This window comes from Mauremys reevesii, linkage group 13 (genome assembly GCF_016161935.1).
Source record: "Mauremys reevesii isolate NIE-2019 linkage group 13, ASM1616193v1, whole genome shotgun sequence".
NCBI lineage: Eukaryota > Metazoa > Chordata > Testudines > Geoemydidae > Mauremys > Mauremys reevesii.
This window is the reverse complement of record NC_052635.1, coordinates 19629191-19701279: the sequence shown is the minus strand read 5'-3', so window position 1 is coordinate 19701279 and position 72089 is coordinate 19629191. Positions and strand designations below refer to the sequence as shown.

Sequence of the window (72089 nt, the reverse complement as noted above, 5' to 3'; positions counted from 1 at the left end):
CCCAGAAGCGGTGTTCCACGGCATGAACCTGCCACATTAACACCATGATGTCCACATTGCTGGGGCCCATACTTTGAGAGAAGTCTGTGTCTATGTCCTCATCACTCTCATCACTGCACTGCCATCGCCTCCTCGCCTGGTTTTGCTTTTGCAGGTTCTGGTTCTGCATATACCGCAGGATAATGCGTGTGGTGTTTACAGTGCTCATAATTGCAGTTGTTATCTGAGCAGGTTCCATGCTTGCCATGCTATGGCGTCTGTGCTGAAAAAAGGCACAAAATGATTATCTGCTGTTGCTCTGACAGAGAGAAGGATGATGGATGACATGGTTGGCTTATAGGGTTGTCACACAGAATGGCCCCCTTGGGGATTGAGCTCACAACCCTGGGTTTAGCAGGCCAATGCTCAAACCACTGAGCTATCCCTCCCCCCCACTATTCATGGAGGGAGGGAGGGAGGGAAGGGGGAGCAAATGAATACAAAACAAATCTGGTCTCTTTATTGTTTTGATCCACTCCATCTCTCTTATACATCTTAGGCTGGCAGCAGACGGTGCAGTACGACTGCTAGCCATCATCATTTCCCATTTATGTCCAGGTGCCCCTGGCTGGCCTCGGAGAACACATATCTGCCCAGGCGCCCCTGACCGATCTCACCGAGGTTGGCTAAAAGAGCACCCAGGAGACGATGATGACAGCTACCAATCGTAATGCACTGCTGCCAAAAGGCAATGAGCTGCTGCTGTGTAGCAATGCAGTACCACATCTAGCAGCACCCAGGAGACATACGGTGACGGTGAGCTGAGCGGGCTCCATGCTTGCTGTGGTATGTCATCTGCACAGGTAACCCAGGAAAAAGGGTGAGAAATGATTTATTGCTGTTGCTTTCATGGAGGGAGGAGGAGGAGGCCTGATGACATTTACCCAGAACCACCCGCGACAATGTTTTTGCCCATCAGGCATTGGGAGCTCAACCCAGAATTCCAATTGGCGGCAGAGACTGTGGGAACTGTAGGATAGCTACCCACAGTGCAATGCTCTGGAAGTCGACACTAGCCTCGGTATTGTGGACGCACTCCGCCGAGTTAATGGTCTTAAAAAATCGACTTCTATAAATTCGACCTAATTTCATAGTGTAGTCATACCCTCAGTTTCTCTACCACTTCCTTCAGTATCCAGTAGATGGCGTTTGGTGTAAAACAAATTTCTTCAATCCTTTTCTTGTCGGAGGCTTTTCATGTTTGATTCATTTCAAGGATTATATTTCAATAATAGCCCATATTATTAATTGGAATTCCTCCTTTTAAAGCAATTTCTTTTAATAATCCAAAGCTGTACCCTGGTTTCTCTTTCAACTTTCCTTCTTCCTTGTGCCATACAGTTCCTATTACTTCTAGAGAGCCAGTTATTTACAATGAAAACAAACAAAACTCCTTATAGTCCTCATTTAGCGGACATGCTGCGTACACTCTTCAATTGTTCATGAGCCATTCATGTTATTTAATGTTTTCCACAGAACAAGAGACTAGGGTGACCACTCACACATTGCTGGAATACGGTGTGGGTATGCCTCTGCGGCCGGGCGGGACCCTTCTCCCACTGGTAGGCCCTCAGCCTCGAGGTGATGCATGGGGGGTGGGGAGGCAAGAGGGTCATGTGCCCCACCAGGTTTCTGCCAGTATTTGCTGGCCCTGCTCAGTCTCATGAGGAGAGGCAGGACCAACAGCTTGGAGCTTCAGGGAGGAGCCGCTGCTTTCCAGGAAGGGAGACTGAGGGTAAAGGAGGCCTTGAGCCTACCTGGGAAGGGTGTTCTGGGTGCAGCTGGACCTTTAAATTGTGCTCCTCCCCACTCTCAGCAAGTCATCTCTGCCTCAGACTCACGGTGTGTGCAAGGTCATGCTGCAGAGAGGGTGCCATTTTTAAGAGCCCATCATGACCTTGGATGCATGGTGTGTGCCAGGCGCCACCACCGGGGGTGCCATTTAAAGAACATGCCACTTCGCCCCCCCCAGAGGGGGGGGGCAAGTGGGGCAATTTGCCTCAGGCCTCATGCCCTGCAGGGGTCCCACGAGCCCTGGCCCAGCGGCGGTCTGGGTCTTCGGTGGCATTTCAGCGGCCGGGGGGTCCTTCAATGCTGCTGAAGACGTGGAACGACTGAAGGGCCCCCCACTGCTGAAATGCCACCAAAGACCTGGACTGCTGCCGGGTGAGTACAAGCGCCGCAGCTCCCCCGCTTTGCCCCAGGCCCCCTGAATCCTCTGGGCGGCCCTGCCCCAGTGTGACCTTGTGTACGATATCACACCGGCGAAAGCGCAGCAGCATGCGCTTCAAAATGGAGACTTCTGTCCAATCTCTGACAAACCCATATCCCATTTTGTCTGAGTACTGGATGGGGGACAAACCCTACAAAAGCAGGACAGTCTGGTTTAGTACTGCATGAGTGGCCTGCCGACAAGAGACCTATTCACAGAGAGCGAGATGTAGCAAGCAAATGTGACAAGCAAATGTGCAGCTTCTCATTTGAGGTGCAAGACATTGATGGGGCAAAGCAGGTTATCCATGGTATAATTGATTTACCAAGCAAACGAATATTGAGTTTATAGTTTGGGGTGAAAGTGTGGTTTGGATTTCTTGAGGTAACAGGTAGTTTGCTCAGTTAGTTCTTCAGTCGCATGGCAAATTATTTCTATTTGCAGCTCCATCCATCTCTGGATCCACTCAGTGTGCAATGGCCACTTTGCATAGGTAAGCAGGGAGTTACCCTGGCCTGGTAACTTTTTGGAATTCTTTTTAGCTATGTTGGGTGGGAGAAAGAGGTTTTATCTATCTACAAATTATGAGATATTCTTGCCTAGGTGAGTAACAATTCTCTCCTGTAGCCATTTTAGTTTCCATTCTTGGGGAGGAAACTCACCGCAGACAGCAAGCTTGGAGGAGAGAAACCCTGAGCCCAGAGTTTCCCCTTGGCTTTAATTAAGATTCACTTTACAGCACTTGCCAGTGTTCCCCAAGATCCTGAGGTAGGGTTGCCAACCCTCCAGGATTGGCCTGGAGTCCCGAGGAATTAAAGATTAATCTTTAATTAAAGATTATGTCATGTGATGAAATCTCCAGGAATACATCCAACCAAAATTGGCAACCCTATTGAAGCCCAAGGTTTATAATTGAATTACCCCTCTCCCTTTGGTGGTCTCTGGCTGATGCCGGAATTTCTGACGTTACAAGGTTGGTGGAGACCTTGACTTCTTTTTCTAAAGTCTTTTTGCCTTCTTTTAGTGATGACACAATCAGGGCTGTAGATAGAATGTCTGGCACTTTCAGTCCCCCCCGCACTTGGAGTATAAAAAAAAAGCTACACAAACCAAAGCTGGAACCTTTGGATCTTGGATGGTAGGTCAGCTGTGGGAGACTTTTTCAAAAGCTCCTAAAAATGTAGGAGCTCAAGCTATCTGCCCTACAACATGTCTCAGCTCCTTCCCAAATTCACATCTCACTTTCAGGATGAGACTAGCTTGTCGAAAGCATCTTAGAATGGCATGACGTTGTTCATCATATTCAGTCGTGCCCCCACAATGCCGGCATGGCAAAGGGCTCAAGGTCCTCTGAGAGATTCTCTTTGGGAAATGTCGTGCCCCCACAATGCCGGCATGGCAAAGGGCTCAAGGTCCTCTGAGAGATTCTCTTTGGGAAATGTTCTTGTTCTGAAGACCTGATGACTAGGGGCTCATTAAAACAGCTGCTTTCAAACTGGGCAATTAGAGTTGCTGGTGTAGATTTTTAGCAAGGGAGATTTGCTGGAAGTCTGCGGCAGTGTAGTGATGAGGCTATTTTGGCCTCTGATAATAGTGCTATTATCTGTCAGTGGCAGGAAGCATGTGTCTCTTTTCATGTGTTTTCTTATCTGGGTGAGCGTCACACAAATGTGGATTTTGCCATTGTACTTTCATACTGGAATCATCCTTGCAGGCCAGTCAGGAGGTTCCTCTAGTTTGGAAATAACTCCCATGTCTTCCACGCTCCTTCATCCTTCTTTACCTTTCCTCAGCTAGGGGATTGTGATGTGTCATGGAACTGTGAGAGCTGAAAGAATTGCTGAGGGCACCAGTCGTATTTTGTGCTTCCCTGTGAGCTTTCCTAACCCTTGAAAAACTTTTACCATCAGTGGAAGCAAGCTTCACTGCTACAAGTAGACCTGGGTCTTGTCACTCATTGCATTACATATGGAGAAGTGGAAGGATTAGATTTCTATCAGTAAATATCAATAAATGTTATTTTCACTGTACACATACACACACTAATTAAACCATATCTCTATCTACTGTTTGTAGAATCTTTCACACTCTGCCTCTTTTGCTGGACATTGTTTCCAGCTGTGGCTCAAGGCTAGCTCCACAAAAGGGACTTAGACTCAGCTTTTCCATGGCTAAGGTGCCTGCAGCCTAGTGGAATCCATAGCCCTGAGTTAGGTGCCCAGGTAGAGGCACTGACTTTCCAAAATGCTGGGGGGTGCTCAACCCCCAGCTCTGACTGAGGCCCCGCCCTCACTCCACCCCTGCCCCGCCTCTTCCTGCTTAACTCCAGCCCTGCCTCTTCCTGCCCAGTTCTGCCCTGAGTGTGCTGCGTCCTCACTCGTCCCCTATCCCCCCAGCCTTCTGTGTGCCATGAAACAGCTATTCATGGTGAGCGGGAGCCGCAGAGAGGGACGGGGAGGTGCTGATTTGCAGAGCCTGCCAGTGGCCAGGAGGTGCTGGCGGGGGAGGTGATAGGGGGGCTGCCGGTGGGTGCTCAGCACCTACCATTTTTTTCCTGTGGGTGCTGCAGCCCCGGAGCATCCACGGAGTTGGCCCCTATGTGCCCAGGCTCCCTATCCAATCAGGGCTGGCTCCAGGCACCAGCAGAGGAAGCACGTGCCTGGGGCGGCACATGCTAATGGGCGGGATTCTGTCCATTTTTGGAGAGGCATAGTCTGGGCGGCTTTTTTTTTTTTTACTTTGGCAGTTTGGGCATTTTGTTGTTGGTTTTTTTGCTTGGGGTGGCAAAAATGGTAGAGCCGGCCTTGTATCCAGTGCATGGGGAGAGATAAGTGCCTAAGAATGAGTTTTGCAAAAGCCAGGAAATACCACTAGGAAATGCCAAGGAGAAGGGTGTGACTTAAGCCCCACCTTGTTCTTATTAGTTTTCTCTCTTATCCTCGCTGGGTCAGTGGTCTCTGACGTGCTAGCATAGAAATCCCAGGGCTGCTGCTTTCACTCTGACTTAAGTTATAACTCTTGCTTGTGTGAGACGGAGTCTGACTGAAGTTGCGTTGATGATAATTTGGTGCCTCTTCTGCCTATGACTAAGGTTACGATTGCATCAAGGGTATTTTTAGTAAAAGTCATGGACAGGTCGGGAAAAAAAAATCATGGCCCCGTGACCTGTCCATGTCTTTTTTACTAAAAATACTCAGGCTTGAATTGTGGTTGGGGGGGAGGGGGAACACGCAGCAGGGCGCCCACAGCCACTCCTGCCCCTGCCAGGATGCGGGAGACGCATCATGTGACACTGTACCTGCCCCATGAGGCACTGTAAACCCTTCCCAAAGCACCCTATGGCCAGTTGCATGGTGGGATAGCTACCCACAGTGCACTGCTCTCAATGTCGATGCAAGAGCTGCTAGTGTGGATGCGCTCTGCCGACACCAGGAACATAGTGTGGACATGCAACAGTGGTTTAATTAAAGCGTTTTAATGAAAGTGACATAATTTTTATTGACAAAACTCTGCATTGTAGGCATGGCCTTAGACTGTGATTCCATTTTTATTTCTTAGGTAACCAATTTTGAGCTCCATGCCTGCTACCTTGCTGTAGTTAGTTAATCAATCTGTTTTATATTTTACCCAAAACTGTGTTTTTGGTTAAAGTGCACATCACCCATCCGGAGGCAGCCCAGTTTCTCCCTTGGATTCCCAGGCAGTTGCTGCTTCCCTTTGCCCTGACTTCAGGAAACCTTGCATTAAGGGACAGCAAAACTGTATACAAAACTAGGAAATTGACAAATAAAATTTACATTTAGTGACTGCTAAGAGCACCCACATAGTCGGCACCTGTGAACAAGGGAACAAGCAAATGCCCCTTTTTCAGCAACAGCTGAAATAATGGAACCCATCACTCAAGGGCTAGACCAGGGCTTCTCAACCCGTGGGTTGGGACCCAATGTTGGGTCACCAGAATGTTTCAAAGGGTCACATGGCAGCTCCTGTGGCTCCTGTCCCAAAGGGCAGGCTGGGCTCACCTCCCTGCTCCAGGCACTGCAACCTCTGGGGGCCCAGTGCCATTCACGTTTGACCCAGCTGTCATGATAATGGGAGCCTGGGTAGCCCACATTTATCTGAGAAGCACTGCAACCCCAGAGGTTGCAAAACCTGGTACCGAGAGCTAAGCCCAGCCAGCCCCACAGCACAGGAGCTGCAGGACCCACCACTCTTTGGTGAGTGCTGGGCAGGACCCAACCCTCCTGGGGTCAGGATCCAACTGAAACCATGCTAGGGCCTCCACCCCCAGGCTATTTACTGGGTTGTGACAGGCCATAAACATTTACAGATGGGTCCTGAGCCCAAAAAGGTTGAGAACCACCGGACTAGACCACATGCAAGCTTGGGCAGCGTCTGGGCCATGTGGTCTAAGGCTAATGTGCCCACGTCCTGGCCGCCGGGAGAGCACCTGCTGAAATGCCGCTGAATTTCAGTGGCATTTCGGCGGGGACGCCTCTCGATGACGACGCTTGTCAATATGATGATGACGCTTGGCAAGTGGCGTCATCGAGAGGCATTGCCGCCAAAATGCTACTTTTCAACGGGTGCTCCACTGCTGCAGTGGTCTTTTGGCTGGCGCCCGCCAGCCAAAAAAGTTGGGGACTACTGGTCTAAGGGGTTTCCTGAGACGCTGACAACAAATGCAGTGGGTGAGTCATCTGATTGCAGTTGTGTGTGTGAAAGAAAGAGAGAGCAGCAGCAGACGCATCACAGAAGCACAAAGAGAAGGCAGCAAGGAAATATGACAGAGAGAATCCTTTGTAATGTGACCCTCAGAAAAAGTTGAGAGAGAGCTTTTGGCTAGAGTACTGCCTGACAGAGGCTTGGAACTGTGAGCAAAGAAACTGATTCTTGCTGTTTGATCCCTACTTTATTCAGGAAACAGGCCTTTGTACATTCTTTGTAAATAAACAGGATTGCATCAAACAAGGCTGGCTCCAGGCACCAGCTTATCAAGCAGGTGCTTGAGGAGGCCACTCCGGAGCGGGGTGTCACCTTCAGGTACTCGGCGGAGGGTCCCTCACTCCCGGTCGGAGCGAATGACCTCCCGCTTAATTGCCACAGATCGCGATCGCGGCTTTTTTTTTTTTTTTTTGGCTGCTTGGGGCGGCAAAACCCTTGGAGCCGGCGCTTGAATCAAAGTAATAACTGACTCCATCATCAATTTCCCCTCCTAACAGAAGTAACCTGCAAAACCTGAAAACTTGGCTAACCAGTAAGGACAAAAGGGCTAGCAACATAATTGCTATAAAAGCATATGAAGGTTTTGCATTATAGAGCAAGTTTAGTGAAGGGGTACATACTGCATTTGGGTGAAGGCCTAAGGGAGCACTGGAGTGTTCTATCCACAGTGTTACACGCAACACGGAAATAAATGTGCACTTTCCTCTTGGCTTCTTATTTCCAGGCTTTTAAGGGTTTGGGTGGTTGGAGTGTGTCCTGATGCACCCTTAACTGCCACTAAATGTAGCTGTTGTTTGCTAATATACATACAGTGCCGTGCACACTTGTAGTGATATAGTGACTACCAAAAATAATATCATAATGAATTATTAATGTGGCTTTAAGTAATATGTATAACAAAGCCTCACCCTGCCAAGGCACTACACAAAGATTTCTGCTGTAATAATCAACATTAATCATTAAATTATAGTCAATGCAAAAAACATCAGTGAAATGATGTTCGTCCATCGTTGTCGATGAAGACCTCAACAACTCATTCATTCGATGACCGGACTCTGTGCGTCCGAAGATGACTGATCAGTCCGATTCAGGCATGGAACGTCCTGTCACACGTTGGGCAGACATGTGATGGCACTGTCGATGATGTGCGGGCAGCTCTGGACTTGCGCAGCTCACGCTTTCTTTCAGCCTCAGCAGTACGCCTTGCCTCAGAGGTATTACTGCCTGTGTGAATGAGGCTGCGCCATGCTGGACGGTTCAGTGCAAGGGTGTTAATCTCAAGGGACTTCAGAGAGGTCTTCAGCATGTCCTTGAACCACTTCTTTTGTCCTCCATGGGAGCACTTTCCCTGGGCGAGTTCTCCGTAGAAGAGCTGTTTAGGAATGCACTCGTCTGACATTCTCACGACATGTCTGGCCCATCTGGTCTGGGCTCCCATCAGCAGTGTGTGAACTGACGGCAGACTGGCTCTGATAAGGACTTCAGTATCGGGCACTTTGTCCTGCCATCTGATTTTTAGAAGCTTTCACAGACAGGAAATGTGGAAGTGATTGAGCCTTTGTGCATGACTCCGATAGACAGTCCACGTCTCGCAGGCGTACAGCAGAGTTGGAAGCACCACTGCTCGGTAGACCTTCAGCCTCGTTGGTAGGCTGATCCCTCGACGTTCCCAGACATTGGAGCGCAATCGGCCAAATGCAGAGCTGGCTTTAGCAATTCTGCACTTTACTTCATCATCGATTGACACTGCTCGAGAAAAGGTACTGCCCAGGTACGTGAAGTGGTCCACTGCCTGAAGTCTCTGTCCATTTACAGTGATGGACGGTTCTGAGTACAGTGTGTGGGGAGCTGGCTGGTGCATGACCTCAGTCTTCTTGATGTTAATGGTAAGGCCGAAGTTGTTGCATGCAGATGAAAACTTGTCCATACTGGCTTGCATTTCTGGCTCTGTACTAGCATTCAGAGCACAATCATTGGCAAAGAGAAAGTCTCGAAGTACAGTTTCCTTCACCTTGGTGATGGCACACAGTCGCCTCAGATTGAATAGTTTCCCATCGGTTCTGTACTTCAGGCCTACTCCTTCAGTGCAGTGTTGAAAGGCATCAGTCAGAGTGGCAGAGAATATCATGCTAAACAAAGTGGGTGCTAAAACACACCCTTGCTTGACGCCGTTGGTGACTGGGAAGGCCTCAGATGTTTCACCGTTATCCAGAACACGAGCCATCATACCGTGATGAAATCGACATACCATTCGTATGAATCGGTCTGGACAGCCGAATTTCGACATGATCCTCCACAGGCCCTGGCGACTGACAGAGTCGAACACTTTAGTGAGGTCCACAAAAGTTGTGTAGAGTTCACGGTTCTGCTCTTGACATTTCTCCTGTAGCTGACGCGCAGCGAAGATCATGTCAATAGTCCCACGCCCCTTGCGGAAGCCGCACTGTGATTCTGGCAGTAAGCCCTGCTCCAGGTGAGTGATCAGTCGGTTCAACAAAACCCGTGCAAGAACTTTCCCCGCTGTAGAGAGCAGCGAGATTCCACGGTGATTGTCGCATACCTGGCGATTGCCCTTCCTCTTATAGAGGTGCACGATGGACGCATCTCTAAATTCCTGTGGAATGGATCCCTGCTTCCAGAAGGACTGAAACAGCTCAGTGAGTTTCCGTAGCAGCACAGGTCCACCGACTTTGTACACCTCTGCTGGTATGGCATCTGACCCTGGGGATTTGCCACTTGACAGCTGGTTGATGGCTTTCTTCACTTCGTCCTCTTCTGGTGAAGCATCCATGGAGTCATTGACTGCAACCTGGGGCATCTTGTCAATGGCCTCATCATTGATGACTGAGGGGCAGTTGAGAACTGCTTCAAAATGTTCAGCCTATCTCTGGAGAATCTGCGTCTTTTCTGTAAGGAGCACAGTGCCATCAGAGTTCAGGAGGGGAAAGCTCCCAGAAGACTGTGGACCATAGAGCATGTTGAGGGCTTCATAGAACTGCTTATAGTCATTCCTGTCCGTGTACGCCTGTATTTCATCTGCTTTGGCGCTCAGCCACAAGTCCCGCATTTTGCGCAGTCGGTTCTGTACTGTTCTGCGAGCGTTGATAAAGGTGGTCGTCTTTGCCGCTGAGGATGGATCATTCTGATATGCGCAATGCAGGCGGTGCTTCTCAGCAAGTAAGGCCTGGATTTCTGCATCATTTTCGTCAAACCAGTCTTGCCGCCTGCGTGTGGAGGGCCCCAATACCTTCGATGCAGCTGTATGGACAGTGTTGCGGAATCGTTCCCAGTCTCTCTCAGCGTCATCCTCAATACGAAGATCAGCAAGCTCATTTTCTAGGTCTTCTGCTAGATTTTCAGTGATGCAGCTGTTCTTCAGCTTCGACACTGATCCTTTTGAGAGCCTTACAGCCTTGTGGTCGTCTCTTCAGCATGATACAGAGCTTCATTTTAGATACTATGAGCCTGTGATCCATCCAACAGTCAGCGCCGCACATAGCTTTTGTAACCCTGACATCTTGTCTGTCCCTTCTCCTGATGATGACATAGTCGATCAGATGCCAGTGCTTGGAACGGGGATGCATCCATGAAGTCCTGTTACGGGTAGGGAGGCGGAAGACCGTATTGGTGATCAGAAGGTCATGTGCTGCACAAGTTTTCAGCAGTAACAGACTATTGCTGTTACACTTTCCCACTCCATTTTTCCCGATGACTCCTTCCCAGGCTGCGGCATCGCATCCAACTCTTGCATTAAAATCGCCAAGCAGGATCAGCTTGTCTGTGCGGTGAACTGATGATAGCAGAGCATCTAGTTCTTCATAGAATTTATCCTTCACATCCTCTGGGTTGGTCATTGTGGGAGCGTATGCGCTGATCAAAGTAGCTTGTTTTCCTTTTTGAAGCGGAAGCTGCATTGTCATGAGACAATCATTCACACCCTTGGGGGGACTGGCAAGTTTCCGAACAAGATGATTCTTGATGGCGAAGCCAACTCCAGATTTGCGACACTCATCACTGCTGCGGCCACTCCAGAAGAATGTATAGCCTCCGCCTGACTCCGACAGCTGTCCTTCATTAGCAAAGCAAGTTTCGCTAAGGGCTGCAATGTCAATGTTGTAGCGTGCAAGCTCTCTGGCGACAAGTGCTGTTCTTCTCTCTGGTCTGTTTGCCGTGATGTTGTCCAGTAGCGTGCGCACATTCCATGTGCCAATGGTGATCAGTGTCACTCTAAGTTTTGTTTTTGTTCGACCGCTTTTATGGGATCCCCGCCAGCCGCAGTATGCTGGCCAGGGTAAGGTGAAGCAGGCAATGTTTAGGGCACCTTTTCTAGCCCCCTCCTCGTTCTACGGAGGTGAGCAGTGCAATCCTGAATAGGGCTGCTCAGTCGCTCAAGAAGATGCCGAGCTCCACCGCTGCTTCGGTCAGTGAGGAACGACCATTATACCTGAGCCGCCTGTGTTCAGGTCTGCGGCTACAGCTCCCAGTGTATCCACACCTGCTGCTTCGTCGCTCGCCCATCGCCATGGGACTTGATATGATGTGATATGATATGATGTCGAGACTTGCGTGTGAATTGGATTAAAGTGAGGGAGAGTTGCGCGACGTCAACCTCACTCTCTCTTCCCAGTTCCTATCTATATCCAGTGGCAGGACAAGAGTCAAGACTGCTGGAGATAGGGCAGGGCGCAGTGGATGACCAGGACGCCTATGTGTCTTGTCGTGCTCTTGAGCGTTCCACAATGCTTGCTGTCACCGCCTTCCTGACCATTGAACCAGGTTTCCTCAGTCAGCCGGATCCAGCCTTCGCATGCAATGGGTAGACAGGCCCTAACTTACCGAGAGTCTTAGACTCATCGGCTACCCTCACCTGGTTTAGCCCACCAGTCGAGACGGTTTCCGGGGTGTGGCCGCTGTCGCATGCTGACAGCTACTTGGAGCCACAGGTGAGAGCTGGGTGTCAAGTGGGGACCAAAGTGGATGAGCTACTCCTAAGAGTACGACTGCTCCCCTATCAGAGGTACTACCCCTCCCTGACAACCCCATACACCCCAATCAGTGAAATAAGATGGAGATAGAAGGCGAACTGCTGGTAATCACTCCTGTGCCTCGTGTTTTAATTAGTTCAAATCTCTCATGTTAGGAGAATGTACAGTCCTGTTGCATTTTTCCCATTTGTCAACGCAAGCTTAATTTAGATTAACTGTATTTCATCAATCTGAAAATAAAAATCCTGCAGCCCATAAGCAGTGAGGTCCCCAAGGACTTTTACTGCCATGGGAAGAGGCAAACCTTTGCTATGCTAACAAGTATATTAGCTAATGAAAACAGTACTTAAAATAATCACAATATTTCTTTATTTGCATATAAAGATGACATAATAAAAGATAATTAGCAGCATGTGAAGCAGTTCTACTACTCAATTTTCTCAGTTTAGATAATTAATTATCTTAGTAAAAATGCATCATTATGGCTAATTTTAGAAAATCTAGCAGCTGCAAGGTCATAGTGGGAACCATTTCAATTTGTAATTGGAAGAAACATGAAAGCAAGTCAGATAATCTTTTATTAGATAATAATGAATCACAGTGGCACATATATTAAGCACTTTAAGAGGCAGAAAATGCACTGAATCATTTAATAATGTCATCAAATGAGCTTCAATCATGGGCTGTCAGGGGAGCTCGCTGAGATGGAAGTACTCTCTTCCCTCCCTGTTCCTCTTGCTGGAAAAAGAAGGGAATCTTTTCCTTTTTCTTGCCATTCTCGGTGAGTTTAGTTCTGGCAAAATGTGTAGGGCTCATGATCTGAGCATAGGACTAGAAGCCTGCATTCTAATCTTGTCTCTGGTGCTGACCTCCTCCGTGAGCTTAGCCAAGATTCCCAGTCCACTGCCTCAATGTCCTCATCTGCAAAATGGAGAAAATACCTGCTTATTTCAGAGCTGTTGGTAGGATTGGACAATTAATCTTTGAAAAGCATTACATAAGGTTGAGTAGCTCTGTTTACTTTGGTAATGTAAGTAATTTAATCCAGGCAGCCTAGGTAGCAGTGCCAACAGTTGAGGTTGCCTGATACTTCCTATTATAAAGCCTGGTTTAAATTGCCTATAACTTTGCCAGACCATTCAGGCTGAAATTTACCTTGCTGGGTGTCTGCCTTAGGATGATTTTATTTATTTATTTATTTTATTAATGTTTCAGCTAACTTGGTTGAGCCCTTTCAGAGAATGGAGCTAGGGCGCAATATGCTGTTTTGCCTTGCACCAGCATGCTTTAAAGCAAGGACTTGAAATTTTACAGGGAGATCGTCCTGGTGTCAGGGATGTGCCTTTTGCTGACCCCATGAAAATACATCCAAAATTGGCGAAGTTATAAGCCTCTGAAAAATCTCAGATTGCACAGGCTCAGTAGAGACTTGTTAGAGTTTGGCAGTGAAATTCTCTGAAGATTCTGTCTCCACTGAGCATGTTCCATTGCCTCAGAGTTCCTAAGTGCTGACCAGACTGCACATGTGCCATCCTCACAGAGTAACTGACCATGCTCTATCCTGAGGCTGCAGTGACTGTGCACGACTTTCTCTGCAATTGCTCACGCCACAATCAGAGACCACTAAAAGCTCCACTTACAAAGAGATATCCTGTTGATGTTGTTTAGAGTAAACCAGTAACTAAAATGATTGGCCTTTACCTTTAGATGTTGCCTTTAATGCATCATGGAGTTACCTTACAGCTGAGATACACTACTCTATCCATGGTGTCTCACAGGCCACAGACCAGCTCACAAGAGGTGGGTCTGATTATAGTCCTGGTGGAAGAACTAGAGGGTTTAGTGCTTGATGTCAGAAGTAAAATGGTACCAACAGATGGCGGGTGAGTACAATGGTGCTGTCCCCAGTACTTTTTAGATAAGTGTGAGCTGAGTGGTGAAAAGGAACTTCAGCCCTACATGTCTGAAGCCTGTACACCTTTAGGTGCCCTGACACCTGATGGACTTCACAGCCCTGAGTTAGGCACCCAGGCTCCCTACATGATGCATGGGGAGAGTTAGAAACCTAAGAATGGGATCCTCAGAAGGCAGCACTCTGAGTAGGGAACTGCTTATACACAGAGCATTAGAGGCCTAGCTGCAGGGCTGAGGGAAGTGCCTTTCCCTGTTTGGGATTCACAGGCATGAACCCTCTCCTGGAGCTAAGCACCTAAGCCAGGTCAGACCTTTTGTTGGAGGTTAAATTGGGAAACTGAGTCACGAGTCTGCCCAATTTAGGGTTAATCAATTTTGCCTTTATTATACCATTTCAGATAGAATTATTGTCACTTATCTTGTGTCTGAATGTACATTTATGCTAGACAATAATAACAAAACAGAATTGATATGGGTCCAAGTTAGCACATTCCATGGCACCGAGGAGTCCTTCCATCTGCCATTGCTTCCCCTGATATCCTGCTGTGGTCCTCCAGTTCCAACCTTCAGTTTCTGGTCTGGTGTTGCTCAGACTATGGCCTTGTTCACTTAGGTCTTTTATACATGCTCACACTCCAGATTACTTAACCTTTATCAAATTGGCTTGTAACACAGCAACCTTTATTTTGCATGTAACTCGTTCATTATGTATGCACAAGCTTCAGTTATCCAGCTTCTGCATTTTTCATGCTTATTTTTGCAGTTTCTGGATCAGGTCGTTCTGTGTCACCTTGTTTCTGGGTCTTCCCAGAAAAGGGGGAAGGGTTATATATCATTACATAACTGTGTACTTCTAACTTACATTCCCCAACACAACACAGTACTCAGCTTGCCAGTAATAATATCATGTAAAACAAATTAGCAATTTTATATTAAAGGAGGATTGGCAAAAACACGCCTTCCAGGCAAGGCCTTGGCCTAGTTATTACCTTAGCTGTACTCATTCACAGTCCATAATTATACAACCATTAAAATACAGCTATCAAAGTTTTTACCCTATCCATTTAGCAATACAGTACTTTTTGTATTTCAGTGTTATAATTCCATGTGTGTATCATTCTATTCTGCCCTTTAATCTAGTGTGGGGGGGGGAGGGGAAGTTATGGAAAACATGGTGATTCTTTGTCAACATTTTTCATTTTCTTTAAACATGGGTTTTCAGAACCCTTCATTCAAGGTCCTGTTCTGTTTGTGAATCATTACAAAAAACCATCATTAGACATTTTCCCGTGTTGCATTTTGAGGCGTCTCAATTTTAGGGCCTTGATATGTAGTTGTGTAAATGACACCCCAACATTTCCCTGCAAAAAATGAAGAGTAGGCGGTGCTACTACCGCTCTTATAACCCCTAGTTAGATCACTCCTACAGGATGTGAGAGCTCGGCGTTCAAATTCCCCCTTTGCCTGATTTCCACCTCTGTGTGCATAGAATCAGGAGTGGAAGGGACCTCGAGAGGTCATCTAGGCCAGTCCCTAGTTGAAGTTGTTCCACTTTGTTTAACTAAACTATTAGTAGCCAGAAAGTGAGAATGACTTTTTAGTCTAGTGGTTAGGGCTCTCTGCTGGGAGACCCAGCTGCCAGTCCACACTCCAATGAATCTTTTAAGTGTTATACAAAACTGAACAGCTCCAACAGGCGAGTTTGCGAATGGCCCACCACAGACTACCCTAGATCCCAGGGATTAGGGCACTTTCCTGGGATGTGGGAGTCCCTGCTCTGAACTGGACAAGGTGGGGTTTTAAACCTGCATCTCCAATATCCCAGGTGAGTTAGAGCATTGCACACTTGGGTACAAGGGCAGAGGCAGCAGCACTAAGTTAGGTGTGGGGGTCTGGTCCGGTAGGTGTGCTGTGAGAATGTATTGGATCAGGCCCCGCAGGAGAGACAGAAGGGGGTGGGGGTGGTCTAATTCATTAATCCTGCTGGGGCATAAATGCCAAGCAGCTCAGCACCACCAAGACTTACATGACTTTTCAAATGTCCTCTGGCAGAAATTTAGAGACTATAGGGTTAGGTGGCAGCTGAGCAGAGGTTTGAGGATCTAAATTTTGGACTTAGGTGTCTAAGCAGCAGTTTGATGTTTACATCCCTTCCTGATTCTAGCCCAAAACTGCTAGACCAAGGGAAAACATCTGACTAGCCCCTGGAGACACAACTTCAGTGACAGAGCTTGCAAATGCCGGGGGAGGGGGGGGGGGTTTAATAGTGCACCAAGTTTGGATGATAAATGCATGATATTTTAAATCTGTTTCCAAAATATTCATAGTCACGTGCTTTCATGGCAAACACAATATTTTCCTTAGTGGCAGCATTGCAGATAAATAGCACATAAAGTCTTTACATCTTACAGGGAGGTTTTGATGTCTCAAATGATTATAAATTTAATTGCAAACAAAAAGAAGACCAGATGAACACAATAAACGGTGCTTGTATCTAGCACCACCACATTTTTCCTAGCAACAAGAGTTAATATTTATGGCGCACTGAACATTGTCAATCACGTAGATTTTTCAGGACATGACTTCATTGTTGTCTCCTAGAGCTTGTTTTTTTTATTTTTCCACATCCAGGGTGGAAGTATTGGAAAGATACCCCAGTACTGAGCCAGCCACTTGCACCACATAAAAAGATACAGTAGCAAAGCTTGGAGATTTTAGATGTGACCAGTTAATATGTGTATTCATGCAGAACTAATATGGTCACACTCAAGAATGGTGACAAAGACCAGGAAATCCCCAGTCAGTCACGTAAGATTCACAAGAAATCCACTTTATAACTGATTTGTGTTGTTATATACATCTAGCCTCAATCAAGAAGGAGTCCACTCAACCATTCGCATGTCAGGTGGGATAAATGCCATGAATGTGCTCAAACGTGGTTGGACTTCCATGGTGATAATGATACATTGCTGAATCATTTCAACAACTCCTGTCAAAAGATTTTGATGACTGCCAGTGATACAAGGTTTCACTCCACCTACTATAAGCGTTTTATAGACAAAAAGCACATAGACAGTGCAAGAAAATGCTGTTTCTCAGCAGTCAATATTACAGGGGAAATAGGATGATAGACAGTTTATCTTTCCAGCACGAGTTCTACATCTTTGCCCAGACCCAAGAAGGCACTTCCATCGAGATCCGACCTTCTTGTTCATGCACCTTTACCAGTCCTTCCATGGGCAGCACAAGACCCCCCCCCCCACCCTTTGGAAGGGGGTCATTGGGTTGTGACACTAGTTCCCGGCCCTGCCCCTTTCTGCCCAAGGCCCCACCCATACCTCACCCCTTCTGCTCCCCCTTGCTCACTGGAGCCCCAAGTTCTGCACCATGGCCTATGGAGCCACAGCTGAGCCACCTTGAGCATCGGTCAGCCCACCCCAACCTCCCTGAGTCCTGGGCCGCTGGCTGGCCCAAGCTAGCCTGACCCCTGGGCTGTCAGCCAACCTGCGCACTTGCCTTTCTGTCCCAGACACTCTGAGCTCCAGGCAGCCAGTCAGCCTACCCCGGCCATGCTGGATGGCCCAAGCACCAACTGGCCCACGTCACTTGTCCAGAGTCCTCATCCTCACAGTGTTCCCTCTAATTTTTTCCACCCATGTGCAGAATGCATTTTGTTATGTGCACCAATATAGAGACAATGTTTGACACATCACCTTCATATTGGGTCAGATAACAAAAATCATGTGGTGGGGGTGGGGCCGAGGGGTTCAGACTGTGGGAGGGGGCTCAGGGATGGGGCAGAGAGTTGGGGTGCAGGGGTGTGAGGGTTCTGGCTGGGGGAGTGCAGGGTCTGGGGATGAGGGGTTTGGGATGCAGGAGCATGCCACAGGGCTATGGCAGGGAGAGAAGAAACAACCAGCCAAACCAGAGCAGAGCAGCAGGTCACCTTCAGGCCTCTTAGCAACTAGGGACAGAAAGCCCGGGATGAAGAGTGACTCTGACGGAAAAGTACATTGCTTGCCAGGAGCCATGACCAAGTCAGGACACCAAGGCTGATGAAAGCCAACAGGACACCCTATAGGTACACCTGCTTGTTTCCTGTGGAGGCTTGGAAATCTCTACAGCAGTGCTCCCCAAACTCTTGGGTGCACCCCCTAGGGCTGCATGGAGGAACATTGGGGGGGGGGTGCAGCAGGGCCCATGCCAGCCCTGATGTGGGACAGGGAAGGAGTGCTACCCAGGCCCGCTCGGCCTCCAGCCCAGCTCAGACCCCAGTCCCAGCTCCACTCTGGCCCCAGCCCAGCTTTATAATAATAGGAGATATACCAATCTCCTAGAACTGGAAGGGACCTTGAAAGGTCATCAAGTCCAGCCCCCTGCCTTCACTAGCAGGACCAATTTTTGCCCCAGATCCCTCAGTGGCCCCCTCAAGGATTAAACTCACAACCCTGGGTTTAGCAGGCTAATGCTCAAACCACTGAGCTATCCCTCCCCCCTCTGCCCTCATTCCCTATCTGCCCCAGGCCAGCTCCACCTCTAGCCCCAGCTCCTCTGCCATCCTCAGCTCTGCCTGAAGCCCAAACTCCTCTGCAGAGGAAGCCTTGGCGGTGCAGTAATGGAGGGGCAACATGGACAGGTTCCATTACTGATAAGAGGGGGCACAACAGGAAAAGTTTGGGCACCGCTGCTCTAGAGCTTTCTGGCCTAGAAAAGCAATCCAACCCAGCAGATTTCAGCAATGGCCAAGGGGAAGACCAATGCACTCTCAGGGCTGGGGCCAGTTCTAGCATGAGCCACAAGGGCTAATACCCAAAGGCCAGGGTTTGACCTCCCGTTATGGCCACCAATGAGAACATCTCTTTCCCTCAGATACCTTCCGATTATCACACTGCCACAGGAAGAGTACGAAAGAGGAAACGTCAGCCTCCTTTCCACTTCTGAATGTGAACGAAACAGGCAGGACTGACTGCACAGGGCAAGGGCTTCTGGTTTATGTGTTCTGGGGGACAGAGGAAATGGTGGGATTCTGGAGCAAGAAGGATCCTGGCCACACACCTAAATCCTACTCAGGATGCGGGTGAGACGCTGCTATGTGGATTGGTGCCATGTAGTAGTTATCACGTTGGCCTTCTCAAACGTGCTGCTTTTACCCATTCCTCAGGGTGCATTTTGTTTGGCTCTTCACTTGAACCATGGAGAATGTGGGACCTCCATTCCCATTCTTCCCCTAGCACTGGCTTTCTGGCTGCATTTCTCCCAGGCATCTAACTCAGCAAAGAACACTCAAGCCTTCTCTGAACCTCCTTTCTGTGATAGAGAAAAAAGTCTTTGCAAATTTGATTCTAGATCTGGCAGGAACATGTCCTTTCAGTGCTGCTGTATGCAGACTACATTTTTCTTTCCCTTCCAAGTCACATGAATACAAATGAGGTCATTTTTAGCTGAGTGAAATGGGAGGGGGGCCAGGATTTTGACATCAGTGCATAGAGTCATAGCGTTTAAGGAAGTGGCCCTAAAGAGGAGCCACAGCTCTGGCCCTGGCTCCCAGCTCCTGGCCCTGGCTTCTGACTGTAGCTCCATTCCCAGCCCCGGTTCCAGACCACGGGTCCTGGGGGAGGCATGGACAGGTCCCACTATGGGTAAGGGGGACGCAATGGAAAAAGTTTGGGGATCACTGGTTTAAGGCCAGAAGGGAGCACCAGATCATCTTGTCAGACCGCCTGTATGTCACAGGCCATCACCCCCAACACCTGCACACAGCCCAACATATGAGGAAAGATTAAAGAGGCTAGGACTCTTCAGTTTGGAAAAGAGAAGACTAAGGGGGGACAGAGGTATATAAAATCATGAGTGATGTTGAGAAAGTGGATAAGGAAAAGTTATTTACTTATTCCCATAATACAAGAACTAGGGGTCACCAAATGAAATTAATAGGCAGCAGGTTTAAAACAAATAAAAGGAAGTTCTTCTTCACGCAGCGCACAGTCAACTTGTGGAACTCCTTACCTGAGGAGGTTGTGAAGGCTAGGACTATAACAATGTTTAAAAGGGGACTGGATAAATTCATGGTGGCTAAGGCCATAAATGGCTATTAGCCAGGATGGGTAAGAATGGTGTCCCTAGCCTCTGTTCGTCAGAGGATGGAGATGGATGGCAGGAGAGAGATCACTTGATCATTGCCTGTTAGGTTCACTCCCTCAGGGGCACCTGGCATTGGCCACTGTCGGTAGACAGATACTGGGCTAGATGGACCTTTGGTCTGACCTGGTACGGCCTTTCTTATGTTCTTATGTAACAACCAAAATTAGTCGTGAGCTGGTTTATCAGTTATTTGTCAAGAGGGATCCTAGATATATGGCTCCCGGCTGTTTTTACTGCTGTTAACTCCTTGACAAACCTTACATATATGTAAGTGGGATCTGAATGAGCACTTCTCTGCCATCTAGTGACGAACTGGGTAGAAGATCTCCAGAGCAGACTGAAAGACACCTATTTTCCCTAGGTGATCAGCACCCATACCTGCTTTACCAACGTGATCAGTTTTGGTTTTGGGGGTTAAAATTCACTTTACTAGTGAATGCAGGTTAATGAAATTTCATTATTATTATTGTACAGATAAAGGGCAGAAGAATTGTATTTGGCATGTTTGAGGTGGGTTTGACCCTAAGCACCCCTGCATTCACACCCACACACTTTGTGAGATATCATTTGAAAACCAATAACCAACTGGTCATTAATATTCCTGCATGATGTATGTTTGTGATGTGTACTAGGAGTTTTGGCTGTGTAATAGAATTGGAATAAAGTGTATTTAAACAAAGCATGTCAGGGGGGCTTGATAAACAGACTTGCCCTAGGTAAAGGAATGTGTTTGCGTCACTGACCAGTGGACTGCTCATCACAATGCAGGTCCAGTTATATATCAAGTGAACAAAGCTATCAAGCTAACAACTGGGGGAGACAGCATGGTGTCTACACCCAGCAAGAGAGCAAAGCTTGGTCTGGGTTTTACTTTCAAAGGTTTACTGCTCTATAAGGACAGGGCGCTGAACCTCAAGCAATAAGCAATTGAATCAACTGACTGTATACAACATTACTGTATTATGAAAGGTCTTTTCTGAAAGCTAACAAGACACAAGTGATTAATATTGTGAAGGGTCTGTAGTAACACTATAGGAAAAAACATGGACACTTAATGATATGATTTAAAGTCTGTGGCCAAACAGGGAGAAACAGGTTTCCTCCCAGAGAGGAGAGAAGGCAGCTATCTACCTGTTTCCAATTAGATTAATCAAGGTGTGACCAGAAATGATGGAAGCCCCACTAACATAGAAATCAGCAAGAGGATGGGAAGGCTACAGGAAGGGAAGAACAGCATGAGGTCATCCTGCCTCTTGAAACAAAGTCATTGAACTCTGAAAAGTATAAGCAAAACCAGCAGCCATCTGTGGCTTCCATCACTAGACAGCCACAAAGGAACAGAGCTCTTGCAAGCTGAGGAAGATGGGCCTTTCAACCAAAGTGGGGACGGGAGGATAAAAGTCTCTGGGAACTGAATATAGGTGAGATAAAACGTCTTGAACAAAGCCTATATCTTGCTAAATGAAGTTTTAAATTTTTAGATGTATTTTTTTCACTTTTGTTTCGTTCCATCCTTTTCTAACTTTATTTATTTTACTTGGCATCCCTTAACCTACTGTTCTGTTGTTAATAAGTTTGTTTTATTTTTACTATAAACCAGCTCAGTGCTGTGTTTGCAGGGACAGGTGTCCACTTAACCACTTAACCCCAGTTAAGTGAATAATCTGTAATGTGCTTTTGTGTTTTTAAAAGACCAAACAAACTTTATTATCTCTCTGAACTGTCCGGTAGAGGGCTGGACATTGCAAAGTGCGCAGTTCTGGGAAAATGCAGGACCAGGAGTGTGTTGGCGTCATCTTGCTGGTTGCAACCAAGGCTGGTGGAAGCCAGAGTGGGGCTGTATGTGGGGAGGTCAGAGGTACTGGCCCGGGGCTGTCCAGCACATAGACACTCAGAGTGTGACCTGCAGTGCAAGCTTGTGGGCTGATTGTGAATATTTCACATAGGGAGCTACAACAACACAGCCATGTGAGGCACCCAGGGTTACAGGGCAACTGGCAGAAAACCCCCTCACTGGTCTGGATTGCACTCTGAACTCCATGACAGGGAGTCACCCAAAATTGAGCCTCAATCACGAAGCAGGAGGGAGTGACATCAAAATCCAGGTTTTCCTAGATGGTTGAAGGACATAAATTCACACGTAGAGGTCACATATAAGAGTTTATTACACACAGCGCTAGCTGATTGTCACCTGGCTTATTAGACTCAGAGACACTGTCAATTAATTGATTACAATAGAATATATAGATTTTTCATGGGTGGGGAAAGTGATGGGGTAGGCAGTTCCACACCCCGGGATAGGTTTTGCAACAAGATAAGATAGCACGTTAGCCAATAGTTAAAAGGTTACATAATGTCTCCGCTCATGGTCTCAAGTTAGCAAGTTAACATTTAATTAATAATTTGATAACATGTTATTAGTATAAAATATATATGTTGAATTCTGATTTGGGGGCCATAGGAATGGAGCAACTCCTTTGATTGTCCAACAGGTACATTCCTAGGGGTTAAAGCAAAGAAACAGTGAAAGTATATGGCAATAAAGATTGTCCTCTTTATGTCTTAAGGCCAGCATTCCCTGGGAAGGGAGGTGGAAGGATGCCATATCCTATACAGATATGTGCCAACTTTTCATAAACTCAGGGTTGGATCTGTGAGAAGAACGTTGCCTACAGAAGAGACTGACACAATAGGAACTGGGATCCTTTGTTCAATTTGCAACTCTGAATAAGACACAATTATTTAGTTCTTAGCTCCAACACCTGGCAATTTGCTGACAAGGCCTATTTTAGCAAAAAGAAGATTATCTGTTTACCCCAGCTTTCTCTTAGCTCATTACTATTTGCTAGGCCTCTGGTCTCTTGACCACACGCTGGACTTTGAGTCTGAGAAAGAGCTGGCACAATCCATATACCAGGTTGTTATATAAAATGCACATGGATTTTAACCCTTCAGTGATACTATGGCCCTGTTTAAATGGTCCTACAAGCCATTTGATGCTATATAAGAATGGACATACTGGTTCAGACCAATGATCTGTTCCCTGTTTCTGACACCATTCAGTGCTAGATACTTTAGAGGGAATTAATAGAATAGGGCAGTTATCAAGTGATCCATCCATGTTGTCCAGTCCTAGCTTCTGGCAGTTGGAGGCGTAGGAATGCCCAGAGCATGGGGTTGCATCCCTGACCAGCTTGGCTAATAGCCAAGGATGTGTCCTCCATGAACTTACCTAATTCTTTTTTAACCCAGTTATACTATGGCCTTCACAACATTCCCTGGGCACAAGTTCCAAAGGCTGACTGCGCGTTGTGTGAAGTATTACTTTCTTTTGTTTGTTTTAAACCTGCTGCCTATTAATTCCATTTTGTGATCTCTGGTTCTTGTGTTATGTGAAGGGGTAAATCACACTCACTGTCTCCACACCAATCATGATTTTATAGACCTCTATTCTATCGCCTCTAGTCATCTCTTTTTCAAGCAGAACAGCCCCCGTCATTTTAATTCCTTTTTATTCAGAAGCTTTTCCATACCCTGCATCACTTTTGTTGCCCTTCTCTGTACCTTTTCCAGTTCTGATATATCTTTTTGAGATGGGGTGACTAGAACTGCACACAGTGTACAAAGTGTGGGCGCACCAAGGATTTATATAAAGGCTTTATGGTAGTTTCTGACCCTTCCTCTCTAGTGTTTAACAACATTGTTGACTTGATTCAATTGAGTGTCCTGTTGTTTATCAGTGATCACTGAGCTGAAGTCATTGATAAGCTGATTGAAGGGGGATGAACCTTAGACATGGCCTGGTGGTGAAAAGACAATGCCAAGTGAGCAGCAGAGAGATTTCCCCATTAACATGTGAAATCACGTGCACACTGAAATCACTGACAACTGGGCTACATGTTGGACCCTCGGAACACAACATTTCAGGGAGAGGCAGCAGTGATGGGGGCAGCTTAGGCCAACCGACAGCAGCAGAGATGCACAACATTGATAAGCAAAGGTCATCCAGTCACTCTCTTTCCATGGGAGCAGGAGGTGAACCCTCACTGAAATGCACCCCTGGAGTCTGGAGACATCGCTGATCTCAGCCAAGAAACCGTGAACAGGGTGCAGTGGAGGGAAAGAGGAGAAAAGTGTTAAAAAGACATTTGTCTCTTGGACTTTCACAACCCCAGGTGGGGAAACTGAGAAAAAGGACGCTGGCCAATGTACCAAGGGACGAGTGTTTTACTGGTTGGTTGTGTTTGTTCGTATCAGTGTTGCAGTGTTTCCCCAAATTTATACTGGATTTTGTTCTTGAATAAAAGTTTTCTTCTATTTATACACAGCAGTGCTTGACTGGGGACATATTGCTTCTTAGAACCATCCAGGAGTGGTGTTTAGTTTTCCCAGATTACTGGATGGGGGACTCAAGCTGGTTCTGCAGTGTATTGTTCAGAGGAACCCTATATATTGGACTTGGCTCCTGGCTTTGCCGAAACCACGTGGTAGACGGGTTACACATGCATAGAAATGCACCATAGGAGGAAAAAAATAAACTATGCATATACCTTATAAGTTTCTAAATTAACTGTATCAACTCAGGAAAGGGCCCTAGGATGTGTACGCACTGATGTAGAGAATACTACTGAGAATATTAGAATACCTTTATATAAATCAATTGTGCAGCTCACCCAGGTACTGTGTACTCCCCGTCTAAAAAAAAATATTATAGCATTAGAAGGGGGTCAGAGAAGGGCAATGAGAATAATCATTACCATTTAAAAAACAAAAACAAAAAACTTCAAAAGGTCTCAGCTTCATCCCGATGTAGAATGGGAAATATTTCAAAATGGGAAAACTGTCACAAGCCACTTTCCAGCCAGCTCTAGCTCAGACTAGAGAGGCATCTTGGATCATATGTTTTCAGGGTTTTCATGATGAACCAAGAGTCTGTAACTAACACAGATGAATTAGAACCATAGCCTGGGCTTTGAAAGGAAGAATTCACTAATAGTTGCCATCTCTTTTCTCCTTGAAGTGCCATATGGCTAATGAAACATCCGGTGACACCGGTAATGCAGTTTAAATGGTGGTGTGTGCAATGTGCAAAATCTGTGGTGGTCTCTGCAATGCACTATGCTGCTACAGCAACACAGCCTCTTTCAGCAGCCACTTAGTGGCACATAAGAAGAATTCAAATTTTAAAATTTCACGTAATCTAGAATAGCAAAATCAGAATGACTTCTGTGCCAGTTGGAGAACTACAGACATATCAGCTTCCCTAGCCCAGAAACAAAAACACATTGCATCCTATATTAGAGGTGACTTACTAGCAGCCACATATCTACTGTAATTTTATAAGGCCAAAATAGTGCGTGACAATAGCCCTCTCTTAGGGTATGTCTTCACTACCCGCCGTATCGGTGGGTAGCAATCGATTTCTCAGGGATCGATATATCGCGTCTCATCTAGACGCGATATATCGATCCCCGAATGCGCTCATGTCAACTCCGTAACTCCACCAACGCGAACAGCGGTAGCGGAGTCGACATGGGGAGCCGCGGACATCGATCCTGCACCATGAGGACGGTAAGTAATTCGATATAAGATACTTCGACTTCAGCTACGTTATTCACGTAGCTGAAGTTGCGTATCTTATATTGATTTTCCCCCATAGTGTAGACCTGCCCTTAGAAGAAGCTGGAGTCTGGTGAGATGCTGCTGGAGGTTGCCAGCTGTATTTATGGTAGTGCATTCTAAATCATTACATAAGAACGGCAATACTGGGCAGATCAAAGGTCCATCTAGCCCAATATCATGTCTTCCGACAGTGGCCAATACTAGGTGCCCTAGAGAGAATGAACAGAACATGTAATCATCAAGTGATCCATTCCCTGTCGCCCATTCCCAGCTTCTGGCAAACAGAGATACAGACACCATCCCTGCCCAGCCTAGCTAATAGCCATTGATGGACCTATCCATTAATTTATTTTGGGTTTTTTTTTGAACCCTGTTATAGCCTTTGCCTTCACACCATCCTCTGGTATTTGCTTTGTGTGAATAAATACTTCCTTTTGTTTGTTTTAAACTTGCTGCCTATTAATTTCATTTGTTGGCCCCTAGTTCTCGTGTTATGAGGAGTAAATAACACTTCCTTATTTATTTTCTCCACACCAGTCATGATAAGGGGCGGCTCCAGGCCCCAGCATGCCAAGCGCGTGCTTGGGGTGGCATGCCGCGGGGGGCGCTCTGTTGGTCGCCGAGAGGGCGGAAGGCAGCTCCGACGGACCTCCCGCAGGGTCCGGTGGTCCCACGGGTTCGGTGGAGCATCTGCAGGCATGCCTGCGGGAGGTCCACCGGAGCCGCTGGACCGGCGACCGGCAGAGTGCCCCCCGCAGCGTGCTGCCATGCTTGGGGCAGCGAAATGGCTAGAGCTGCCCTGGTCATGATTTTTATAGACCGCTATCATATTCCCCCTTAGTTGTCTCTTTTCCTAGCTGAAAAGGCCCAGTATTAAAATGTTGGCATACCACTGATTTATATCGAGGCAATTTGATATTTTCTGTCTTATTTTCTATCCCTTTTGTAACGAGTCCAAACATTCTCTTTTTGCTTTTTTTGACTGCCGATGCACATTGAGTGGATGTTTTCAGAGAACTATCCATAATGACTCCAAGATCTCTTTCTTGAGTGATAACAGCTAATTTAGACCCTATCGTTTAATATGTATAGAAGAGATGTTTTCCATTGTGCATTACTTAGCATTTATCAACACTGAATTTCATCTGCCATTTTGTTGCCCAGTCACCCAGTTTTGTGAAATATCTGAGGTTTAGCTGTGTTAGTCTGGATCTGTAAAAAGCAATAAAGAGTCCTGTGGCACCTTAAAGACTAAGGGTAGGTCTATACTTACCCGCCGGGTCGACGCGTAGAGTTCGACTTCTCGGAGTTCGAACTATCGCGTCTAATCTAGACACAATAGTTCGAACTCCAGACGCGCTCCCGTCGACTCCAGAACTCCACCACCACGAACGGCGGTGGCAGAGTCGACGGGGGAGCCATGAACTTCGATCCTGCGGCGTCTGGACGGGTGAGTAGTTCAAACTAAGGTAGTTCGAGTTCAGCTACACTATTCGTGTAGCTGAACTTGCGTACCTTAGTTCGACCCCCCCCCCCTCAGTGTAGACCAGGCCTAACAGATGTATTGCAGCACAAGCTTTCATAGGTGAATACCCACTTCGTCAGAGGCATGCAATGGAAATTTCCAGAGGCAGTAATAAATATGCAAGCAATAATCAGTGTAAAGATAATAAGATTAGTTCAATCAGGGAGGGTGAGGCTTTTGTAGTTGACTAATCATTCAGTCTTTGTTTAATCCTGACCTGATGGTGTCAGAAGCTCAGCAGTTTCTCCTTGAAGTTTGGTCCTGAAGTGTTTTTTTTGCTCTACGATTGCTACCTTTACAACTGCTAGTGTGTGACCAGGGAGGTTGAAGTATTTTACAGGGTTTTGTATATTGCCATTCCTAATAGCTAACGTGTGTCCATTTATCCTTTTACGTAGGGACTGTCCCATTTGGCTGATGTACGTAGCAGAGGGGCATTGCTGGCATATGATGGCGTTTATTACATTGGTGGACGTGCAAGTGAATGAACCGGTGATGGTGTGGCTGATCTGGTTAGATCCTGTGATAGTGTCACTGGTGTAGATATGTGAGCAGAATTGGCATCGAGGTTTGTTGCCGAGATTGGTTTGTGAGTAAGCATTGTTATGGTGTGGTGTGTGGTTGCTGGAGAGAATATATTTAACGTTGGTGGGTTTTCTGTGGGCAAGGACTGGCCTGCCTCCCAAAGTCTGTGAAAGCGAGGGATCATTGTCCAGGATGGGTTGATGATTCGTTGGAGAGGTTTAAGCTGAGGACTGGATTCCTTTGTAGGACTTCGCAGTCTGTTTTGGACTTAACTATCTTGGGTAGTTTTATATCATCTGCAAATTTTGCCACCTCACTGTTTACACCTTTTTCCAGATCATTTTTCCAGTTACTAAGCACCTTCCTCGTACGCAGACTATAGGAAAGCTGGTTGGTCACAGACCTCACAGCATCGATCTGCCATCTTTTTCCTTCAGTTCCAGGATGACTTTTCCCTTTTACCTTGCAACATCTACTTCAAAGGCCTGGTCTACACTAAAAAGGGGGTTTGAATTAGGGTACACAAATTCAGCTACGTGAATAGCGTAGTTGAATTCGAAGTACCCTAATTCAAACTACTCACCTGTCCAGATGCGGCGGGGTCGAACTCCGCAGCTCCCCCGTCGACTCCACCACCGCCGTTTGCAGTGGTGGAGTACCGGAGTCGAGCGCGGCGCTTCCGGAGTTCGAACTATCGCGTCTAGATCAGACGTGATAGTTCGAACTCCGAGAAGTCGAACTCACCGCGTCGACCCAGACGGTAAGTGTAGACAAGCCCTTAAAGAACTTGTCCAGTACCGTAATGATTTTACAAGCTCATGGGAAAGTGATGTAGAAAACACTCTCAAGGCCCATTAGAGGAAGAATCTGGTTGGATATGGTAACATTGGTAGAGCACGAAATCTATCTAAAATGGGTAATGTTGGCCCAGGAGAATCAAGATTATCATAGAATCATGGAATCGTAGAAGATTAGGGTTGGAAGAGACCTCAAGAGATCATCTAGTCCAACCCCCTGCTCAAAGCAGGACCAAGCCCAGCTAAACATCCAAGCCAGGACTTTGTCAAGCTGGACCTTAAAAATTTCTAATTATGGAGATTCCACCAACTTCCTAATTAACACATTCCAGAGCTCCACCACCCTCCTAGTGAAATAGTTCTTCCTAAGATCCAACCTAAACCTCCCGCAGTGCAACTTGAGACCATTGCTCCTTGGTCTGTCATCAGCCACCACTGAGAACAGTTTAACTCCATCCTCTTTGGTGGTGATCCAATTATTCAGGTGGGGAACATGCTTCTGGGGAAATTAGGGAATCTATAGTGGATAAAACTGGCCACATTAGCAAGCATACAATAACTCATTTTGGAATTGGGCCAGTATGTAATATGACTACACTATAATATTTATCTAAAATCCGCCAATATGGTATTAATATCAACAGATATAACTGCACTGTACATTTTATACAGTTACAAAGCTGGTGATGCTATTCATTTGATATTTATGTCAAAATGCAGAGAAGCAAAGAAATGCATTTATCTTTTAGCTTTGACCACTTCCACTGCACTCTGTCCACTAATCCACCTGCACTAGGACTACATCTAAGAACCCAACCCTCTCAGCAGCTATAAACAACTGCCATATTAAAAACTGCCAAAGAAATCTTTCCTTCTACTCCCCTTTCATTGGAGAATTTCCCCTGAGACCTCATTGTCACGAGGTCTGAATCAGTGACAGGTTCACAGTCCATATTTCACAAACCATCTAGGTGCTATAGCTGAATGGACAGCCCGAAACCTGACTTTTCAGTGGAATAAGGCCCATTATTTTCAAAGTATCTTCTGATTCTGGTGCCTCACCTTTCGGTGTCTCAGATTAAGAAGCCAGGCAGCGCAGCTTAGAAACCACTTCTGAATTTTTTTGGTTCAACTTTTGGTGCCATGAGAGATTTTGGGCTTTGAACCTGGGCCATTTCTATGCATGGAAAAATGATTTTAGGGCATTGTTAGATGCTTCTCTCCATACTAGTCATTATTTTCCTCTCCAGCCAAGACCCATACAATCCTACCAGTTCTCTCTGTCTCGTTATTACATGCATCAGAGGATAGGCTGTTTTAGTCTGGATCTGAAAAAGCAGAGGCCATTTGCTCTTAGAAATCAATGTAATTTCTTAGATACCAAGGTGATATATAATAACGAGCAGCAAAGAGTCCTGTGGCACCTTATAGACTAACAGACTTATTGGAGCATGAGCTTTCATGGGTAAATACCTCCTTATCACTAGCCTGTTTCTTGCTTGCATATATATTATATATATAGATATATATATATAGATATATATATATATAGTGGCAAAGTTCCTCCTCTCCCCTAGTAGGTCCTGCGCTTATTGGCGGATTTCCTCCCCTCAGTGGTCTTCCCCTTGGATGAAACCCACAGTCTGGATCAACTCCTCCTATGTCTGTTTAGGAGTAGCGAGACTTGGGGGGAACCCGGTCCCGCCCTCTACTCCGGGTTCCAGCCCAGGGCCCTGTGAATTGCAGCAGTCTCTATAGTGCTACTTGTAACCGTTGCTTGACTGCTACAGCTCCCTGGGCTACTTCCCCATAGCCTCCTTCAAACACCTTCTTTATCCTCACCATAGGATCCTCCTGGTGTCTGATACTGCTTAATTGTATGGTGTTTCCTCAATCCTCCAGTCGTACACCCTCTCAGTTCCTAGTTCCTTGTGTCTCTGACTCCCAGCTCCTCATACGCACTTCCTTCCTCTGGCTCCTCCTCCCTTGACTGGAGTGAGCTCCCCTTTTTATACCAGGTGCCCTGATTAGCCTGCCCTGATTGGCTGCAGGTGCTCCAATCAATGTAGCTCTCTCCGGTGCCTTCTAGAAAGTTCTTAATTGGCCCCAGGTGCCTTAATTACCCTGGAGCAACTGCCATTTTGGTTCCCATGGTACTAGGGATCTGCTTAGCCTGGGGCTAACATACCTGTTCCTGAGTACTTTCCTGTAGCCATCCGGCCTTGCTCCATCACTATATATATATATATACTTGCCCCTGGAAATTTCCACAACATGCTTCCGACGAAGTGGCTATTCACGCATGAAAGCTCATACTCCAATACGTCTGTTAGTTTATAAGGTGCCACAGCACTCTTTGCTGCTCGTTATTACATATCACTTTGGCATCTAAGCAATTACGTTGATTTCTAAAAGCAAACAGCATCTACATTTTCACTCAAATTACTGGCACACCTTGCTTTTCTGATCCAGGGATATGAAACAGAGACCCACATTAAATGTTTATAAACTCTCAATGAAAGCATATGCCCAGGGCTTACATGGGCGTTGATGTTTGTTTGTCAATACCTGTATAATTAATTCGTGGCCATTTGTGAGTAATGCAGCCACTCCAAACCCATGCCAATAACACCTTTATATCATCATGCAAACTGCACCAAGTATCTGAATATCCCACTGTACTCCTAGACAACTGCCTGTGTTCTTTGTACATGTAATTAATTGTAAATATCCCTAAAAAGCACAAATGACGTTTCAACGCTAATCAGAAATAGTTCCTTAAGCTCCTATTGAAAATTTTTATAAATTGTATGGAAAATGGTCGATTAGACTTTTGAATAATCATATACGATTAAAAAGCGAATGATAGTTACAGAGACTGCTACAGGGCAGTTCCTCAATCTATCAACAGCAATGGGCTCGTTCGCTATTAGATTCTATAGACTTTTAGACATTTCTGTACAACCCTGTTGGCGTCAGCCCTTTTACATTCAACAAAACAGATATGTGGTCGCTGATTTGTCTGCATGTAAAAGAAAAGAATTGTGTGAAGAGACTTTCCCATGAGAATTTTCTGAATAAAAATAAGTAGCAACAACCGTAAAAATACAGACAAAAGCTAGTGAGTGAAGAGGAAGTTCAGACCGCTATTACTTTATGATTGTTGCTAAGCGACAACGTTCTTGGGCTCCATGTGTTTCTCTCATATGGTTATTGTTGCTAAGGGAACTACTCCCTTGATATCCATGCGCTCAGCATGTCAATTCCACTTTGGAAAGGGAAAGTCTGTGATGAAGCATGTGAGTGTCAGGAGAAATTGGAGGCTGTGAAAGAGCAATTAGTATATGAAAAAACATGTACATTTATAGGGTTTAATCTGAGTTCCCTCTGCTGAACTGTGGGGACTAGGGAGGCCAGTGGATAGCCTGACTAGGAGATATGTGCGACATTTGGTACACTGCTCGCGAGGGTAAGCCCCCGACCGGCTGGGCTGGTTTGTTTACCTGCTGTGTCTGCAGGTTTGGCCAATCGTGGCTCCCATTGGGTGCAGTTCACCACTCCAGGCCAAAGGGGGCTGCGGCAAGCGTTTGCCAGCACATCCTTCAGCCCACGTCGCTTCCTGCAGCCCCCCCACACACACACACACATTGGCCGGTGAATCGCGGCCAGTGGGAGCCATGATCAGCCGAATCTGAGGATGTGGCAGGTAAACAAACTGGACCGGCCCGCCAGGGGACTTACCCTGGTGAGCCACGTGCCAAAGGTTTCCGATGCCTGGTACACAGCAATACAAACAGGTTATGTATCACCCTTGATGTATCAAAGTGCCATCCTGTGACATATTAGGGCGCCACCCATTGCCTTGTACCTGTAGTTTCGATCAAAAAGTCTCAGGGAAGGAGAACATCAGACTGGAGTGGAGATAAATGATCCCATAGTGTGACCCTCCTGCTAGATGATGTCATGGTATCTTGATACATTGAAGACACCAAGACCCCAATTATTAAGAAAACACAAGTAAGGATCGATTTGATTATTAAAAATAGATAGGCTTGTGATGAGCGGGACAACTGCATGGTGACTTGCCTGCCATGTGTAGAGGCTGCAGATCTCTTGAGCAGGGCTTAATTGGTAATGAAAGAGACTGTGAGACTCAAGCTGGGTGGCCAGAGAATGGCGGCTGCTGGCCGGGCACACAGCTCTGAAGGCAGCAGTGTCATCAGCAGCAGCAGCAGCACAGAAGTGACATGGTATGGTATTGCCACCCTTGCTTCTGCACTTCTGCTGGCAATCATGATGCCTTCAGAACTGGACAGATGGAGAGCGGTGGCTCCTGGCTGGGAGCCCGAGATGCCAGGGGCATGAACTGCCAAGCCCTGACACAAATTAACCACTGTTCTTGAGTCAGCTAGACAGGTTTATGTGCAGTGCTGGGGAGGAGAGTGTGGTCATGGTACATGTAGGTACCAATGACATAGGGAAAGGAAGGAGAGAGGTTCTGGAGACCAAATGTAGACTGCAAGGTAAGAGATTAAAGTCCAGGACTTCAACAATAGCATTCTGAAATGCTTTCAGTTCCACATGCAGGGCCGGTTAGACAGGCATGGTCTCAATGCATGGCTGGGATGATGGTGTAGGGAGGAGGGTTCTAGGTTTATTAGGAACTAGGGAACTTTTTCTTAAAGGAGAAGACTATACAGCTGTGGTTCTCAAACTTTTGTACTGGTGACCCCTTTCAACCAGCAAGCCTCTGAGTGTGACCTTATACATTAAAAACATATTTTTATATTTTTATCACTATTATAAATGCTGGATGTAAAGCAGGGTTTTGGGTGGCGGCTGACAGCTCATGACCCCAGATGTTATAACCTCGTGACCCCCCAAGGGTCCTGACCCCTCAGTTTGAGAAACCCGCTATACCGAAAGGAAACAAAAACAGACTGCTGACATATAAAATTTAAAAGGTTATAAATTAAGGCCTGGTGGAAAGCTGGCAGGTGAGGGGAAGCATATGGTTCAGACAGTGACATCTTTTAAGGGAGGATATATTATCAGGAATTCTCTATAACCTAGCAAAGAGGTGAGGATAGAAGTTGACAAAGTACAGGTAGACGCTGCAGAGAAACAGTCAAATGAAAAAGAACCAATGGGGGCCAAAGGAACAAAAGGTGTTTAAGGCATATTCAAGGAAGACAAGACTGTTGCAGAGAAGGTAATGAATTATTTGGATTGGTCTTTACTGAAGAGGAGTGACAGAGATTCCCACACCTGAGCTATTCTTCTTAGAAGGGGGGGGTCCGAGACTGAGGTGTTGGTATAGGAGGTTTTGGAACAAATCTATTAATTAAACAGTAAGAAGTCACCAGTACCAGATGGTATTCGCCCAAGAGTTCTGAAGGAACTCAAATATGAAATTGCCGAACTGTGGTATGTAACCTATCATTTAAATCGCCTTCTGTACCAGATGACTGGAAGATAGTTAATGTTACACACATTTTTTAAAAAGGCTCATTGGCAATTACAGGCCAATGAGCCTCACTACTTGCAGGCAAACTGCTTGAAACAAAAGTAAAGAATAGACATCAGCCATATGGATGAACACCATTGGTTTTTGTAAAATGAAATCATGCCTCACCCATCTATTAAAGTTCTTTGAGGGGAGGTGTCAAGATACATGTGGACATGGTTGATCCTGTGGATACAGTGTATTTGGACTTTCAGAAAGCCTTTCAAAAGATCCCTCCCTCACCTTAAGAAAGCAAAGTAAGCAGTCATAGGATGAGGACGGTCTTCTCATAGATTAGCAGTGGTGTGTACTTGGTTGTCATGGTAATAGACTCTTATATTGCTATGGCAACTGAGTTAGATTATTAGGCGATAGCCCAGCCAGTTTGGGCTGATTTTTGGTTAGTTCAATGTATGGGTAAAAAATGGCTGCTTTCAAGGTTTACTGTTTTCTGTGTCTCCACTGATTTCTTCTTCAAACTGGTGCTTCCAAGGATATAACAACGTTACCACGAGGATGGGATCAATGTGCTGCCGCAGCAACAGAAGGAAGTAGAAGTTAAGGAACCAAAAAAAACCCCTTTTTGCTGCTGGGGGTGAGAATTGGCTTGTTTGCACTGACTGTGCAAAATGAAACTAAAATCATGGCTACACTTACAGCGCCACTAGATACTTTTGAGGAGAGTTATAGTTCAATGGCATGTATATACTGAGCGTTTTGATCTTTTGTTATTGCAAATGACATTACAGAAGAGAGGAAGGTGCCAATATTCTTAAGTGTTGTAGGGGCTGACCTACTCCCTGCTACACAGCTTACTACACCCTGTTAAGCCTGAGACTAAATCTTACAGTGACATTGTGGAAATCCTGGGGTCCCATTTTTCTCCAAAACCACTGGTAATTGCTGAAAGATTCCACAAAAGAGACCAGAGAGAAGACAAAACATTTGTACAATTTGTACCAACTTTGAGAAAGCTTGCAGAACACTGTGAATTTAAGGCGATACTAAATGATGTCCTGCATGACAGATTAGTGTGCGGCCTGCACAGTGAAGATACACGGAAGCGCCTATTGACACAGGCTCGGCTTACCTTACAGTAGGCTGTCGACATTGCAGTCTCCATAGAACTGGTTACAAAGGAAACGCAATACATCGGTGCATTCCCCTATGGTGCAGAAAGTGTGTCACAAGAACCTACCCACAAAACAGTGGGGAGTCAAGAATGTTACTGCAGTGGTAAGCTGGGTCACTATGCATCAGAATGCTGATGTAAGGACCTGGTGTGTCGAAACTGTGGCAAAAAGGAACACATTGTGTGTGCCTGTAACCAGAAGAAAAAGAGGCCAGTGGTCTGCCCAACTAAAAAGGGATATCTGCATACCCTTGAGCAGTCCCAGGATGACCAAAGAGACACCTCATCACAAGAAGTGCCACTCCACATTTTGTCTTTGGCAATGGGCTCATATGAATATGGAGTAACCCCGTTTTTGGATGGCAAACCTATACGCATGGAACTGGACACCAGTGCAGCCATCTCACTGGTCTCAGAGACTGTGTATAAAGAAAAGCTACAGCATCTTCCACTTAAAGCAACAAAAACAATGCTATACGGGAGAAGCTGTGCCCATGATGGGCACTATTGATGTTAAAGTGGCGCTCAATGGACAGGGTGCTAAATTGCCACTGTTTGTGGTGAGAGGTAATTACCCAGCCTTAATGAGTACGTCTTGGCTTAGGAAGATCCAGCTGAGCTGGGCAGAGGTGCACCAAATGACTAAAGAAGAATCCAGTCTGCCCGTTAAACTAAGGAAACATGCTGCTGTTTTTGGAGAGGATCTGGGAAGGACCTCCATGACTTTAAGATTAAGCTAGATAAGTTTATGGAGGAGATGGTATGATAGGATAACGGGCTTAGTCAATAGGTCAATTAAGTGCCACACTGGTAAATAGTACAATGGGTCAATGATATGATATAACCTTTTTCCAGAGGGTATGGCTGGAGAGTCTTGCCCGCATGCTCGGGGTTCAGCTGACCGCCATATTTGGGGTCGGGAAGGAATTTTCCTCCAGGGAAGATTGGCAGTGGCCCTGGAGGTTTTTCGCCTTCCTCCGAAGCATGGGGCAGGGGTCGCTTGCTAAAGGAGTGGGTGGATCGGCTTATGTGGCCTGCATCTAGCAGGAGGTCAGACTAGATGATCATAATGGTCCCTTCTGATCTTGAATTCTATGATTCTATGATTCTATGTATGAAGGGAATCACTGTGTAATCGGTTGCGCCGGGGCTCGACCCTCCTGTCGGCAGGAGGGGAGCCACACCGACTCACTCCTTGTCTCCTCTAGCTGGCTGAGCAACAGGAAACAGTATTAGAACGCTCAGGCCCTTCGGTACAGGGGTGAGCGGCAGTGCAAAACAATAAGCTCAGGCCCTTGTGAAGCAGGGGGTGAGCAGCAAATAGTCACTAAGCTCAGGCCCTGTGCAGCAGGGGTGAGCAGCAATTAGTCAATGGGCTCAGGCCCTGTGAAGCAGGGGTGAGCAGCAATTAGTCAATGAGCTCCAGCCCTTTGAAGCAGGGGTGAGCAGCAACTAGTCAATGAGCTCAGGCCCTGTGAAGCAGGGGCAAGCAGCAAATAGTCAATGAGCTCCAGCCCTGTGAAGCAGGGGTGAGCAGCAATTAGTCAATGAGCTCCAGCCCTGTGAAGCAGGGGTGAGCAGCAATTAGTCAATGAGCTCCAGCCCTGTGAAGCAGGGGCGAGCAGCAAATAGTCAATGAGCTCCGGCCCTGTGAAGCAGGGGCAAGCAGCAAATAGTCAATGAGCTCCGGCCCTGTGAAGCAGGGATGAGCTGCAACTAGTCAATGAGCTCCGGCCCTGTGAAGCAGGGGTGAGCAGCAACTAGTCAATGAGCTCAGGCCCTGTGAAGCAGGGGTGAGCAGCAAACAGTCAATGAGCTCCGGCCCTGTGAAGCAGGGATGAGCAGCAAACAGTCAATGAGCTCCGGCCCTGTGAAGCAGGGATGAGCAGCAATTAGTCAATGAGCTCAGGCCCTGTGAAGCAGGGGCGAGCAGCAAATAGTCAATGAGCTCCAGCCCTGTGAAGCAGGGATGAGCTGCAATTAGTCAATGAGCTCCAGCCCTGTGAAGCAGGGATGAGCAGCAATTAGTCAATGAGCTCCAGCCCTGTGAAGCAGGGACGAGCAGCAAATTAGTCAATAGGCGTATAGGCCCAGGTCCTTACCTGGGTGAGGGGGAAAACTGCCACCCGTGAGTGGGGTGGCAGGAGGGACACAGGCCCGCCCACTCCACTGTGTCCCAGCCCGGGGCCCTAGCAGCGGCTATCACTGCCGCTGGTCAGTGGGGTCCTGACCGCAACACACCGACATCGGGACCTCTGCTTCTGTAGCCTGACAGGGGTCGGCTACCCCCGGGCTACTGTCCATATCCCCCTCAGGGCCTACCTCGTCGGTCGCGCTGGATCCAGGCCAGTCTAACTGCATAGGCTCCTCGGGACCAGGGCTTGGTGGCAGATCCGGCAGCTCCTCCGGGAAGTCCGGCCAGGCGTGCTCAGGCGGCTCCTCTGGGTAGCAGCAAGGCTGGGGGAGCTCTAGCGGCCCCTCTTCGTAGTGGGAGCGGGGGAGTTCCAGCGGCTCCTCCGGGTACCGGTCATGGGGAAGCTCCGGTGGCTCCCCGTCGTACCGGGCGCGGGGAAGCTCTGGCCAGTCAGGACAGCTGCCTCGGGCCCTGAAGGGTTCCCAGTCAGGAGCTGCCGCCGGCACATCTGCTCCTCGCGGTGGCTGGCCTCTGACTGAGTTTTGGCAGTCGGCTTTTCTACTTCCTGTCCCGCCCCTTGACTTCTGGGGGGCGGGGACTAGTGGTGGTAGCTCCACCCCCTTGGGTGTCAGAGAGGGAGCTCCCTCTGCTGGGCAGGAGGGGAGCCACACCGACTCACTACACACTGTAACATTGAACATTAAACCTGACAGTCTGACAGTCTGAAAGCCAGAACTGTGCCATATGCTGTAGCCCATGGGCCACTCCAGAAAGATGGCTCTCTCCAGATTTGTGGCGATTTGAAAGTCAACGTCAACCCAGTGTTGTGTGCAGAGCAATACCCGCTTCCCCACATCGATGACCTCTTCCCTCTCTTACTGGGGGACAAAAGTTCAATAAGATTGATCTGAGTCAAGCATATTTACAGATGCACGTTGATGAAAAGTCCCAAGAGCTGTTGACTATTGTGACTCATAAGGGGCTTCAGCGATACTGTCGCCTATCCTTCAGAATAACCTCTGCTCCCGCCCTGTTCTAGAGGGCTATGGACCAGATCTTGTATTGCTTGTCAGGCGTTCAGTGCTATCTGGATGATCTACTGGTCAGTGGAAGGAATTAAGAGGATCACTTAAAGAATTTAGAGGCTACCCTACAAAGACTGGAAGAGTATGGCCTACGCGTTCGCAAACACAAGTGTGAATTCTTTCAGCCCCTGTGGAATATTTGGGAAACATCATTGATGCTGCGGGGGAAACGTGTCATTATCCCACCACCACTGAAATCATTGTGGAATAATTCATATGAAGGAAATTGCACAAAGCTATTTTTGGTGGCCTGGTTTGGACAGTGCTATTCAAGAAAAGGCAAGAGCTTGTATATCATGTCAGGGTCTGAGAAGTGCACCCCATTTGGCACCGCACACACACAGGACAAGGTATTCACGTTGACTTCGCTGGCCGCCTTGAAGAAATCAAGTTCTTGGTTGTGGTAGATGCCCATTCTAAATGGCTAGAAGTCTCTATACTGCAGTCCACTACTGCAGAGAGTACTATCCAGAAACTATGAGGACTCTTTAGTTGTTTCGGTCTGCCAATGGAGTAGCTGAAAGATTTGTGCAGACAATGAAACAAGCTTTGAAATCAGCAAGGGGACAAATATCCATTCAAAAGCATCTGCAGGGGCGGCTCTAGGCACCAGCAAACCAAGCTGTTGCCTGGGGCGGCCAAATCTAGGGGGCGGCAGGCTGGGGGAGGTCCACCGGAGCCGCGGACGACCAGACCTGCCGCAGGCATGACTGCGGAGGGGGCGCTCGTCCCGCGGCTCGGCTGGACCTCCCGCAGGCATGACTGCGGCAGCTCAACCGGAGCCGCCGGACCCGCGAACCGTCTGCAGCCGTGCCCGCGGGAGGTCCGCTGTTCCCGCGGCTCCGGTGGAGCTCCCGCAGTCATGCCTGCGGCAGGTCCGCTCGTCCCGGGGCTCCGGTGGACCTGCCGCGGGAGCTCAACCGGAGCCGTGGGAAGAGGGGACCCGCCGCGGGACTGAGGAAGGGCGGCGCAGCACACCGCGCTGCCTGGGGCAACCTATTTTCTAGAGCCGCCCCTGCATCTGCACACCTTATTATCCTACAAAAACATACCTTATGTTACGACCAAGGTATCCCCGGCCTTTCTAATGATGGCATGACAGCTGCGCACTTTGATCTGCTGAAACCACCTGATCCCCGACAAATTGTGCAACATCAGCAGCAAGATGAAGTCATCAGGCGTGCACCCAGAGCAAAAGACCGACTCTTTAGCCCGGGACAGCCGGTTTTGGCTTGGAATTATACTTTTGGGGCTAAATGGGTCCTTGCCATTGTCATCACTCAAAATGGGCCAGACAATCAGCTGCTGCCAGGTCATACCAGTCCTTAGGACACATCTTCGGTTAAGTTTTCTGACTTCACCACTTCTTGCGAGACAACGAATCAAGAGTCACCTGTTCCTGACTTGTCCCCTCCATTACTGCCGGTGGCAGAGATACCCCTCTGCCCAGCACGAGCTGATACCACAGCCTCACGCATTCGCCCTGCTAACCATGAGCCGCGCAGAAGTCTGCCGTAAGCCACTTAAAGACAGAAGACTTCCTGAATGGCTGGATCTTTAGCTAAGGCGAACCCACGATTACAGAGCAAAATAATCCCCAGAGTATAGATGGGAATGGAAGCAGTCTACCCGTCTTCTCTAGTTTAGTGTTTGTTTTATTTAGGGGGCGTTCTTATTAAGGAGCGAGGAATCTGTTGTGTATTTGGTTGTTGTGGGAAATGAGGCATTGCAGGAAGAAGCCCTCTACTCCTGGCTGGAATTCTCAATTTTTACAATCAGTTCAGTGATGTCAAATGGATTTGGATTGTCAGCCCTGGAGCCCTCGATTTATTCAAGAGCAGCATGGCCAATGCTGATCAAGGTTCCAACTCGCAGACCCTTGCTAAAGTAGCTCACGCCCAACTAAGAGGAGACAACACAATGCTTCAATCAGGGCCGGCTCCAGACCCCAGCGCGCCAAGTGCGCGCTTGGGGCGGCATTTTAAGGGGAGGGCAGCAGGCGGGTCCGGAGGACCTTCCGCAGTCATGCCTGTGGGAGGTCCAACAGAGCCGCGGGACGACCGGACCTCCCGCAGGCATGACTGCGGCGGGGGCGCTGGTCCCGCGGCTCGGGTGGACCTCCCGCAGGCATAGCTGCGGAAGCTCCACCGTAGGCGTGGGACCAGCGGCCCCTCTGCACGCATGTCTGCAGGAGGTCCCGCAGAGGCGCGGGACCGACGCCCGTTAGCGCGAGTGGCGCGGCACGCTGCCCTGCTTGGGGCGGCGGAATTCATAGAGCCACCCTGGCTTCAATCGTCATGGGCTATTCACTTCTGCTGAGTTTGGTAATCACCAGGCGGAGACTATTTACTGGGAACATTGGATCTATGTCCAAATTTAGAAAATTGTTCACTAGGAAATGGGCTGATCCCACCAGACTCATTGCATTGGGCCAATGGCCATCACCAGACAACAGTGCAATCTACCCAGTTCTGTTCAAGACCAAGGACCTAGAGGAGAAAGACTAATTTCCTATTCTAGCCTTGTGGACCTGGTGATTCTGTCCAAAAGCTTGACTTTATTGTCAGCCACTACGTGGCTACACTCTAAAACTTTCAAAAAATGTGGGCAGCTAATTTCAGTGCATGAGCTGGGGATATAACCTGGCCATTGGATTGTTCAGTGGTCTTGCTTGCGCAATTCCTCTGTACTCTTGCAACTCTATATAAATAACGAGGAATTAAATTATCTTGCATGTTTATACAAAGTAATGAAATAAAGACTTATCCTCTTGATCAACCCTCAATAGCTGTGACATTCCAAGAGAGACATTGTGGTACCCAGTACCCTACCCAAAGAGCCTATCCAGATTACTGACTGCTATTAAAATTAGCTCCCAGGGGATTAGGAAGGATTACATTGTTATTGTGGCATATTATTGAATTAACTAACAAGCAAACCGCTTACATGTATACACAGTCAGCTGGAAATGCTGACTGGCTGCAGTGGCTGCAGCAGTAATACCAGCTGTTCTGCCCTGCAGACACTGCTCCATAGTGGTGTGTCTGGCACAGGGTTTGGGAACATTCTCATGGGTTTGGGCCATGAAAGCCTTGTGGTTGCATTTCTAAATCAATGTAACATGTAAAGGAATTGGCAAAGATACTTTGGTTTGATCTCCTGGTTGCTTTTCCTGCTGGTAACCATGGGAATGGAAATAGTCCCATGTGGAAGGGCCACTGATCAGCTCTCTCCAGGGCCATACTTTGGGCCAATGTATATAGTCCAGCCAATGCCAAACAACATTTGTGTTTTGCCAGAATGGATAGCTATTCACACACATAACGTTTAGCTGTGAAGCACTACTGGCTGCCAGACACACACCATACCTGACACAAAAGCAAGGCCATGCCACCTAATAGCACATACCCTCTCCTCCCGCCACAGGCACACACCTGATCACTGCTACAACCACCCTACCCCCACAGAACAAACACCAGGGCCTCTTTCTGCCCCGTAGAGAGGCCAGGCTTCCAGCACCCCAGTACTCTGAATCAGTGATCATTAATTTACCATGCCCTCAATTTTTGTGTCATCTGCAATCTTTCTTGATGACGAGTTTATGTTTTCTTCCAGGGCATTAATGAAAAAGTTAACTAGTGTAGGGCCAAGAATTGATACTTGCGGGCCCCCACTGCAAACACATCTGTTAGCTGATGATTCCCTGTTTACAATTCCATTCTGCGACTCACCACTTGGCCCACTTATAATCCCGTTAATCCAGTAATATTCCATCTTTACCTGTTAGGACAGTGATCCATGACCATTTCTTCTGCGTATCAGTGGTTCAGAAGTAGATAATGTCACTTTGGATAGCGAGGGCCCTCCGCCTTTCGCCTACTCAGTCCTTCCTTAATAGCTCATAACCACTGATGTTTAACATGCCAGTTGTGTGACTCATCCACTACGTTTCAGTAATACCAACAAGACAGACTCTATGCTCATAAATGAGCAGCTCCAGTTCCTCTTGTTTGTTACCCAGGCTCCTAGTATTGGTGCATAGGCAAGTCAATAACTTATTCTCTTCATGTCCTTTGGTTCCTTGATGAATTTTGTTCTCAACATATTGATTTTGTGGTGAGTACTCATATCTTCCTTCTTTTTACCCTCCCTCTTTGCTATTAGTTTAACTCTATACACCCTGTCCCTGAAGGAGCTTGGTCCCCATTATACTGAGGAAGCGGCTAGCCAAACAGCATTCTCTCCCCATAGAAGTTGGACCGATGTTCCACAAAACCCAAATCCTCCACCGTACACCACTTGCCAATCCCGCGATTCACTTCCAGATTTTCCTGCCTTCTGTCTTCCTTTGTTCTTGGGACAGGAAGGCTCACAGAGATGATCGCTTGGATACGCTTCTTCTTCAGCATGATTCCGAGTTCCCTGATATCATCCACCGTCTCCGAGATACCTCACAATGCACTGTGATTAGTGCTGTATGAACCATCACCAGTGGATCCTGGCCCTTTGACTTCAGAAGCCCATCCAATCGTAGAGTGACATTTATTGTCTGGGCTCTTGAAAGGGCGCGTGCTATCCTGTTGTCTGCCTGTCCCATGCAGAATGTTCTTTTGATTCTTCTGAGTATTGCATCTCCAACCAGGATTGTGTGTCAACCTTGGATGACAGGATGAACAGATGGAGGGAGTAGAAAGACCCAAGGAGGTCATGGTGGCTCCATTCTCTCCTGCTTTCTCCCCGTGAGCAATGGAGCACCCTGTTCCCTATCCCATCCCTGCCTGTGAGCAATGGGTCGGTCAGACCCCTGCCCCCTCCCCTCCTGCGAGCAATGGGTCAGTCTGCTCCCTGTCCGCCCACCCCAAGACCAGGATATGGGATGGGTCCATGGGGATCCCACTGCAGCCCCACTAGCCTGAGTGGGGTGAAGGGCCTTGGAGCTGCAAGAGGAGCAATGGGGGGACAGGAGAGATATGGGGAGCAGAAGTGATGAGGGCAGGCGGAGCACAGAGATAGCGGATCATGAGGCTGGGGTGAAGCAGGCAGCTCTGTGCTCTCGGGCAGCAGTGAGTCCACAGCAGGGGGCTGTTGGCTGCCCACTTGTGGGTTTTGCCCTGCTGGGCATGGCTTTGATGTATAATGGTTGACGCACATGAACTGCTGAGGAAAGTCCCACAGCAACTAGCAAGTCTGTGGGGCAGGCCACACCATAAGAGAGGCTAACATGCACAGGCCTGGCCGCATTCATGGCTAGATGAGACACAGCCAGTGGCCAGATCCATGACAGACAGGAAAGATGTGGGGAGAGGCTGCCACTCTGCCACTGGGACGTTGCAGGGGGAATGTGCCGTGCAGTGCCAAGCCTGTGAGTAGGCGCAGCAGAGGGCCTTGTGACCCCACCAGCCATTGAGTCTGGGTGAGCAGCAGCCAAAGGGCAGGCCTGTCCCTGTAGCAGCTCAGCACGAGTGCAGCCGGGCTGGGAGCACTCAGAGGGGCTGGGCAGGGAGCGCCAGTGCTGTCCCCGTTGGGCCGTTGAGCAGCAGCCAGCACACAAAGGAGGCACAGCGGAAGGGCGGCAGCAGCATAGGCAGGCTCTGCAGTGCTAATGGAGGACAGCACCTCAGTGCCCTGGTCTAGGTGATAACGGGTTTCTTCTGCTCGTCATGCTGGTTGTGGCATGGTGGCACCAACAGCGTGCAGGCCGTTCTCAGCAGGGAATTCTGAGTGGACAGGCGTCTTCTGAAAGCATGCTCCACACCTCATCCCTCTCAGATTTTTGGACAGCACTTCACATTCTTAAACCTTGAGTTGAGTGCTGTAGCTGTCTTTAGAAGTCTCATATCAGTACCTTCTTTGCGTTTTGTCAAATCTGCTGTGAAAATGTTCTTAAAACAAATGTGCTGTCACCTTCCGAAACGGCTATAACATTAAATATATGGCAGATTGCAGGTAAAACACAGCCAGAATCATATAATTCTCCCCCAAGTTCGGTCACAATTTAATTGACACTTTTTTTTTTTAACAAGCATCATCAGCATGTAAGCATGTTCTCCGGAGTAGTGACCGAAGTATGACGGGGCATATAAATGTTAGCATATCTGGCACGTAAATACCTTGCAATCCTGGCTACAAAAGTGCCATTCCAACACCTGTTCTCACTTTCAGGAGACATTGTAAATAAGAAGTAGGCAGTGTTATCGCCCATAAATGTAAACAAAGTTGTCTGTGACCGATTTCAGAGCAGCAGCCGTGCTAGTCTATATCAGCAAAAAGAACACAAGTATTTGTGGCACCTTAGAAACTAAAATTTGTTTTGTTTTTTAGTGCAGTTATGTAACAAAAAAAATCTACATTTGCAATTTATACTTCAACAATAAAGAGATTGCACTATAGTACGTGTATGAGGTGAACAGTACTTCTATGAGGTGAACTGAAAAATACAGTGCAAATATTTGTAATAAAAAGTATATAAAGTGAGCACTGCACATTTTGTATTCTACGTTGTAATAGAAATCAATATATTTGAAAATGTAGAAAAACATCTAAAAATATTTAATAAATTTCCATCGGTATTTACAGTGCGATTAATTTTTTTAAATCATTATTAATTTTTTGAATTAATTGCGTGAGTTAACTGTAATTAATCGACAGCACTAGTCTATTCTCTTTTTTCCTTTTTAGTTTTTCCATATCATATGAGAGCCAGGGGCGGGAACTGTGGCGAGAGGAGTCCGCAGATTGGATTGAACAATGCTGCTGGAGACAGACAGAGTGCCCAGGAGCCAGGGATGTCTGTTTGTACGTCAGCAGCTTTAGCCGCAGGTTCTGGAAAGTGAAACCTCTTGCCTGCTTGAGCCGTGTGAGCCCCAGAGATGCACCAGTTCTCTTTGATTAGCCAAGCGTGATTCGTTCCCTCCTTGTGCAGCACTTCAGCTGCTTTTTCCTTGCCCCACCCCGCTGAAAGCTGTCAAATGTGGAGGGCGGGCAGGGGCATCTCCAGGGCAGACGAGGTCTTTAGTGCCTCATGTATCTAAAAACTTAGAACACTTTTTCAGTACAAGACAAAACCTTGGTCACTGGGCCTCATTCACTTCCTGGTTTGAACTTTGCAGCTGTGCCAGCCGCTAACATCTGTAACTTTGCCAATAGGCTGAGCAGACAGCAAATGTGAAAAATCAGGATGGGGTGGGGGGGCAATAGGAACCAGTATAAGAAAAAGACCCCAAAATCGGGATTCTCCCTATAAAATCGGGACATCTGGTCACCAAGCAGCGGCAAGCCCAGCACTGGAGCATGTGAGTGCTCTAGTGCAATGCCTACTATTGTGAGCCAGGCGCCAGCCTCGGGGCCGCCTTAGCATCAGAAACATTCCAAGCTGTCACTCAGGAACATGGCACCATTTGGACAAGTCCAGGGTGTGATTTTTCAGCGGTGCTGAGCACCTGCAGCTCTCAATCATCCAGGCCCTAGCTGTGGTGCCATGGCTGGAGTCTGAATGCTGCCTCTTGCCGTGCTGGCGCTCAGCATTCTACCAAATACAGCAGCACTGCAGCATCCCCGGTTAGAGATTAATTACAGTGATTGACTCCAGGAGCTCAGTTTGTAACTTAAAGAGAAGGCTAAGGGGTGACTTGATTACAGGCTAAGTATCTATAATGGGAACAAATATTTGCTAATGGGCTCTTCAGTCGCACAGAGAAAGGAGTAACATGATCCAGTGGCTGGAAGCTGAAGTTAGGCCTGGTCTACACTGGGGGGGGTCGATCTAAGGTACGCAACTTCAGCTACGTGAATAGCGTAGCTGAAGTCGAAGTACCTTCGCTCGAATTACTTACCCATCCTCACGACACGCGATCGACGTCCGCGGCTCCCTCATCGACTCCGCTACCGCCACTCGCTCCGGTGGAGTTCCGGAGTAGACGGGAGCGCGTTCGGCGTTCGAACTATCGCGTCTAGATTAGACGCGATAGTTCGAACTCCAAGAAGTCGAACGCTACCCATCGACCCGGCCGTAAGTATGGACGTACCCTCAGACACATTCAGACTGGAAATAAGGTGTAATTTTTTTTTTAATAGTGGAGAGTAATTAACCACTGCAACAATTTGTCAAGGGATGTGGAGGCTTTTCCCTCAGTGACCATGTTTAAATTAAAGATTGGATGTTTCTCTTAAAGATCTGCTCTGGTAATTATTTTGAGTTCTCCAGGTCAGACTAGATGATCACAAGGGTTCCTTCTGGCCTTGGAATCTATGAATCAAGACAAGAATCCACAGGAGAAATTTGAGGCACAGAGGGTTCGAACTAAATCTGCTGTCCAGTATCTAAGGCAGAACACCAAATGAACTGCCACTTCTCTCTGATAGTGCCATGGTGTCCAGGTGACATTTCAGCAGGAATGCAGTACCTGGCAGTATTTCCCTTGGACTGACTTGAACTGATTCTAGGGACAAGGCTTTTTAGGTTGTGGCTTCATGACACAGTGAGAGATAAAAAGACTTCCTTTAAAAAGTGGAAGTCAAATCCTAGTGAGGCAAATAGAAAGGAGCATAAACACTGCCAAATTAAGTGCAAAGAGTATAATAAGAAAAGCCAAAGAGGAGTTTGAAGAACGGCTAGCCAAAAACTCCAAAGGTAATAGCAAAATGTTTTTTAAGTACATCAGAAGCAGGAAGCCTGCTAAACAACCAGTGGGGCCCCTTGATGATCGAGATACAAAAGGAACGCTTAAAGATGATAAAGTCATTGCAGAGAAACTAAATGGATTCTTTGCTTCAGTCTTCCCGGCTGAGGATGTTAGGGAGATTCCCAGATCTGAGCTGGCTTTTGTAGGTGACACATCTGACGAACTGTCACTAGAGGAGGTTTTGGAATTAATTGAAAAACTCAACATTAACAAGTCACCGGGACCAGATGGCCTTCACCCAAGAGTTCTGAGAGAACTCAAATGTGAAGTTGCGGAACTATTAACTAAGATTTGTAACCTGTCCTTTAAATCGGCTTCGGTACCCAATGACTGGAAGTTAGCTAATGTAACGCCAATATTTAAAAAGGGCTCTAGAGGTGATCCCGGCAATTACAGACCGGTAAGTCTAACGTCAGTACCGGGCAAATTAGTCAAAACAATAGTTAAGAATAAAATTGTCAGACACATAGAAAAACGAACTGTTGAGCAATACTCAACATGGTTTCTGTAAAGGGAAAGCGTGTCTTACTAATCTATTAGCGTTCTTTGAAGGGGGTCAACAAACATGTGGACAAGGAGGATCCGGGGGACATAATGTACTTAGATTTCCAGAAACCCTTTGACAAGGTCCCTCACCAAAGCCTGTTACGTAAATTAAGCTGTCATGGGATAAAAGGGAAGGTTCTTTCATGGATTGAGAACTGGTTAAAAGATAGGGAACAAAGGGTAGGAATTAATGGTAAATTCTCAGAATGGAGAGGGGTAACTAGGGGTGTTCCCCAAGGGTCAGTCCTAGGACCAATACTATTCAATTTATTCATAAATGACCTGGAGAAAGGGGTAAACAATGAGGTGGCAAAGTTTGCAGATGATACTAAACTGCTCAAGATAGTTAAGACCAAATCAGACTGTGAAGAACTTCAAAAAGATCTCACAAAACTAAGTGATTGGGCAACAAAATGGCAAATGAAATTTAGTGTGGATAAACGTAAAATAATGCACATTGGAAAAAATAACCGCAACTATACATACAATATGATGGGGGCTAATTTAGCTACAGCGAGTCAGGAAAAAGATCTTGGAGTCATCGTGGACAGTTCTCTGAAGATGTCCACGCAGTGTGCAGAGGCACTCAAAAAGGCAAACAGGATGTTAGGAATCATTAAAAAGGGGATAGAGAATAAGACTGAGACTATATTATTGCTCTTATATAAATCCATGGTACGCCCACATCTCGAATACTGTGTACAGATGTGGTCTCCTCACCTCAAAAAAGATATACTGGCACTAGAAAAGGTTTAGAAAAGGGCAACTAAAATGATTAGGGGTTTGGAGAGGTCCCATATGAGGAAAGATTAAAGAGGCTAGGACTCTTCAGCTTGGAAAAGTGGGGATATGATAGTGGCATATAAAATCATGAGTAGTGTGGAGAAAGTGGATAAGGAAAAGTTATTTACTTATTCCCATAATACAAGAACTAGGGGTCATCAAATGAAATTAATAAGCAGCAGGTTTAAAACAAATAAAAGGAAGTTCTTCTTCACGCAGCACACAGTCAACTTGTGGAACTCCTTACCTGAGGCAGTTGTGAAGGCTAGGACTATAACAGCGTTTAAAAGAGAACTGAATAAATTCATGGTGGTAAAGTCCACAAATGGCTATCAGCCAGGATGGGAGTCCCTAGCCTCTGTCAGAGGATAGAGATGGATGGCGGGAGAGTGATCGCTTGCTCATTGCCTGTTAGGTTCACTCCCTCTGGGGCACCAGGCATTGGCCACTGTCGGTAGACAGATACTGGGCTAGATGGACCTTTGGTCTGACCCGGTACGGCCATTCTTATGTTCTGTTCTTATGTTAGAGCAAGGCTGGTTCTGTGGTTAACACTTTGCCTTTCTGAACTGCAGTTCCTCATGCATAACAAGGGTGTAGTGAGGATAAATTACTGTGTGGTTGTGAGGCACTACCTCCCTAGATTGTGACTTGAGGGGGTCTTGGTTTACTTAAAGCCAGGCCTGTGCGCTGTAACCAGAGGAGCTCTGTAATACAGAGCAGCTATTTCAGTACCTCCATGCTGACTGTGGACATCCCTAAGGAAAGCAACTAGAATATGTTGAGTGCATGTGGGTTGGCTTGGACAAAAACGTGCTACCAAATTGACCACCACACAGGTACTAGATAAGAATGTCTTTAAAATTTATTGGACTAATTGTGTTACATTCAATATCTGATGTGTTTCTTCTGGACAAAGAATTGGCCTAAATACATACAAGCCTTTGTGCCTTCCCTAAACAAATAAGAGATTAAAGTACTAGAGACAAGGGAACATAGTTCACATCTTCATATTTACAGTTTGCCTTTACTTTACTACTTAGCGCCAGTAATATTTACAGAAAAATACAATAGGAACAAAAAGATACAACATACAGAAGTTCACACAAAGTGTACATGATTTTAAGCACATGATACCTGACAATCGCATTTCAAACCACTCCTGCTAAAACCCAATGTGGAAACAGTATACGTTTGGTTTCTTCAATGACATCAACCCTTAAACTGTGTGATCATTGAATCATATCTAACTTTTTTTCACCATTAAAAGTCACATTTAGTTTTGCTATCCTTCTGGGCTAAACACCCAGAACACTGCATGAGAAAAATGCACCGCTACCTGTTGTGAAGCCAGCAATTTGATGTTAGGCTACAAATGACTAGCTTTGCTTCCTACAATTTCTCTGAAGATGCTGTCCACAGAGGTAGCTAATCTTTCACAGACATGGGTTTTCCCATTCATTTGCTGTAAGTTTGTAATACCCTTTGAAGTACTTTAAAAAAAGATACTTCATAACGCTTTAAATGAGATGTAAGGTCCTAAAATTATTGCAACTCTAATGCAGAAATACTAACAAGATGACAGTATGTTACCTTTTCTCAAATTCTACTGAAATAATTTATTAAACAGGGTACTGTCAGTTAAAAATTTTTTACAGACCTCCAACAGAATATTTTCAGGATCGAAAAAGGGAAAAAAGGAATATTTAAATAGAGACCTGTGTAATGTTTGTAACCCAAATATTGTAGTGCCATGCTGGTGCCTGTTACTCGACGGAAAATAAACTATATGCAAGTGAAACAGTCAATATGTTTTCTACCAAGAATGAAATGCAAGACGTAACTAGGCCGTTTAAATGTTAAGAAAATTGTGGGGCGCTTTTATTTTCAGTTGTAGTAATCTATGGTGTTAGAAACGTGAGGAAATCTGGATTTTTAATCTGTCAGTGTTCCTTTAAGCATGATCAAGTCAAATCTCTCTTATGTGGTCTAATGATTTGGGGTAAATACTCAGGGTGATATGATGGTTCTACTGAGGAGTCATTGTGTATTTGTGTACTCACTATAGTTTTATATTGGACAGTGTCTCTCCAGAAGTTCCACCCTTTTCACTATTTCAGGCAAGTGAAAAACCATTAATAGCCAAGCAGTAACAGTCATGTTAAACAGCCAATTGTAAAACCAAATTAAGGTTGTGTCAGCAAGGTATAACACCCCATTCCCCAGGCTCTGGCTAAATACAGCAGTGATATGGGTTCGCTCATGGTGGGTGCCTTCTTGTACAGTAAAAACTTACAACTCACGTCTCAGTTGAGCTTAGCGACTCAGAAATAAACCATGAAATAGTCTTCACCCAAGAGCAGATTTTTAATCTTGCTAAAAATAAAATGTGAGGATTATTTGGCTATCTTGGACTTATCAAAAAAAATACTCATGCCCCTCTCAATACAGATGTCTTGATGTTTTGGACACTTTTCTTCAGGCCTGAATAACAGACAGATGTCTTTTGCAGCCCATTGCAGTCCATAAGTGCTTTATCTATAATATTCATACATTGGTCAAACAAATATGGTGGTTTGTTTTTTTAAAAGTTATTGATAATGTGCAGACATTGATTGCTCAACATGGTCATTACACCACTTCAGTACACATGCACTGATCATGCCATTTATTCAGTGGACTAAATGTGTTCGGTCATAATAGATCAAATAGGTACATAAAGATTGTGGTTAAACTGAGCGAGCACTGGCAAGATGCTCCACAAGCTCCCCTCTACAACTCTACCACTGGACTTCACGTCCGACCTGCCGCAACCCCTTGCTATTTGACCCCTGGGCATGGCATGAGCAAGGGCCAGCAATCATGCAAATGTTCGCAGTGTTTCTTTCTGTTCTCATTTGTCATTTGTGATCCACCTGAATTTGAACCCAGATTCGCAGAGCTGAGTGACTAGTGCTCTAGCCCCCCCCGTAAGGAGCACACTCCATCACCCAACCCCGCCCTCCCCTTTGTCATATCCTCAAAAGTCCTTTCAGGGGGATTTTTAGGGCACTTTTTCCAATTTATTCTTTGTAAAAGACCTCTTCTTGTTACATTAGTCTTGTGTGATGAAATACTTTCCTTACTAAGTCTGATTGGAAGTCAGAACTGTTGCAAAAAGTAACACTCAAAAATATAAAATTGAAATAAATATCAAAACTTATTGCGATTTGCATTAGAAGTCTCTGAATGTCTTTTCATAATAAACTACAATAAACCTGCCAAACTCCTCCTCCTTACACCAATCCTTTCTGCTGATCTACTGTATCAGAAGAGCCCACACATCACCCCCCGTGCTCTGGCAAACTTCAGCTATTCATTCATGCAATGCAAATTGAATTTTTTGGGGGTGGAGGAGAAGAGGAATTCTGAACGTTGTATTACACTTTTCAGCATCATATTACAGTGGATTTTGGAATTTCCAATACTATATTTGTCAATCTGACTTCTGCCTCCCAACATGTCCCTCGGTGAGCATTTGTGCACTGCATAAAGCAATTTTGGTATCCTAATGTAACGGCAGATGCCTGGAAAGGGGGCTGGGCACTATGAGCCCAGCAGAGGGGAAACGTTCTACCTAAAGAGCAAAAGAGCTCAAATGGAAACCCAGTAGCTTTGCAGAGGACAGAACAGGCATCAATAGTCACAGAATGCAAAATCCACATTTCATGCTACAGGCCTGTTTTATTCGGGACTAAAATATTTATATTTGTTAGTTTATGACACAGAAAGGGGGAGGGGGCACGCTAGAGAAAACTTTTGACCTGTGCTCACTAAAATGAGGGACTAGAGGAGTTTAGAGCTTACGAACAGCTCTCCTTGCTGTAAAGGGCAACTGGCCACTTCCATCAGTCCTTAGGAAAGGAAACCACTTTCAGAAACAGTAGCCATTACTTGAGATGAACAAACTAAACACACAGCGTCTTTATAGTATTTTATGCTGAATTATGAACCAGTTGCACAATAGTCACTCTAAATGGGCTGTGGTAGCCTGGATCATCCCAGAGTGGAGAAGAAAGCGAATTTGACGGGTGATTGTTCTTTAGGGGAATAGCTGAACAGTTTGAGGAGCAGCCTGACACCTGCACAACTATCAAAGAGTTAAACATTCTCTAATGGGCAAGCCCCCAAATCATTTCAGCAAAAGTAAAGCAAATGTTCTGGACCACACTGGGTAACACGGCTCCTGGTAACAGTCCTTGTACATACAGCTCTCTAAACAGTCTTTCTGGAGACACTCATTTTTGATCTGGTGGTAAGCAAGCCGGCAATTTAACCATTATTATGTGCTATTTAGATAGCGTCATAAAACCAGATGGTATTAAAACCAAGTGACATCTTGCAACAGACCTTAATGCCTTAGCTTTGTTTATACACAACTGTAAGACAACTCTTAACTAGTAGAAAAAATTCTTGAAAATAAGGTAAGCTCAGGTTTTCTGTGTATACCTGGTATAAGTGTAAATATGCATAAAACTCAGTCATGCGAACACCAGCAGTAATTCTGGAATTTATTGAGAGGTAACTATGGAATCACAGCACTTCAGCTATGGATTTAATGACTTGATGTTTATGAACTAACTTTTTTCTCCTTCAGTTTGTTATAGGAGTTGAACGGTCTTGGTCAGAGAAGTCTCTTCTATTGAGTTTGGAGGTATTTTTAAGAACTTCTATTTAACTCCTTACAGTGGATGGTTAATGCTCCGAGATGGGGGAGGGTCTCTCTCTTCCCCAGAAGGTATGAAGGGAAGATGACTCTGTTCCTTCTTTTGTGCATGTGTGCACTTAGACACCTTTCATTCAGATGTGGGGGCCAGGTTTATCTGTATTTCATTTTCCATCCCCCTATACAGAGATGGAGGTCTGTATTCAGTGCGTTCTTCTCACTGGATGAGATATTTGCTCCTTCCTGTAATTAGGTTGTGCTAAGAGATGATGTTTTGAGTATCCAGGAGGACTGGTGTGGAATGCAGTGGTTGGTTGTCAGTGGGTGAGTGGGCAAGGTAAGTTAATATTCCAGCTACCATGTTCTTGATTTCACGTCTTGTAAGGAACTGGTCTCAGGATTAGTTCTTGAACCGAATCTCCTGGAGCAGTGAGGAAGGAAGCCCCAGCTGTTATTTCCTGAACCTACGCCCGGCACCCGCAATTTTCTTTGAACTCGGGAAGCTGTCAAAGCCGCATTCAAGCCTCTCTCAGATATACTTGCTATATTTTTTTCTAACAGAATGGGAAAATGTTTAAATGGTGAAAGCGGGATAATTTTTGCCTCCTCTAGTGCAGGGGACATTGTGTTCAAAGATGTGGTCTTACTAGGACGTTGAAGGTTGAGAACCTATTCATTCCTGACTCCTCCTGCAGTATATCCACCGAGTCATTTCTCTCTACTCTGGAGGACTGAGACGGAGATTTTTTTGAAGGGTGGTTTGGGTTTTTTTGGTTGTCTAACTGTTTCGATTACTGTAGCCACCAAGCTCTGATCTAATTGTCCTGGAAGAATATTGGTCTAGGGATTGCAGTTCTTGAGCCCAACCTCCTGGAAAAGTGAGGTATAAAACTCTGGCTCCAGCTGCTTGTTTCTGTATTTATTGACAATATCGGCTATCTTCTGTTTTCGGCGGACATGTGGAGGGTTGTATGAATCACTTTCCAACCTCTTTCTCCAATAAATATTTATTATTGTTTGTCTCACTAAGAAACCTGAAAGAGAAAAAAGTGGTGCTAAGTTTAAATAAAATCAATCCCACTTCTCCTCCTCCTCTGCTTTCCCAGCTAGAGGACGGACATTTCAATCTGGGCTCTGTCCCAGCTAGAGCCCAATGGCAACTGTTGTCAGTGCTATAGGTATGATACCCTTGTTCAAGGGTAGCTAGTGAGAAATCACAACTTTCCACCACCGAGAGGTCTCTTTGTTATTAAGCTTTAATGCTTTAGAGATTGCCTGTTGGGTTCCTTGTTTGGCCAAAACAGAGCCTGGATGAAGGATCACATCTGCTATTCCTTGACTGGCCAGCAAAAGAGTAGTTTGTAAGCTGAGTCTCAGCCACCCCTAGTGATGGAACATGCTGCCTGCCCCGCTCTCCCAGTCCCGAGGGGCTGAATGCACCACCTCTATAGCATTTTCACCCACCTGGGAGTCATGGGGAGCTGCACTCCATGGCAGTGCAGAGAATGAAAGTACTAGAGTGCGTAAAACTTAATTCTGTTAAGGCCAAGTTCTCTGGGCCACCCTACCCCAGAGGCACCGAGAGAGGGAGGGACTGACTGCATTATTCTACCTGAGTATTCCCCTGGCATGGGGAAGCCCCAGTTGGAGGAGAAGTGGCTAACCAACTCTCACACCACCCTCCCTGCAGCCCCCAACACAGGGAGGAGCATGCTGGGTGTGCTTTCCTACTTAAGAATGATCTGTACTTAAGAATGGTGGGGGATCAACTATAACAAAGCACTTATATATCTCCTCCTGTCACAAGAGTCCAAAGTGCTGCAAACACCAATTTAATAAGTTTAAGACATTTTGTAAATGAGTAAAACAGAGGCCGAGAGGGTTCGGTGACTGGTCACATAACCAGGGAGAAAAAAAGATGGTTACTCACCTTTGTAACTGTTGTTCTTCGAGATGTGTTGCTCATATCCATTCCACTTAGGTCGTGGATCGTCAGAGAATTTTTACCCTGTTAACACCCGGTGGGGGTTGGCTGTGGAGCCCCCTGGAGTGGTGCCTTAATGGCGCTGGATATATACCCCAGCCGACCCAGCGCCCCCTCAGTTCCTTCTTGCCGGCTACTCCGACAGAGGGGAAAGGAGGGCGGGTTTGGAATGGATATGAGCAACACATCTCGAAGAACAGTTACAAAGGTGAGTAACTGACTTTTCTTCTTCGAGTGCTTGCTCATATCGATTCCAGTTAGGTGACTCCCAAGCCTTACTTAGGCGGTGAGGTTGGAGTGAGACATCGCTGAGTGCAGAACTACTGAACCAAATGCGGCATCACCTCTAGACTGCTGAACTGCAAAGTCCTTCTCTCTGGTCACACACTCCCAGGGGTTAATAGCCCCCTGAAACCATCTCTCTCTGTGTCTTCAGCCCACCTGGTCCCCATCAGCCCCCCCCCCTTCGTTTTATTGCTCCCCAGTCACTTACTGCAGGAAGCGCCCTCCACGGGGTGCAGGAGATCCCACCTCCACCACCAGTTGTCATGGAGTATGGGGAAGTCAGGCCCTGCATCCCTCTTCCTAGGACTCACAGGGAGCTTAGTTCCCAGCGTGGGATTCCCTGCGCTGCACCATCCCCAGCCCAAAACCGAAACTGACCCAAACCCTCTCCAGCAGGCTCCCTTCCTTTGTCCAGCTTCCCGGGCAAAGGTGTTGACCCCGCTCCCGCCTGCCTTGCTCAGGTATTGTCCATCAACCCTGCCCTCCCATTCACTGTGCAAACAGTTCCTACTCCATCACAGCATCCTCCCACCCTCTGCCAGGTAAAACTATGCCCTGCAGCCCTGCAGCATAGATGAAGGTGTCGGAGCATTGCAGGGGTGTGGGGGCGGGGTCAGGGTGCTGGCCTCACGGATTTAAGTTTTATGTGCGGCTATGTCAGAAAGCACTAGTCATAATAATCTTAATCTGAAGGCGGAGAGCTCTATAAATCGAATTCCAAGTGGCCTATGCTAGAAACCCTTCTCAAAGATCGGGGCACGCGACCCAGACCAATCCTAACCCTAGGGTGGGCAGGCCTTTACATAGGGACCCTAAGCCAATGTCGGGGAGCGCTACTCATCGAAACTGTAACTAACTCCCAGTGGTCTACCCCTTGGAACTGGAACTCTAATGCTAACTGGCCTACTCATTGGAACCCTAAGCCCAACTCCAACAGGTCAACCGATGTAAACACTAACCCTACCTCCAAGGGGCCAACTCCTAGGAACGCTAGGAGCCCCCAACTATAGGAATCCTAACATTAATTCCAAGCTGCCTACTCATAAGAATCCTAACCTTTTCTCCAAGTGGCCTTCCAATAGGAACCCTAACCACATAGGAACACTAATCCTAGGGCCGGGAGCCCTACCCACTCTATTGCCAAGTGGCCATTCCTTAGGAACCCTAACCTTATCTCCACCTAGCTTACCCCTCTAAACCCAAAGCCTAACACAGAGAGCCCTCCCATAGCAAATCTAACCCTAGGGCTGGGAGCCCTAACTATAGGAGCCATAATTCTAACGCCAAATGACCTACCCATAGGAGCCCTAACCCTAGAGCGGGGACAGGGCCGGCTCTAGCCAGTGCAGGGGCCCTATTCGTGGGGCATGTACTCTCCGGATTTCCGCGCTCAGGCGGTGGTAGCGGGACCGCGGGTTTGCGGGGCTCCTGCCGGGATAGCGGGGCAGCTGCATGTGCCACTCTTGAGCTGGCGTCCGCTCAAGAATTAACAAGGATTTGAAGGGATCTTAATGCATGTCAGTTAGTTTGCATGAGTTAGGCTAACTGTGACCCTAATGACGTGAGACTTGTAGAAGCAAAATTAGTGTAAGGCAGAGGAATGAACTGTGTAAAAAGTTATTATGACCTTGCATTGATAACCAAATATGCAGGCTTGCTTTTTCTAGTAGTGAGACAAATAAGATAGCAGAAAGGCTTATGTATAAACAAAATGCAATTGTTTCTCTTTACTGTCTGTATTATTGCTAGTTATTGTCTGTAACAAAAGTATAAAGGCTTGCTGTAATTGTTTACCAATTGAGAGAGACCTGTCCAGGACTGGGGCGACCCTGTTTCCTAGGACACTCCCTCCCTCTATTGTAATTACTAGAGAAAGAATAAAGTATTTGATTTTGCTGCACCCAAACAAAAAGCGAGAAATGAGTTTTTCTCCGACAATTTGGGGTCTGCGGGGTTGTGGAGCTTCGGCCAGGAGAGTAGAGCTGCGGGGTTGCGGGGCTCCGGGCGGTGTAGTGGGGCCTCTGGGCTCCAGCCGGGAGAGGGGGGGCTGCGGTTTTGCGGGGCTCTGGCCGGGGTGACAGGGTCACGGGGCTCCAGCCGGGGTAGCAGGGCCACGAGGCTGCGGCCGGGAGAGGGGGTCTGCGGCCGGGAGAGGGGGTCTGCGGGGTTGCGTGACTCTGGCTGGGGGAAGCAGGGCTACGTGGCTGCGGCCAGGAGAGCCTGGCTGCGGGGTAGCGGCTCCAGACGCGGTAGAAGGGCCACGAGACTAGCCGCGCTCCGGCCCCGGTAGAAGGGCCACGGGACTAGCCGCGCTCGGCCGGGGGATCGGGACTGCGGGGTTGTGGGGCTCAGGCCCGGGTGGCGGAGTCCCAGGGCTCCAGCCGGGGAAGCGCGACCGCGGCGTTGCGGGGCTCCCTCCGGGAGAGCGGAGCTGCGGGGTTGCGGGTCTCCAGCCAGGAGAGCGGGGATAGCGGGGCTGCGCGGCACCTCCGGTGGTTGCGCAGCCATGGGACTCGCCGCGCTCGGCCGGGGGAGCGGGTCCGCGGGGTTGCGCGGCTCCGGCCCGGAGAGGGGGGACCTAGGGGTTGGGGGGGGCTTCGGGCGGGACAGGAGGCCGCGGGGTTGCGGGGTTCGGGCCGCAGTAGCGGGGCCGCGGGACTTTCGGTGCTCGGCCTGGGAAGCGAGAGCCCAGCGTTGCGGTACTCTGGCTGGGAGACCAGGGTTGCGGAGTTCCGACCAGGAGAGCGTGACCGCGGGCTAGCGAGGCTCCTGCCGGGGTCGCAGGGTCGCGGTGCTCCATCTGGGGTTGCAGGGCCTCGATGCTGCGGCCTGTAGAGAGGGGCTGCGGAGTTACGGGACCCCATCCGGGAGAGTGGGGCTCTGACCGGGAGAGCGGGGCCACGGGACTTACCACTTTCAGGCGGGAGGTGCGGGGACGTGGGCCTGTGGGGCTCCGGCAGAGAGAGCGGGACCGCGGGGTTGCGGGGTTCTGGCCGTGATAGCGGGGCCTCTGGGCTCCGGCCGGGACAGGGGGGCTGCGGGGTTGCCGGGCTCTGGCCGGGGTGGCAGGGTCTCGGGGTTGCGGGGCTCCGGCCCGGATCCGGGGGGGGCGGGGACCGAGGGGTTGCGGGGCTTCTGCCGGGGCAGCGGGGCCGCAGGGTTGCGGCGTTCCGGGACGCAGTAGCCGCGCTCGGTCGAGGGATCGGGACCGCGGGGTTGTGGGGCTCAGGCGTGTCCGGGACAGCGGGGCTGCGTGTTGCGCGACTCCGGACGCGGTTGCGCGGCCACGGGACTTGCAGCGCTCCGCCGGGGGGAGCTGGACCGCGGGGTTGCGGGGGCTCTGGCGCGGGGATCGGGGCCAAAAGGCAAAAGCTGACATTACCATTGTTTCAGTCTCTGTGTTACTTGACATCGTGTATTCATTGTCACCATACAAGGCAAGGGCTCTGCATCGATGGAAATTTGCCTGAGCATCAGTTCAAAATGTTAAGTAACGTTTGCTTTAAAAATTAAACCTGGCGCTTGGTCATCTCGTGTCATCCTTTTTATTTCTTAGCTTTACTCGCTGACATTGTATCTCGCTAATCTCCTTCATAACCATCATTGACTTTTCTCATTTAATACTATCCCATAGTATCCGAGACAGTGAGAAAAATAGCAAATAAAGGTACATGACTATTTGTCTCACATAGAGAGATGGGCTGTATTCCCTGCAGCCACTCTTTTCATGAAGCTTATTAGTAAAACACTCATTTTTCCATTAAAAAAGGCTTTTCCAAGGAGAAATAATACAGTTGAAAATGTTTTACTAAGAGAGCACCAACTTTGGAAGAAAATAGCTCTTTTTTGTTTCATCAGTCCCTAAAGTAGTCATAGGGTACGTCTACACTACGGGATTATTCCGAATTTACATAAACCGGTTTAGTAAAACAGATTGTATAAAATCGATTGTGCGCGGCCACACTAAACACATTAAATCGGTGGTGTGCATCCACGGTCCGAGGCTAGCGTCGATTTCGGAAGCGTTGCACTGTGGGTAGCTATCCCATAGCTATCCCATAGTTCCCGCAGCCTCCCCCGCCCCTTGGCATTTCCGGGTTGAGATCCCAGTGCCTGATGGGGCAAAAATCATTTTCGCGGGTGGTTCTGGGTACAGCCTCACCCCTCCCTCCCTGAAAGCGGCAGACAACCGTTTCGCGCCTTTTTTGCTTGGTGAACTGTGCAGACGCCATAGCACAGCAAGCATGGACCCTGCTCAGCTCAATACCGCAATCGTGGATGTTTTAAACACCTCGCGCACTCTCGTGCAGTATATGCTGAACCAGGACCTTCGAACCGAGGCTAGGAGGAGGCGGATACGGCAGCGCGGCGATGACAGTGATGAGGACGTAGACACAGAATTCTCTCAAACCGCAGGCCCCGGCGCTTTGGAGATCCTGATGGTAATGGGGTAGATTCTATCCATTGAACGCCGATTTTGGGCCCGGGAAACAAGCACTGACTGGTGGGACCGCATTGTGTTGCAGGTGTGGGACGATTCCCAGTGGCTGCGAAACTTTCGCATGCGTAAGGGCACTTTCATGGAACTTTGTGACTTGCTTGCCCCTGCCCTGAAACGCCATAATACCAAGATGAGAGCAGCCCTCACAGTAGAGAAGCGAGTGGCGATAGCCCTGTGGAAGCTTGCAACGCCAGACAGCTACCGGTCAGTCGGGAATCAATTTGGAGTTGGAAAATCTACTGTGGGGGCTGCTGTGATGCAAGTAGCCAAAGCAATCACTAAGCTGCTGCTACGAAAGGTTGTGACTCTGGGAAACGTGCAGGCCATAGTGGATGGCTTTGCTGCACTGGGATTCCCTAACTGTGGGGGGGCGATAGATGGAACCCATATCCCTATCTTGGCACCGCAGCACCGGTTTACGTACAGGTTACCCAGTACGTAAACCGGAAGGGGTACTTTTCAATGGTGCTGCAAGCACTGGTGGATCACAAGGGACGTTTCACAAACATCCACGTGGGATGGCCAGGGAGGGTTCATGACGCTCGCGTATTCAGAAGCACTACTCTGTTTAAACGGCTGCAGCAAGGGAATTACTTCCCAGACCAGAAAATAACAGTTGGGGATGTTGAAATGCCTGTCGTTATCCTGGGGGACCCAGCCTACCCCTTGATGCCATGGCTCATGAAGCCATACACAGGCAGCCTGGACAGTGGTCAGGATCTGTTAAATTACAGGCTGAGCAAGTGCAGAATGGTGGTGGAATGTGCATTTGGCCGTTTAAAGGCGCGCTGGCGCACATTACTGACTCGCTCAGACCTCAGCCAAACCAATGTCCCCTATGTTATTGCTGCTTGCTGTATTCTCCACAATCTCTGTGAGAGTAAGGGGGAGACCTTTATGGCGGGGTGGGAGGCTGAGGCAAATCACCTGGCCGCTGATTACGCGCAGCCAGACACCAGGGAGATTAGAAGAGCACACCAGGAAGCGGTGCGCATCAGAGAAGCTTTGAAAAGGAGCTACATCAATGGCCAGGGTACAGTGTGACTGCTGTGTTTGTTGATGAACACCCACCCCCCCCCCTTGATTGACTCATTCCCTGAAAGCAACTCTCCCTCCCCCTTCGAGTACAGCTTACTTATGCAAATAAAGTCACTCTCGTTTAAAAATCATGAATTCTTTATTAATTCATTATAAAAAGAGGGAGAGAAGTAAGGGTGTGGTTTGGGAGGAGGATAGGAAGGATGGAGAAGGCCATTAAAAAAATTTCACATTAACGACAGCCTTCTGGTTGGGCTGTCCACGGGGGTGGAGTGGGCAGGTGCACGGAGCCTCCCCCCACGCGTTCTTACACGTCTGGGTGAGGAGGATATGGAACATGGTGAGGGTTGAGGGTGGTTACACAGGGGCTGCGCCGGAGCACGTCAGTTTGATCATGCAGCAGCCCCAGAGTTGCATCCCGCCACCGCTGATCTTCCTGCCGCCACCTCTCATCTCGGTTGTCCCTCCTGTCCTCACGTTCATCCCTCCTGTCCTCACGTTCATCCCTCCTGTCCTCACGTTCACTGGCCGCTTTCCTGTAATTTGATACCACGTCCTTCCATCATTCAGATGAGCTCTTTCATTGTGTGTAACTTCCATAATATCCGAGAACATCTCATCTCGCGTCTTCTTTTTCCTCCGCCTTATCTGTGCTAGCCTTTGGGATGGAGGAGGGATGGTTGAAAAATTTGCAGCTGCATGAGGGAGATAAATATTTAGAAAGATACATTTTACAGAACAATGGTTATACTCTTTCACAGTGAACAGCACTATTCACCTAGCACATGTGATTTCCCTACAAGGTCGCATTTTTTCATCTTAATAGTGAGTGCTTGCAGCTCTGGAGTTACAGATCTCACAGACACAGGTCCAGGCATCAGAATTCAGCTTGCATGCGGCCATGGTAAGCCACTGTCTTTCGGCTTCTGTAGTGATTTACCCCTCCCCCCCCAATGCATGGCTAATACCACGCTAGCTCCCTGCTAATCAACAACCTTCCCACCCCCCCACCCACTGCGTGGCTGGTAGCTTGGGGAAGATCGCCGGTGACCAAACACAAAAAAGATCATCGGCATTTCACTCCTCCCCTCCCCGCTACGTGCAGGAAAGGGTTTTTTTTAAGCTTGCAGTCCACGAACCCATTAGAAAAATGGCCACCCCCCTTACTTAAATTCCTGATTTTTAACCAGGTTATCCTGAACGATATCACTTTGCTGAGGATAACACAACAAGATAAAGAACGGATGCTTCTTGAATGCCAGCAGTCACCGGGACCATACGCTGCTATGCTTTGCCACGCAATGATACCTGATTACTTGCTACATGCATGGCGTGGTAAAGTGTCCTACCATGGTGGGCGGAACAAGGCTGCCTTGCCCAGAAACCTTCTGCAAAGGCTTCTGGAGTACCTACAGGAGCGCTTCATCGAGATGTCCCTGGAGGATTTCCTCTCAATCCCCGGACATGTTAACAAACTTTTCTAAGTAACTATACTGTCTGCGACCGCATCCCAAGTCCTCAGGGCAAATCAATCATTAAAAAACGCTTGCTTAAAAAACAATGTTTGCTATTTACAAAGGTACACTCACCAGAGCTCCCTTCCATGGCGTCATTGTCTGGGATAGTTGCTTGTGAGGGCTGGGAGCAGGGTAATTCCGTCAGGGTGATAAAAAGCTCCTGGCTGCTGGGGCTCACGGAGTGCTGTGTGCTCTCTGCTAGGTCTTCCTCCTCTTCTTCATCTTCATCTTCCCCGTCTGCATAATCCTCAGACATGGCAGAGATTACAACCCCCACCTCGGAATCCACGGTCAGGGGTGGGGTACTTGTGGCGCAGCCCCCTAAAATTGCATGCAGCTCAGCATAGAAGCGGCATGTTTTTCGACCTGCCCCAGACCTTCTGTTTGCTTCTTTGGTTTTCTGGTAGGCTTGTCTGAGCTCCTTAACTTTCACTCTGCACTGCACTGAGTCCCTGCTGTGGCCTTTATCCGTCATAGCCTTAGAAATTCTTTCAAATACTTTTTCATTTCGTCTTTTGGAACGCAGTTCTGTTAGCACTGAATCCTCTCCCCATACAGCGATCAGATCCAGTACCTCCCGAGCGGTCCATGCTGGGGCTCTTTTTCGATTCTCAGGAGACTGCATTGTTAACTGTGCTGATGAGCTGTGCGTGGTCACCTGTGATGATGAGCTCTCCACGCTGGGGAAGCAGGAAATGAATTTCAAAAGTTCGCGGGGCTTTTCCTGGCTACCTGGCCAGTGCATCCGAGTTCAGAATGCTGTCCAGAGCAGTCAGTGGTGCACTGTGGGATACCGCCCGGAGGCCAATACCGTCGATTTGCGGCCACACTAACCCTATTCCGATATGTTAATCCCGATATTAGCGCTACTCCTCTCGTCAGGGAGGAGTACAGAAACCGATTTAAAGAGCCATTATAATCGATATAAGGTGCCTCCTAGTGTGGACGGTTGTGGCATTAAATCGGTTTTACGCTCCTAAAACCGATTTAAACGCCTAGTGTAGACCAGGCTTCAGACTCCACTACCTAGGTGTGTAAGTGAAACCATTAATGTAAAGCCAGTAAACTATGCAATTTGGAAATGTATGAAGTACAATTAGGGTAGGTCTATACTTACCGTGCGGGTCGACGCGGAGAGTTCGACTTCTCGGAGTTCGAACTATCGCGTCTAATCAAGACGATCTGACCGTCTCTTCTGGCCTTAGTCTCCAAATCTCTGCAAAACTGAGTGTGGCACTTTGAGAGCCTCTGAGGTTGCCATGTGTTGACTGCTTGATCTCCAGCACTGACCCTGAGTGCGTGGGGGTGACACAGGGGGAGCAGCTCAAACATGCAAAGGGGCTGGCCAGGGGCCGGACATTAGCCTTGCAGGGCAGGGGTGAGTGTGGCAGTGACATCACAAGGGCCTTTTGCAGCACCTCAGCTGATTGGTCAAAGGAGGTTGGGAGGCGGTGATCTCACAGAGAGTCCATGACAACGGCCAGGTAGGACAGGCTGCAGGGCTGGGACGATGTCAGAGACCCCCGTGGCTTTGCTGCAGAGAGTCTCCTTCTTTAGGTCTCTCCCTGAGGACTGAGAGAGAATTCTGGGTCATGTCTGTGAGCACGAGGAGGAGACTCGTTGGAGTTTTCCCCGTTCCCACTGCTAATTTAGTGAGAAGACAGACATCCCTGTGGAGAAGGTAAGAGCCCCAGAGAGGTTTGGTACCTAGCCAGCCTGACCCACCTGGTGCTGGCCAAATTCAAGGCATGGAAAACACTAGGTTAAGGTGGGAGAATTTTTTTTACCACCTAGGCCTTTGTTCATTAGAGTCAGGGGGACATTGTGGCTCATCATTTTTGGTTTCTCTTTTCCTACTTCCCTCCCTCCACTGGCAAGGAGGGGGCTGCTCTTTAGCCCTCGTGGAGGAAGGCCATCCCAAAGAGATGGGACAGGAAGACTGCTCTGAGAGCGATCCTCACTGGTGACTTGAGCCATCCCTGGGCCATCTGGGGAACCCTCAGCCTCTGCCAGAGTCTCAATGCTGATTGACGGAGCAGGGGATCTAGTGAAGGGAGGAGACTCAGGACTTTGTTATTCTCTTTTAAGGCCCAGCAAATAAGCCAGAACCAATCATCTGCTTGGTGAATTGTTCTCCTGCCTTCTCGACATTGACTGTCTCTGAGCCGTTCCTGGTTCACTCGGATGTTCTGGTGCTTCTACAACACTTGCTGAATAATCACTCTGAATGGCGGTTGGTCTGTAGCTCATTCGAGGTCACTTTGTTCTGATCATTCAGTGTGTGAAACTCCAGACTGATGGTTAATTTGAAAGTCAGGACACCTGAGATGTAAGACAAGGCCCTTCGCCTTTCTCAACCTTCGTTTCTCCCTCTGTCGGTTGGGGATAAAAAGCCTCTCACACCTGCCTCCTGGTGGGGGGAGGCTGCGGAGCTGTGGGGACCCATATGAGAAGGTCACTAGTAGCAATGCAGCATAGGAGGTGTCCTATCGGGTTGAGTCATTGCAGATTATGATGTAGTTCAGCAGACCCCTGTTTTCCCAATATTGCATTATGCAGCTTTCCATGTTAACCGAACCACCAGTGCACGCAGGTGCAGCAGTTGGCGATTTCTCCTGTGGCCTCGAGATGGCACTGCAGGCTAGCACTTTCCCATTCCCCTGGGTATCAGAATGTTTGATTAGGTGACCTGGCCCCAAACGGCCCCAGTTAGATGCCATCAGTGGGGTCTGCTGTGTAAAGGCTGAAAGAGTCAATTTTATTGGTATTTTATTATCTTTAAATCATTAAGGGGAGCATCTTATCTCGTTTCTAAATCAAAGTGTCTCCTCTTTGTATGCGAAGAGAGAGTTTAACGGGATGCCACAAACGGGAGATGCTTTTGATTTGGAAAACAGAATATTTTTGCAAAGAATTTTCATCCCAATTGTTTCATGATTCCACAAACCAAACTTGTTTAATGTTCATGTGATTTTCTAACAGAAAACTGTGTCTATGAAAATTCCCCCCCCCCGCCCAATTGCTGGGCTCTGTCCCTCCTTCTGGGGGGCTTGTTGTCTGCTGATGTCAGTGAGAGTGAGAGCTGTTGGCTTTTCTCTTTAGCTCTGCCATTGCTTTGCCATGTGACCTGAGGTAGGTCATTTCCTCTCTCTGTACCTCAGCATCCCAATCTGTGCAATGGGAAGAGAGACAGGTCTGTAATGCCTGGCAGGAGTGAGACTGGGAGAGAGAACGGGCATTAAAGCACTTTGGGGAGGAGAAAGGGTTGTTTCATGCTGTTGAGCACCAAGGCATTCTGACATTTGCGAAAATGTCTCGTCTAGAGAAACAAGAAATGATCGGGGACAAAGCCTGCAGGAGGATGTGAATCAGAGAGGCCAGGGTATGTGTTTGGGGTCTCACCAGTGCTTCTCACCTGTGAGTGCTTCCCCATCGTCATAGCTTGGCCTGGGAACAGGAGAAATAAACCAGACAGTGAGTGAGTGAGAGGGATGCAGTGACAGTGCCACGGGGCAGTGGGGAGGAGGTAACAAGCCTCTCTGCTGCCCAACATGTACCAGAAGGGAAGGGATTTCCCCCACAGTCCTCATCTGCCCTGGCTCTGAGCAGGATTAGCTGCCTAAAACCCAGAACTTCCAGAAGCCGTCCAGACCATAGTTGAGATCTGTGGAGCTCTTGGCTATAATGAAATTGTAATTAACTATCCAGGTGTAAAGACCTGGGGACTAGAACCTGGGTTGGCCAATATTCCCCTAGTGCCAGCTGAGCACCAGGGAGCAGGGAATACGGGGCTCTGGCCGGGGTGGCGGGACCGTGAGGTTGCGGGACTCTGGCTGGGAGAGCGGGGCCGCGGTGATGCGGACCTCTGACCGGGGGAGCGCAACCGCGGGGTTGCGGGGTTCCGGGCCGGGAGAGCGCGGCTGCGGGGTTGCGGGACTCTAGCCCGGGTAGCGGGGCCACCAGAATGGCCGCGTAGGCCGGGGGCAGTGGGACCGTGGGTATCCGGGGTTCCCGCCAGGAGAGCGGTGCTGCGGGGTTGCGGGGTTCCGGCCGGGGGAGCGTGACCAAGGGGTTGTGCAGCTCCAGCCAGGGGGAATCAGCCCCTGCACCCCTCTTCCTGGGACTCCCAGTGACTCTCAGCCAGCCAGTAAAACAAAAGGTTTATTGGACAACAGGAACGCAGTCTACAGCAGAGCTTGTAGGCACAACCAGAACCCCTCAATCAAGTCTTTCTGGGGGTTCAGGAAGCTTAGTTCCCAGCTTGGAATTCCCTGAATTCCTCCCCCCAGCCCAAAACCGAAATTGAACTAACTCCTTCCAGCAGGCTCTCTTCTTTTGTCCAGCTTCCCGGGCAAAGGTGTCGAACCCCCACCTCCTCCCTGCCTGGCTCAGGTTACAGGCTCAGGTCCTGTCCTTCACCTAAAGTCATCCCCGGCTTTCCCATCCCCCACACAGACAGTCCCTACTGTATCACAGGTCTCCCCTTCGAGACTGAACTGCCCAGTGACCTGGGGAAGTTTGCCCCGCTCCTCTCTGGGCCAACGCGTCTGCTATCAGGTTGGCACTTCCCGTCACATGGACTACGGCCATGTCATAATCCTGCAGGAGCAGGCTCCACCTCAGGAGCTTGGCATTGGCTCCTTTCATCTGGTGCAGCCAGGTTAGGGGAGAGTGGTCGGTGTACACGGTGAAGTGTCGCCCAAAGAGATATGGCTCTAGTTTCTTAAGGGCCCACACCATGGCCAGGCATTCCTTCTCGATGGCCGCGTAGTTCTGCTCCCGGGGTAGCAACTTCTTCCTCAGGTACACGATGGGGTGTCTCTCCCTCTTTTTATCCTCCTGCATTAACACCGCCCCCAATAAAGGGCTTGTCAAAGTCTGGGTTTGCCAGAACTGGGCCACTAACCAGAGCCTCCTTCAGCGCCCAGAGAACCTCCTGGCACTCCTCTGTCCAGACCACCATGTCTGGCTTCCCCTTCTTGCACAGATCAGTGATGGGGCCGGCTATGGCGCTAAAGTGGGGCACGAACCTTCAATAGTACCCCACCATCCCAATAAAGGCTTGGACTTTCTTTTTGGTTTGGGGAGCGGGCCAGTCTCTGATCACCTCCACTTTGGCTGGTTCTCGCTTTAGGCAGCCGCTCCCCACCCAATGGCCCAATAAGATACTTCAGCCAGCCCCACCTTGCACTTTACCCAGCCTCTCGGAGTTGGTCCAGCACTTGTTTAAGCTGGGACACGTGGTCACCCCAGGTGTGGCTAAAGACACATATGTCGTCAATATACGCCACGGCAAACTCTCCATCCCCCTCAGTAGCTGACCCACCAGGCGCTGGAAGGTGGCCGGCGCACCCTTGAGGCCGAAAGGCAGGGTCAGCATCTCATACAGCCCCAGGGGGTGATAAAGGCCGATTTTAGCCTGCAGCTGCATCCAGCGGCACTTGCCAGTAGCCCTTGGTAAGATCCATGGTGGTGAGGTATCGAGCGCCTCCCAGTTGTCTAGGAGCTCGTCAGGCCTGGGCATCGGATACAGTGATGGCACTGAGCTTTCGATAGTCCACACAGAACCGGATCGACCCATCCCTTTTGGGGACCAGCACCGCTGGTGAGGCCCAAAGGCTGGAAGACGGCTGGATCTCCCCCAAAGCCAGCATGTCCCTGACCTCTCTTTCCAGGTCTTGAGCAGTTTTCGTGGTGACTCGGAAAGGGGAGCATCTTATAGGAGGATGTGACCCGGTCTCCACCCGGTGGACAGTCAAATTAGTGCGTCCAGGCTGGTTGGAAAACAGCTGTCGGTACAGATGCAGCACCCCGCTGATCTCAGCGTGCTGGGCCAAGGTCAGCTGATTAGAGAGGGGAATTGCTTCCAGGGGGAACCAGCTTTTGTCCCAGGGAATAGATCCACTGAAGGGTCATCTCCCTGCTCCTCCCAATGTCCACACACGGCCAACACCACAGTTCCCCTGTCATAATATGGCTTCATCATATTCACATGGTACACCCGGCGGTGGTGCGCCCGGTTCGACAGCTCCACCACATAGTTTACCTCATTTAGTTGCTTGACAACCTTGAAGGGCCCTTCCCAGGCAGCCTGGCGTTTGTTCATGCTCACGGGGATGAGAACCATCACCTGATCCCTGGTGGCGAAGGCGCGGGCCTGCGCCGTGCAGTCATACCAGACCTTCTGCTTCCTCTGGGCTCGGGCCAGATTCTCCCTGGCCAGGCCCATGAGCTCGGCAAGTCTTTCCCGGAAGGTCAGGACATACTCCACCGCCTTCCCCTCCCATTCGTCTCTCATCAGGTCTAGGGGCCCCCTTACCCGCCTGCCATACAACAGTTCAAAATGCAAAAACCCGGTACATTCCTGTATGCGAACAGCAGGTGAGGTAAGTACTTGTCCCAGTCCTGCGGGTGCTGGTTCATAAATGTTTTTAGCATCATCTTTAGCGTCCCGTTGAACCTTGCCACCAGCCCGTTGGACTCGGGGTGATACGCTGAGGCCCAGTTGTGCCGGACCCCCCGCATTTCTCCCACAAGCACCGGAGCAGGGCCGACATGAAGTTGGACCCCTGGTCCGTTAAGACTTCCTTGGGGAACCCCACTCTGCTGAAAATGGTCAGCAGCGCATCTGCCACAGTGTCTGCTTTGATAGAGGACAAGGCCACCGCCTCGGCGAAATCTACCACCACCAGAATGTATTTCTTCCCCGACCAGGTCGTCTTGCTGAGAGGTCCCACTATGTCCATGGCCACCTTCTGGAAAGGTTCTTCTACGATGGGTAAAGGCCCTTTGTCCCAGGCCTTCCCCACCCTCTGGCAGGGGGTCACAGGATTGGCAATACTGTCGGACATGGGTAAAGACCCCAGGCCAGTAAAAGTTCTGTAGCAGCCTCTGCTGGGTGCGCCGGATTCCCTGGTGCCCTGCGAGAGGGATGTCATGGGCCAGGTACAGTAGCTTGTGGCAAAACTTCTGAGGAACCACCAGCTGCCTCCTGATCCCCCATGCCTCTACTTCCCCTGGGGGAGCCCATTCTCGGTACAGGAACACCTTCTCCCACAGGAACCTCTCCTTGAAACCTCTCCTCATGGACTGTACCACACTGAGGTCAGCCAGGTCCCTTGGTCTCCGCAAGGAGGGATCTTTCTGCAACTTGGCCTGGAACTCGTCAGCTGGGGAAGGGTTGGGTCAGAAGCTACAGCCTCCCCTGAGCCTTGCCTTTGGGTGTTCCCGCCCCACCAGGGTAGGGTTCTGTGCCTCTGGGGTGACATCCTCCCCAAGGTCAGGACGTAGTGTCCCTCGCCAGCTCTGGGTCACGACTAAGGCGTTCCGGGGGTTGCTGGCCAGTCCTCTAGATCCCCACCCCATCAACACCTCGGTGGGCAAATGGTGGTGCACCCCCACCTCCTTGGGGCCCTCCTTGTCCCCCCATTTCAGATGCACCATCGCCACGGGCACCTTGAATGGGGTCCCGCCCACCCCCATCAGGGTCAGGAAGGTGTTGGGCATCACCTGATCTGGGGCCACCACCTCGGGCCGGGCCAGCGTCACCTCAGCGCCCGTGTCCCAGTATCCATAGACTTTCCTCCCATCCACCTCCAGGGGAACAAGACACTCGCTCCACAGGGACAGCCCACCCTGTAAACCGAGAACCTTGAGTCTGGGGCATCCAAACCCCCCAGAGGAGCCGACCTGGGGACCGCCTCTCTCCTGAGCAGTTGATAAGCTGCCAGCCCCTGGGAAGCCTGCCTCTTGTCCGTCTGGGCCTCTACCAAGTTAACCCGTTGTGGGGGTCAGTCGGCTCTGTCTGTCCTTGAGCCTGGGGCACTGGGACCGTATGCGGCCTCTCTGGCCACAGTGATAGCAGCTCATGTCCCTTTGTCAACTTCCCATTTCATGTTTCATATTCAGAGTCACTCTGAACTGAACTAGGTGGGATTGTCTGTGGTGGAGGGAAATATGTCTCGGTGTGCCTCCAATTTGCTTTTTCCTTTTATTCCAGGAATTTCTCTCTAACCACACAAGAGCTGGTTATTATTTCCTTGGACTGACATACTCAAAGCCTGAGGGCAGATGAAAGTGGATCAGCAATGAAGAACTGAACAGTGATGTGTAGCTTCATTCTTTTCTAACTCTGTAAATATTTCTGTTGGACATCTGGGACTTACTAGCCCCAAGGCCAGTAATAGGAACAGAAAATTGTCAGGGATTTCTCTGAATGGGTAACAGTATTCACTAGTGGAATCAGTGCTGGTGTCATATGAGGGACTAGGACTCCCACTAAGAGGAAAGGAACTTGGGAGGGAAATGAGAAGAGGGTAATTTGTATTCATACAGATGTGGGAAGAAAGGTGTTTGTGTGAAGGGGATATTAGTGGGGATATAACTAACTTGGATGTGTTGGCTGGAACAGCCCAGAGGAGGTGCCAGGAGAATATAGCCAACAGAAGTGGAAGGGAAGAAGACTATTTGACCCTAATAACTTTCAGATGTGTTTGTGGGAAGGGAGGTTGAGGAGTGTGGGTTGGGAGAGTCTCACTGGGAAGCAGCCTCTAGTTTCACTCCACAGAAAAGTGATCAGTAGCAGAGTCACTGTCCCCTCTGAGCATCTGTCCCCTTTTTCTAGGCTCACGGGTATATAGTTGGGACATAGCTGGAGCTAAAGCCATATTTTCAATTTGCTTTCTCACTGCACAGATTTGATATACAAAAGAATCTCCATGACTATGCCTGCGCTGTTATTGGCTTTAATAAGGTGGTGACTGCAGTTTGTTCTGAATCCTCACACATCCACTATATCTGTAAGAAGGCAATGGGATAACTATAAATCCTCAAGATGAGAAAATTGCAGGCACAAGAACATGCCTGGGTTATCCAGATGCCAACAAGGATATTTCTCTCTATAAACATCCTCAGCACATGTACCCTCATATGCATACAAACACATACTCTTACGCAGGCACTCACAAACCTGTTTTCATCTGATCATAAACAGCAATGGCATGATCATCATGTCTGGTTGAACTACACACAGGACAAATTCCAGACCTCTTTTCATGTCACCACAGAGACCAACAGACAAACTTTCAGTGGGCAAGTGGTCTCTGAACAGATGTTGAAAAAAATGCAAAAAATTAGTAAAACTAAAATCTTCTTGTTAAAAAAAATATAATAAACAATAACAGTGATTAACCTTTCAGCTGTCCCTAAGCCGATCAGATAAGGGTAAGGAATGGTGTGCCTAGCCTCTGTTTGTCAGAGGGTGGAGATGGATGGCAGGAGAGAGATCACTTGATCATTTCCTGTTAGGTTCACTCCCTCTGGGGCACCTGGCATTGGCCACTGTCGGTAGGCAGGATACTGGGCTAGACGGGCCGTTCTTATGTTCTTAGATATGGGCAGTCGGATATGGATATTCACTAACACTGGCAGTCATCACTGGCATGGACATTGAAGGCAAGTGCTGTAGGAGTCCCAGTTCATGGAAGACAATGGAAGTACCATGATTTACACCAGTTGATCACCTGATACAGAGTTTGAGCAGATGTTCTGAGCGCTCGCACTTCACTGCTTCTCAGATGTCTGGGACTTGCTTGGTTCATGGGACCCTAGATTAAATAGTCTCTTACTGAAAGCTTTCAAATAGAGCCATCCTGCATCTAATGTGTTATGGGGCAATCCTGATTTACCATAAGTTTGTCCTTCATCTG

General features: G+C 48.1%; 3 long non-coding RNA genes across 3 annotated transcripts; 1 reads left to right on the top strand and 2 right to left on the bottom strand.

Moving 5' to 3' along the window:
* Positions 1-12521: 12521 nt before the first annotated feature.
* LOC120380217 lies at positions 12522-42731 on the bottom strand. The gene is made up of 2 exons (XR_005587659.1): positions 42123-42731; positions 12522-12882 (listed from the first exon to the last, which is right to left on the bottom strand). It is a non-coding gene; the product is annotated as an uncharacterized LOC120380217 (long non-coding RNA).
* Positions 42732-52885: 10154 nt separating this feature from the next.
* On the bottom strand, positions 52886-63559 carry LOC120381023. The gene is made up of 2 exons (XR_005587911.1): positions 63500-63559; positions 52886-54091 (listed from the first exon to the last, which is right to left on the bottom strand). It is a non-coding gene; the product is annotated as an uncharacterized LOC120381023 (long non-coding RNA).
* Positions 63560-70456: 6897 nt separating this feature from the next.
* On the top strand, positions 70457-71578 carry LOC120380199. The gene is made up of 2 exons (XR_005587653.1): positions 70457-70515; positions 71077-71578. It is a non-coding gene; the product is annotated as an uncharacterized LOC120380199 (long non-coding RNA).
* Positions 71579-72089: the final 511 nt, after the last annotated feature.